The sequence below is a fragment of the Lissotriton helveticus genome, chromosome 11 (assembly GCF_964261635.1).
Source record: "Lissotriton helveticus chromosome 11, aLisHel1.1, whole genome shotgun sequence".
NCBI lineage: Eukaryota > Metazoa > Chordata > Amphibia > Caudata > Salamandridae > Lissotriton > Lissotriton helveticus.
The window spans coordinates 353928695-354000783 of NC_136072.1; positions in this window are offsets into that span (position 1 = coordinate 353928695).

Here is a 72089-nt window from a genome sequence, read left to right on the forward strand (position 1 = left end):
TCTTTACCTTTGAGGGAACTCCCCAGGCCGCAAAGACTTGGTCCAGTACCTTGAGAGTACTCGCGGCATTTGTAGACGGTACAAAGTATGCAATGGGATATCGAGAATGCTCATCAATGATGGCCAGCACATATTTGCCCGATGCTAGGGGTCCATAGAAATCAATAGCAATTTCTTGCCACACCCCAGGTGGTAGAGGGGTCATGTGCAGTGGTGCTGGAGGGTCACTTTTGCTTGTGAGCTGACAGAGGTTGCAGTCCTTCAAGGTGGCTTCTACCATTTGGTCGAGATATGGAAACCACACTCGCTCTCTTAATGCACGTTTGGTTGACACAATACCCCGATGTCCTTCATGGGCAAGGGCAACCACTCCTTGTCTCAGTTGAGTGGGAATCACGATTCGATGGTCTCGCAGCAGTATGCCATCAGTGGGGGCTGACAGCTCACTGCACACGTGCCGGAAAGCCTGCATTTCTTGTTTAATGATAGGATCAGTCTCTTCATCCTGAGAATCATGCCTCCACCTATTGTGTGGAATCCTGCGCTTGACCTTCTGCAGGATGACATCTTGTGCTGTGCTCTCTCCGATGGTGTCCATTGGGATAGCGGGAGGAAGAGCTTGGTCAGTCACAAAATGTATGTACTCTTCCGCAATGGACGATTTAGAGACTGACGATGTAGCTGGGTGTCTGGACATATAGTCAGCCGGGTTTTCTGACTTCCCCGGCTTGTGGATGATGGTGAACGTGTACTCCTGTAGCCTTAGGCCCCACCTTTCAATCCTTGGGGGCATCTTGGATCGTGGGTTTCCGTAAATGGTGACGAGAGCTTGGTGATCTGTGATTAAAGTAAAGTGTTTACCATATATGAAAACATGAAAATGTTCACATGCCCACACTACGGCAAGACTTTCTTTCTCGGGCTGCGAGTATGCCCGCTCCGGGTGAGTCAAGCTACGACTCGCATATGCAATGATTCGACGTGGATCTGAGTCATTGTCATATTGTGCCAAGATGGCACCAAGCCCGACAGGGCTGGCATCCACAGTTATTTCAGTCTTTCTTTGTGGGTTAAAATATGACAGGTGATCCGCAGATGCCACCGCCTTCTTGATCTCCTTGAATGATTTCTCGCATTGGGGAGTCCACTCAAACGGCTGGCCTTGTTTGGTCAATAGACGGAGGGGATGGCTGATTGTTGCGTAGTCCCTGATATAGCGAGCACAATAACTGGCCATTCCAAGAAATGACCTGAGCTCACTGACGTCCTGGGGACTCTTGGTGTTGTTCAGAGTCCCAATCTTGTCGGGATCAGGTTTCATGCCAGCGCCTGAGAAGATATGACCAAAGAATTTCAGTGTGTCCTGGTGGAATTCGCACTTCTCTCTGTTTAGAGTCAGGTTTGCTTCCAGTAGTGCGTGGCAGACACGATTGAGTGCGATATCATGCTCTCGTAGATCAGAACCATAGACAAGGATGTCATCACTATAGTTGAATGTGTTGGGAATGTTCTGAATGACCTGCCGAATGGCTTCTTGGAATATTTCGGCTGCTGAGGAAACTCCAAAACTGAGTCTCTTATATCTGAACAACCCCAGATGGGTTGCGAACGTGGTGATGTATCTTGACTTTGCCTCTAATTCTACCTGGTGGTACCCCTTATTTAAGTCCAACTTGGAAAATACCTTTGCCCCGTTTAGAGCCGAGATCATATCGCTCAAATGTGGTCCCGGATGTCGTTCTCTTTCGATTGCAGTGTTGGGCAGGCGCATGTCCACACAGAGTCTGACTTTGTTGGCCGTGCCCTTTTTGGGAACGATAACTACTGGGGACACCCACGGTGTTGGACCCTCGGTGCGCTCGATGATATCAGCGGCTAGCAAATCCTGGAGTTCTTCCTCCACAGCGGTTTGGAGATGGAACGGTACCCGTCGAGGGTGTTGAGCGACGGGTCTGACTTGTTCATTAATATGCAATCGCACTTGGCAGTCTTTTAATTTGCCTAGTCCTTGAAATAGTCTGGGAAACTGACGGGTCTCATCTTGGTTTCCGCTGACCTTGAAAAGGATTTCCACTAGCTGAAGGCGTTCAGCTGTCGGGAGGCTCAGCAGACAGTCCGCTTCTGGGCCTTTAATAACATGGATGACCGCTGGGATAGTTGTGTCCTCATGTTTAAGGGTCGTCGAGAACTTCCCGAGGCAGGGAAGTGGCTTCTTAGCCATCCATGTGAAGACTCTGACTGGTGCAAAGGTCAGAGGAGGACGCAGACTCATTCTTTCATATTCGGTGACTGGAATGTAGTTCAGGGATGCACCTGAGTCTAATACAAACTTTGTATCATGATTGCCAACTTTGATGTCCAGCCGGGGATATGTCTTAAGCTGATCTGGATCTGCGGCTAAGTTCAGATATTCAATGGTATATGTTGAGTCTCTGGATGACGGCCTAGATTCCTTGGATGGTGACCTCCGTTGCCACCTGGACTGACGTGACTCTCGGCTGGAGTGTGACGACCCAGAAGACTGCTCAGTTTGTTCTTGGACAGCTCGTGCATGGTGTCTTCGGGTGCCGGATCGGGACATTCTCGGGGTACCTCTTCGTGAGTCAGGTTGAGCTGTCTTTGTGGCACCACTTCGTCTCTCCTTATTGTATTCCCCACACATCACTTCAAAATGATTCGTTCGACCGCACTTCCGACATCTTTGACCCATGGCAGGGCAGCTGTCTACATGGGGGTAATCATACCCACAACGGTAACATTTCCTCACGTTCTCTGATCTCCTTTCCTTCTTCCACGGCTCTCGCCGCTGATGTCTTGACTGCTCTTGACGGGATGACGGGCGTGACCTCCAGTGTCTGTCTCTCGAACTCCTTCGATCCTCACTCTTGGCGTGCACACGTCGCACTTGTTCGCGACTTCCTTTGTGCCCCGTTTCGATGTCGGCTGCATACTCTTCCGCTTGATCAAAGATTCGTGTCATCACCTCTATATCGTCGAGGCTATGTTCTTTTCTCAGTAATCGTCTCCTTAATTGGTCGGAGTGGCATCCATCAATTATTTGTGACTTCATTGCAGCATCTGTTGAGAAGTTATCAAATGCACAATGCTTGGCTAGTCTCCTCAGGCGCATCATGAAGGCGCTCATTGGTTCCTCCTTGCCTTGACGAGCCGAGTGGAATGTATGGCGTTCATAGTCGACGTTCTTTTTGTGAAGAAATCTTTTGTTTAATGTGTCACGCACTTTGTCATAGGTGTCCGCTTCCGTGGCAGGAAGGTCTTTGATTATTTTGACTATCTCCCGCCCCGCCAAGTTGCGCAGGGCAATCAACTTCTTTTTGTCCACGATCACTTCTGACCCTTCGATGTAATCTTCAAATTCTTCTAACCATTCTTGCCATTTGGGACCCATGGTTCCCCCGGTGGTCACTTTGAGAGGTTCGGGTGCTCGCAGGTGCGACCCACCTGGAGCCTTAGGCTTAACATCGGCCAGTGGCTGCGGATTGCCATCATCATCGGACATCTTTGCAGTGCTTGTTTGTGTCTTTGTCACACTCACTTGTTCTCACCAATGTTTGATTATTCTCTGGTGCCAGTGCTTGTCTCTTTGCCAATGCTTGTTTCTTTTCTGTTGCCAATGCTTGTTTCTTTGCCAATGCTTGTTTATTTTCTGTCGCCAATGCTTGTTTCTTTGCCAATGCTTGTTTATTTCTGTTGCCAATGCTTGTTTCTTTGTACAGTGCCTGACTTCAAAATGGCCACCGGTAGTTTGCACAGGGAAAGTGTCCCGAAAGTTGCCTGACTCAAAGATGGCCGCCGTGGTTATCTGCAGGCACTATTTTCTCTCTCTTCATTCGACCCTTTTCTTCACCCAGGACTCACCGGCAGTCGTTTCCAGGAGCAGCACCCTTCAGATTCAGCTCCCTCCGGTCACCGCTACAGTCAGGTGAGGTTGGGGTGGGCTCCCGCCTTACTTTGCAGGGTCTTTGACGGTGACGTGCCAAGTCTCACGCATCCGGCGTGAGATTCTCCGACGTCGGAGCTCGCTCAGGCTCCAATTATTTCGCGATCAGCAGCGCTCGGCAGCAGGCCTTCGTGGGGCAGTCCACCCCCGAATTCACTCTTCTCTGGCCACTGCAGTCGTCAGGCTGGGTTGGGGTAGGCTCCCAACTCACTTTCGGAGTTCCCGCTCTCCGGTGCCGATAGCGTGCCAAAGCTCACGCATCAGGCGGGGCTCGCGCTTTCGGCACGAAAACTTCTTCTTTTCTCGAGCGTTTCAGTGCTCATGGTAGAGGCTCCCTCTGGGCTCCCACAGTCACAGGAGGGGCAGGGTCACCTACTGTTGGTATCTGCTTTGTCTGGCAGCATCACAGAGCAGCGGACTTTCTTTTCGACGCTGCAGGGGGACAGGGTGCTCATACACGATTCTGTGGGCTGCAGTCTTGCTCATCCCACCCTCGTCGCCAGTTGTAGCATCGTGCTACAAAGATCCACAGACACAGGTTCTTATATTTCAGGAGCTTTATTATCTGCAACCTGTCTCAACCCTGTTCCTACTCTAACTGCCTCTCCCTCGTCGGTCTCCTCCTCTTCCTGTCCACCCCCTGAGCTCCACCCACAACCACTAGCCTGCTAACTTCACAACAGGCATCTTCGAGGTCAGATAAATACAGATTGAAAAGGGTGGGGGCTAGCACGCACCCCTGTTTCAAACTGTTGTGAGTGTCTATTTTCTTTGTTATCCTCTAGCCGTCCCCTATTTTTACCCAAGTCCTGGTGCCTGTGTTTCATTCTCTGATGGCATTTAATACCTTTGTTGGGATACTCCAGCTGTCCAATGTTTCCCATAGTCGTTTCCGGGGTACACTGTCAAAAGCGGACTTAAGGTCCACAAAGCAGCAGTTATAATTTGTTTGCTATATACCTCCTGGATATTAGAAATACGTCTTATGAGATGATAATTAGAGGTTATGCTTCTAGATCCCTACTTAAATACCGGTATGATGTCTGCTACCTTCCATGAAATAGGAATCGGGGCTCCTTCAGCTATAGCGTTTGACAGCTTGGGAGAGCGGAACAAATCTTCAGGGACTTTATCTAAGCCGGTGCTTTTCTGGGTTTCTGAGCAGTTATTACATTAAAACTGTCTTCCATCGTAAATTCAACCTTCTCTGTGTCACTCGCCACTCTTGCGCTAAGAATTGTTGGCAATATATATATATTTTTATATTTGCAAAGTTTTATATATAGCTCTGGCTAGACCCGGAGGTATCAGAGCGCTTTACATGAGGATCAGCAAGTTACAGAATACATAGTTATATCAGTTGAATCAGCGAGTTACAGGTTACATAGTTACAACCGTTTGAATCAAAGAATCACAGAGGGAGGGGGAGTGAAGGAGACACGAACGGGGAGAAGAGGAAAACAATATCAGATGACCGGCTGGGTAGGTGACGGCCAAGGGGCCAGACTCCTCTATAGCTGCATATGACAGCTCCACCGGGCATCGGCCAAGAGTGAACAGCTCTCAGGTTTCCCAGGTCCCTGAGGGAGAAGCATATGCAGTACATTGCATTTCGGATATCATATTGGGATAACCACCAGTATGAGAATCCATTGAAAATACCTGGGCTACATAAACTACTCATGCATAACCCTGGAAGACTGGAGAGGTCTGCTTAACTAAAGCTTGTGTAATCTGAATGCAGCCAAAAGAAGAGGCTTGTCATGTTTGTTCCTGACAGGTTCAACAACAAATAACTCACTGTCCTACTAACAAACTAGACAAAAGTTAACTAGAAGTGGTAATACATGCTTATGCCTGAAAAATCAGATAGGCGCAACCATTAAGGTTTTCGCAGATATTTAACCAATATCTTCAGGCTTCACTTCATTTATACATTCAGAGTAAATGGATGAAAAATATTCTACCCAATACCCAGGCTGCATATGGATTTCATGTCTAGCATGATCCCTGCATCCGCCATGTGTAACTAGGAGTCAAAATCCCCTGCTGGCTTTCTTTTTGGCCAATGTAAAAACTCTTCGCATATTTTATTTTCCCATTTAAGCTTAGAGTTTTTAATCATTAGTTTATATGTGCGCCTGCATTCAGCTATGCCACTCCTTCCTCCCCCTTTTACTGATGACATCAATGCTGTTTTGCCTCCCTACAGTCCTGATTAAACAGTTTGTGTTTTGACTATAGGTGTATTTGTATTCATTCTTTCTGAAAGAGTTGTCTTAGCTTAAAGAAATATTTTTTCGTCTGCATTTACTGCCTGGAAGATTGCACAAGTGTGGTCCTCTAGCAGGATAATAGTTGTAGCCAGGGTGTTATAAATGGCTTCCATATGATTCACAGATTTAGCTTTATCTGCTCATTATACATATCTTCTATTATTAGACAGAACAGGTGTTTCCAGAGAAAGGGCATCAGGGTTTGTCAGGTCTCTAATCAGAGACACATTAAGTTCTAATGAGAGGGGGTCGTTGTCGCTCGCTACCCTTTTAATGACCTTCATATCAGCATTTTCATGTCAAATTCTAAGATCTATTAAAATATAATCTATATTGCCTGTATAGTTCCCTCTTGTGAAGGTTGGCTTGGCAAATGGATCAGAGTGAGAGCAGCCGTACAGCTCTTAGGCCATAAGTCATCGCCAGCTCAACCTTTTGGAGGGCGACTACACTCATCGTCTTTCTCATAGGTTTAGACAGGGAAAGTATTCCCCAGGCCTCATTCTCTTCTATTGTCAAATGTGTCATGAAGACATAGGGCTCAAAGCAGGTGTTAAAACATCCGCCATCAGAATAACATGATAACTTTCACAATAAACTTTAGAAATATTAACCAAAGATTTTAATGTCAAGGCACAATAAACTTTAGAAATATTATCCAAAGATTTTAATGTCAAGGATTCTTTGTTACATGGGGAATTTCAATTGTGGATATTCACTAGGAGATAGTGATACCCCTGGCTTGGTGACAATCTTAAAACATGTAAGTCTTGGCAGATTGTATCAATTACTTCACAGAGCAATCTAGAGATGTCTTTACCCAAATAATTAGCCCCCTGATGACTTACCCGCCTCAGGTATTTGGGCCTCAATACTACATGTGATAAAGCCCAACCTATGTATTTGGTTGGCCACTCAGCTTTCTTAAGGAAAATATACATATTAAAGTCATCAATAAATTGTCCCCAATCATTATCAACTACCTTTGATTTGTTACCTGCAATATTCCAGTTCAATAGTCTAATATGATCCCTGGTTTCTGAGTTGTAGGCGCCTCGTTTGCCTTAATCATTATATTCTCTGTAATTTGATTAGTTAAGGCAAGCTCTCTTTCTGTAAATTGTGTGGTGGATATAACACCCCCTTGGTTGATGTGGGTGACGACCTGATCAGGCCTTATAGGATCTCTTTTCTCCCTACTTATACAAAGGGCAGGAAAAAGTCAGTCTATGGCAAAAATATTCCTTCCTGCCTGCGTTTCTAGGGCGTTAGTAAGCCTACTTTTCTGCATTATCGTCTCTTGTGGAGCACTGGGTAATGCAAGCTTGAATTTAATCTTCGACCCCTTGGGAAGTACACTGGTCTAGTTTAATTAGGCCCCAGCTAAACTATTGCCGGTAAAATGGATTTCTTTGCAATCCCATTTTTCTTCATCAGCTACATTACGTTTTACAAAGACAATGTCTGAAATAACTATTGAATAACAATGGCTTACATTACGTATACAATGAGCTATTTTATTTTTTAAAGAAATTCTGCTCTCAGTAGTACCCCTGAATAACTTGGAGACTTTAGTCATGCACACCGACTTCCCGTGTTGGACAAATGGGGCACACGAGTGTCATTGCTGGTGGCTTAAAATACTATTAAATGTAAGCCACTGATTATAAGAAGAAGCTTTGGAACTCAGGCCTGGACCCTCAGGGTTGCTGGATAACCAAGATGACTTTCTTGCATGTGGATTATAATTGATATCTCCAATGTGACCATGATTAGGATTTCTAGAAAATTCCAGAGCTCCTTTTCCATGCTTAGATGGGCATTGCGTTTATGGGTGCAAGAGTTGGTCAACGTACTGCTTCTATAATCGTTGAAAGCCATGAATCGAGATACCTTGCAGATTACTATTTGGTTCCCTATATGCCTTAGTTGATAAATTAGTTAATTTGGGACTTGCAATCCTTAAATCACTAATCTCCCTTTTAATGTTAGTATAAAGTCAACTGCCTCAGATCATTGCATCAGAGCATGCAGAATTCACTTTAAAATTGGTTTCTACACATGAGTACTCAGAGGTTGATTAGGAGGGAATACTTTCACTGTAAAACATCATACTGATTTTAACACACAATAGCTAAAATTCTCATTATCCCCGCATCATTAGGTGATATACAATCTGGTTTAATTGGAAGAGCAGTTCTCTTTTAGGATGGCGATTTACGGAAGAGACTACTTGACTAGATGACTTAGGGCCTGATTTTGATCCTGGTGGACTGGTTACTCTGTCACAATGGTGACTGATATCTCGTCCACCGAAATATAAATCTCATTATATCCTATAGAATTTACATTTTGACGGACGGGATATTCATCACTGTTGTGACGGAGTAACCCGTCCGCCAATATCTAAATCAGGCCCCAAGTCTTTTCAGTGAAAATTTCAGCCATCTTTTTCACTCAGTTGGCGGCCTCTTTATACGGTGTATTTGTTTTTAATATACATTTCTCTTAATCTATTAAATCCTCTATATGCTTAGCCATACACTTCTCTGCTGCATGCTTGTGTTGTTTCTGCTGGAAGGAAACACCCCTGGGGTTAGTTGCTGCTTCTCTTTTCCCATTTTAAAGAAACCAACATTTTGAAGTAGACGAATAAGCATACAGTCACAGTACCTTAAAAAAGAAGCAGCAGATGCCTTTGATCTCTAAAAACCAGGTCCACGAGGGGTGGCCCTGTCCTGCCTTTGATGGGCCCTCCGTTGGCCCGGGCGTGTTGTAAGAATGATGAAGGTGCTTTATAGCAATATGCTGGGTGGGACCTCCTCCTCCTTGGCCCATCCTCACTTGCAGGCAAGGTCTCCATGGACTCTGGATCTTGAAGTTAGGCATCCTGAACAGCAGGATGATGATAGTGCTTCAAGTGCTATGGAGCATGGCCCCTCCTCACTTGCAGGCAAGGTCTCCATGGACTCTGGATCTTGAAGTTAGGCATCCTGAACAGCAGGAATGATGATAGTGCTTTAAGTGCCATGGAGCATGGCCCCTCCTCACTTGCAGGCAAGGTCTCCATGGACTCTGGATCTTGAAGTTAGGCATCCTGAACAGCAGGAATGATAGTGCTTTAAGTGCCATGGAGCATGGCCCTTCCTCACTTGCAGGCAAGATCTCCATGGACTCTGGATCTTGAAGTTAGGCATCCTGAACAGCAGGATGATGATAGTGCTTCAAGTGCTATGGAGCATGGCCCCTCCTCACTTGCAGGCAAGGTCTCCATGGACTCTGGATCTTGAAGTTAGGCATCCTGAACAGCAGGAATGATGATAGTGCTTTAAGTGCCATGGAGCATGGCCCCTCCTCACTTGCAGGCAAGGTCTCCATGGACTCTGGATCTTGAAGTTAGGCATCCTGAACAGCAGGATGATGATAGTGCTTCAAGTGCTATGGAGCATGGCCCCTCCTCACTTGCAGGCAAGGTCTCCATGGACTCTGGATCTTGAAGTTAGGCATCCTGAATGGCAGGAATGATGATAGTGCTTCAAGTGCTATGGAGCATGGCCCCTCCTCACTTGCAGGCAAGGTTTCCATGGACAAAGTCAGGCAACCTGTGCAGCGGGAATCATGGTGCTCTATGCCCCATGCGGCGTCGGCCCTCCTCCGTGGCGCCTCCTAACTTGAAGGCATGGTCTCCTGAATCTCTGGGTCTCGAGTCAGGTGTCCCTCACTGCAGAAATGATAACATCGCTTCCTAGCGCTATGCAGCGTGGGCCCTCCTCCTCCTTTGCCCCTGCTCACTTATAGGCAAGGTCTCCTGGGACTCTGGGTTCCGAAGTCAGGCATCATCTGAACACCTTTATGACCCACTGGTAGCCATTGTGAGAAACTCATATTGCCTTAAGAATGAGGGCTCTCAATCGTACCCTGTCATAAACACCCACCCACAATCTCAATTTACGAAGACACCTAGTCACCTCAGTTCACAATATGCACTAAACAGGAGTAAATGTTGTATGAGAATAAAAACACAGAAACTTAATATCTGGAAAAAGCAAATATTCTTTGGCAATTAGGGGGGTAGTAAAATATGCAAATCAAGAGACTTCTTTTCTGACAGCATGGATTACGTATGTTTTTTTTACAGCCATTGTTGAGAAATCAAGCAGTGCTTTTGGCTTTAAGCTTAGGGACATAAATATATGGCCCAATAGAGATTATTTCAAAGCAGGTTTTAGGACCTGTCTCACTTAAAGTTTGGGGTGAGTGGTAGGTTTAAAGGAGCTGCAGGCCTTACGTGATTGCACAGGTCAGCGGGGTTATGAGAGAGGACAGAGCTAAAGATGAAGGGGAAGAGAGTGTGCCTGGAAAATAGGAATGATGACATTGTCTGCAGAGTTGAGGGAGCGTTGATGCTGAAGTGATGTAGAGGATATTGCTGAAAGTTTTTATGCTCCAATATTCTTGCATTCGTTTGACCCAAACAAATTCATCTGCTTCTTGCCAAGAATGGGAGTTTTAGCCTAGACTTTGCTGCAGAATGAAGGCGGAGACATAGGTCCTGTATAACGTTTAGTGCCAGAGTAATCGGTCATGGTGAAGGATTAAAGTGAAGTACTGAGGATTGCTCAGAGTGAGTGCCTGACCTTTTTAGTACATTTTAACTGAAGGGGTGTGGTTCACTCGTCATACTGTGACGACCCTCACAGCTGTCAGGCAGGAAGATTCTCTATCTTCCAGGCTTTTCATTTTTTACCATGTCGCATCACAACTAAACATACTTCTTTTGCAAGAAAACTGCCTTCAAACTGTCTGCCCAATGTTTATTTTTACTGCTGTTCAATGCTGTCATGCATGGCTTGTAAAAGAGGGGACATAGATAAAATACAAACCTTGCCAAACAAGTAGTGCCGGAATTACATGAACATATAAAGAACCCGCCCTTGTTTTAATCAGAGTGTAAAAGGGGTTCTACCTTGTTATAAACCCCAATGTAGGCCTAAGTAGTTGCACAACCTTTTACCTACATTTGTCCTATCATTATTCAACATAATGGGTTTGGTGCTGACCTTTTACCTAGGTAGGCGCTGCATAAATGTTGTGTGGTTCTCTCCGAAAACTAGCCCAGTTTATTATGCATTAGTATTCTCAGTATCACAGCAGGATTACCATCTTCTGCATAATAACTCTGTGTAAGGGTCACCACTATCGTCATCCTTGGACGACATGCCCACACTACCATGACACATCTAGGTAGAACCCGAGGGTACCTTTTGTGTATATATAAGCACATCATCTTCACTGGGCAAACCAGAGGAAAAAGACTTCCATGCTGACGCAGGACTCTGAGGTCCCTGCATGCAGACACTCCAGCACGTAGTGGGCTGAAATCCCTCACGGGGTATCCATCTAGAGAGCAAGGTGGGATCATTCGTTCTCCCACATCAGGTAATGGGGTTGGTTCTATCTTACGGGGATTCTTGTCTGTACACCTACATACATGCTAGGTACACTAAGGTACATCTAGCTAGGCTGTGTATCTTAGGAGTACTCATAATTGCTGCCATGTATCTATATGCCTGCATATTCTCACCTTTTTAGCACCATGATAGAATTCTACCTTTCATATACTCAGTTGGTGGTTGTTATTGTATATATCTGTTTCTGCCTAATGGTTGTTGCAGACCACGTATTTCATACTATAATGACGCTGGTTCAATAGATACTTCCTGAAAATGTCCCCACCTTTTATTCTGTGTATATCTCTGAGACAAAGTGAGCATGAGTGACTGAGTGAAAAGTACTGTACTGTTTCCATGATCCCTGAGGGGTCAGGGTTGTCATGTTCGATAGTTGGCAGAAACTATTTGCTCTTTGGTAAGAGTGGTTCATTGTGGCACTGTGAGCTAGCTGCTTTAAAGACCAACATATCCTCTGGGAGTGTCTGGACACCAATCCCTTAGTGTATGTGGTCTAAAATGCGCAAATCCTATACAGATTAGTAGGAGCTACACGACAACCTTTTTTAAATTTTTTTAATTTATTGACAGCAAAGAAACATAACAATGATACATCACAGTGACCTTTTGTGTTTTTTCAAATCAGAATCTTCCACTACAACACCCACCTCCGTCCACCTGAGCCCTACTTCTGCAGTCAATAACATACATTATCATCCACATTACTGCCATGTTTGCTAGCGCTGATGTCTGCACCGGTAATATACTTTACGAAATGAGTTCAAGGGTGACTACCATCAAATAAGTGCTGAACAAAGGCCCATTAGCGAACTCAAGTGTCTGTATAGTCCCCATGCTGTTTGCTGCGGGTCAATAGGTATTCCCTCAGTGGGGCACATATGTCCTTTGGTCTGGAGCTCTTCGGGAGTTCCTCAGAGTAAAGGTGCAATTGCTTTTGACAATACACCATGTCCGTAAGCCACTTAGCAGACTTTGGACACCGCTTCCCATCTCATGTGAACAGCGCTCGCCTCTTAGCCAGCAACAGAGCCACTCTCACAAAGCGCCCTAGCACACCCTTTAAAGCAGGTACGTATCCCAGTAGACCTACCAGTGGGGCACACTCGATCGTTTGTCCAGTCATGGTATATAACATCTCGAACACCTCTGTTCAATACGTATGTACCCTCTGGAATCGCCACGCCAGGTGCACAAAGTCAGCACCATCCTGCCCACATCTCCGGCAGCAGTCTGTGTCTCTAAGGCCCATTCTATGAAGTTTTGTGGGGGTGTGATAAGCCTGGTGTACATATTATAGGTGTATAATGCGCAGGTTACTATTGGGAGATAACCTCCCCATCATTGAGCAGATCTGCTCCCACATGATCTACGAGATATGCGATCCCAGACACGCATTCCAGCGCTCAAGGCTCTTGTCTGCCTGAAGCACAGACTCTTCCTGTACCGACCTATAAAGCCTAGTGAGTAAGTGTTTCTTGGTGGCCACTGTTATCACCAGTTGCAGTGGCTTTGAGACTGCTGGTTCCTCTGGAAAGCTGGGGTAGTGGTCCCTCATTGCTCTGCGCAGCCTATAACATGTATAATGGAAGAGTGGTGTGGTGTTAGAGATATATCTTAGATCCTCTCCAGAAATGTATGTCCCCTCCCTGTATAGGTCCCCCAGCACAGAAATGCCCGCCTCTTTGAGTGCACGTATCGAGCCCCGCTCATGTGCTACCGAGATAGCACTGTGTCCTTCTATAGCAAGGTTTGGAGCATACAAGGGGAGTCTGTCTGTCCGCCTACCAATCTCTTGCCATGCCGATATTGTGGCATTGATGGTGTTGATCTCAGACTTAGGTGTCAGTCTACGACCATGTGTAATGATGCCCCGTAGTGGAACATCTCGCGCGTCCCCCTCTTCGACCGCCACATGAGGAATAAAGCCATGCGGACGGAACCAGAAAAATGCATATTGGGCCATCGCACATAAATAGTACACAAAAAAATCTGGAGCGCAGAAGCCACCTTTCTCGAACGATAGAGTACGATAGAGTAAGTGTAGCCCAGCGAATTCTCGGAGGTTTCCCACCCCATACCAGGCGGAGTAATTGTGTTTGCACGGTCGCAAAAAATTGTTTGTTCAGTCCAATGGGGATGTTGCAAAATAAATATAAAAACGTAGGAAGCACCGCCATTTTTATCACTGCGATACGATCCGCCAGTGATAGAGGAAGTCCCGCCCACCGATCAACCTGTCGTACGAGTTCGGTATAGGCCCGCCCGTAATTCTCTCGTATCACCTCTGCGGGATCGCGATGGATCAATACGCCCAGATACTTTACTGAATCCTCCGTCCACAGTAGGGGGTACTCCAACTGCGGCTCTTTGGTGATCAGTGTGAGGGGAACTATGACCGATTTCTCCCAGTTGATGGTCAGGCCGGAGAAGAGACCAAACCGGATGTATTCGCGGATGGCCTGTGACAGATAGAGTTGCGGCTCACGTACATATAGAACCATGTCATCTGCGTAAGCAGATATACCCACTGGTCTATTATTAAAATTCAAAGCAGCAGCTCTGTGCGCCTGTCATATCCTGCACGCTAGTGGCTCCAGTACAATAGCAAATAGGGAAGGGGATAGGGGACATCCCTGCCTAGTGCCTCATTGAATAGTCAGCAGTTCCGAGGTGTGGCCACCTACCCTCACCCTCGCTGAAGCATCAGTGTAGAAGATCTGTATCCAGCGGACAAAAACAGGGGGGAAGCCCATCCTGTATAGAATAGCTATCATGTATTTCCATTCGATCGAATCGAACGCCTTGGCCGCGTCAAGTAGTACCGCCACAGCAGGCAGGTCTGGGTTGAGAACATGGAACATGGCAAATATTGTTCGGAGGTTCCAGGACGTGGAACGATCTGGGATAAAGCCAGATTGGTCTGGTAACACCAGCATGGGCATTAGGGGATGTAGTTTAGTGGCTAGTATCTGAGCCAGTATCTTGGCGTCGATATTAATCAAGGATAGCGGGCGATAGGATTCGCACCTAGTGGGGGTCTTGTCTTTCTTCAGCAAGGTGATGATAAGTGCCTGTCTGAGAGACGGAGGAAGATAAACAACCTCATGTGCCTCCGCATACATAGCTAGTATGTGGGGCGTAAGCAGGTCCACATAGCGCTTGTAAAATTCCGCCGATAACTCGTCAGGCCCCGGAGCTTTTTTATTCGGCAATGAAAGGATGGCCTCTTTGACATCAGCCTCGTCAATGGGGAGGCTAAGAAATTTTCTATGGATGTCGGATAGCCAGGCACATGCCGTGTCAGCCAAGTAGTCGTTCAGGGCGGTTTCAGACAACGTGCCCCCGGGAAGCATAATGCTGTTCATAGAACGTGTGGAATTGACCGAGGATGTCTTCCGGGGTGAAGTGGCCCCCTTTCGTGTCATCTACTATGTGCTCTATCACAGGTATATCTGCGCGTTTCCGAAGTCTGTTGGCCAGAACTCTGCTGGGCCTACCACCCTCACCGTAGGCCCTTGCCACATATCTCTTAGATATGTATTTCATCTCTGATTCCGCTAGAGATTGGTGTTCCTCAATGTATTCCCTAATGTGTGCCAGCGTGTCGGGTGTGGGCAGCTTGTCGTAGGAAGCCTCTAAGTCCCGAAACTTATCCTCAATGCGGCGCAGCTGTTCCCTCAGGTCACGTAAGATGCCCGCTGATGTGCCTATACAAACCCCCCTTATGGTGACTTTGAATGCTTCTCATAAGGTAGCCGCACTGTCCACCGTACCCGCATTCAACTCGAAATATTGGACTATGGCTTTCTGAATAGTGTCCTCGTAAATGGGGTCCAGAAGGGACCCTGCTCGGAAACGCCAGGTGAAGGGGCGACGTGTATTTTGTGGCACCATGATCTGTAACATGACCGGGTTGTGATCCGATAGAGCCCTGGGAAGTGTGTGGACCTCTGTAGCCCAACCATTAGCCACCCCATCTAACAACCAATAGTCCAGCCGGGACCACGTGTTATAAGCCGGAGTTATATGTGTGCCCTCCATGACCCCCGCATGTCTTAGGCGCCAAGCGTCAGTCAAGCCCATAAATTCCAGGACATGTAGTGCAGTTTTTACCATACGGCTGCCAGCTAGGGCGGACTTATCCAGCTGCGGATCTAGATGTGTGTTCAGGTCCCCCCCTAGCAATAGTGCAGATTCTGGCCAAGTTCGGAGCAAATGAAACAGAGACAGTTACGGCACTGGCTCATCAACCACCGGACCGTATACATTAGCAATTGTCCCCATCACCATGCCCAGTTTGCCTCTCACAGCTACCCATAGACCCCCTCCGTCTACAGAAGAGTCGATTGGTTGAAATGGCGTCCCCTTTTTAATGAGGATCAAAACCCCCCAGGCGTAATTAGAGTAAGATGAGGCTAGACGATAGGAAGCCCAGTGCTTCGCTATAGGTCCCTCAGTGCGTTTCGTTAGGTGGGTCTCTTGCAGTAGCGCAATATGCACCCCGTGTCTATCCAGTTGTGCAATCACCTGTCTGGTCTTTTTAGGTGTATTCAAGCCCCTCACATTCCAGGTGACACATTTGTATTTATCACTCACCATCATTCAATACCCCTGTTAGTCTCGAGCCAGCGCCGTTCCACATCAGCATGTGCAATAGTTCCCTCGCACCACATTCCCAAAAAATTAGCAGAATTCCAAATTTGGTATGTCAAGCAGTAAATAGGCTCAGGCCCCCACCCCCTCCCACTTTGGCAACCCCAACCCGCCAAAGACACAAATCACCCGCCCCCCCATCCATAACAACAACAGAGACAACCAGTGTGATTTTTGGGTCATACCCAGTGGGGCTGTGGCGGCAACTAGCACTCCCGGCACTAGGCAGGAGTGGGCCACCGCATCAGATATGGCATACCCTCCCCCTAAGCCAACCCATGAGGACCAACATAGCTATCAGTCAGTGAACAGCCAACGCAAATATAACTCAGTCTGGGGCGAGCATTAATAAGGCCCTCCCTATCTTCTACAAGAGTGCAGATCTAGCAACATGGGCAGGGGATCTCGGGCGTGGTATCTATCTTCTAGGCACTCACCCAGGTGTCCCACCAAGCTCTTCCCCTCCCCCAGAGCCCACATCAATGAACAATACGGTGTACTATGCATTCGACAGCCCCTTGTATACATGTACCATACACAGTTTTAATACTCAGTCTTCGACATCAGAGGTGGTACCAGGAGATCTACGCCTTTTCTGCAGAGTCTTAGCATATGCCAACGCCTGTTTCGGTGTCGCGAAGATTTTACCTCCCTCATACTCTCCGATGCGCAGTCTCGCTGGATACAGCATTGTATATGGGATCTCCTCCTGCTGAAGCAGCTGCTTCACATTCTGAAATTCCTTCCGCGCCGCCTGAACTTGCGCGGTAACGTCTGGGTAAAAGGAGAGCGGGTTGTTTTGATATGTGAGTTTCCCCTTTTTCCTGGTGATGCGTAGCACAGTATCTCTATCTCTATAGTTCAACAGGCGCACAATTATAGGTCGTGGCGGCGTGCCAGGGGGCGGCCGAGTCACCAGTGAGCGATGGGCCCTTTCGACTGCGAACATAGGCCACAGTTCATCTACTACACATATCTCGCGCAGCATGGTCTCAACATAGTCCTCCAGACGCCCCACGTCTGTCGACTTTGGCAGACCTAGTACGCGAATATTATTTCGCCTTGACCGCGCTTCGATATCCTCATTCTTTGCTTGAATGACCGCCAAGAGTTTAGTGATGTCTGACGTCTTTTCCGCCACCTGCTGCAGTCCGTCTTCAGCGTCAGAAATCCTCTGCTCCGCCTCACCTATCCACGCAGCCTGTTTGTCAAGCTTGGCGGAAAACTGGTCCATGCGACCGTTGAGAGCCTCAATCTTTCCGTCTATCGCCTGAAGACTAGAGTGTACGCAGCAAGCGCTTTTTCCAGGGAGGAGGAACCCTGCGATGCATTGTCCTGTTCTGTATCTGATGCCTCAGTTTGCGCCGGCTTCCCACCCTTACGAAGCTCAAATGTCAATTTAGGCTGCAACTTATCCGGTTTACCCATGCTGCAGGCGTAAAATGACAAGTTGGACGAACAACCAGACAAGTCACACTACCTGCGTTCCTCGTGGGGTACGCTGTCGCCCCCTTGATATTCCGGTGAAGCTCAGCAGTTAGGGCAGTTTATCTCCAGCTGTGCGCCCTGTATCACTCTCCATCCCCTGGCTCTCCCACCAGGCAGCAAGGACCTAAGTCAGTGGTGCACCAGTCACCTCCTGTCGAGTGCGCGGGTGACGCAAGATGTGTGCCCACGTGGCGCGTCAAATCCAGCCTCTGTACACAGACATGCGTCCGCCAGTGGTCGCCAACGTCGACAGTGCACCACAGCGCCTCACAATATGGGAGCAGAATGGCACAACCCACCAATGGCTCCACAGCAATGTACCTTCCTCGCAGCATGCACCAACAGGTCGTGTCCCCCAGCTCCCTCGTAGGGGTGCGCAATGCTAACGCACAGTCAGCTCCAAGGTCAAGGGTATGCCAGTCTCAAAGAAAGGGCGCAGTGCCAGGCACCTGCAGTCAGTCTGTGTCAGGGCTCCCTGTACCAGCCTCCGACTTCCCAGGGTCTCAGGGGAGGGGGTGCTTCATGTGCCTATACAGTGCGTGCCGCCTCAACCTGCCCTGCAGCACCACTGATCAGTTGACGATGTTCGCAGCCTTTTCACGGCCTATCGCAGTCCCAGAATCCAGGCACTAGCGTGATCTGAGCGCCCAGGCCTTGCCGCCTCCTCCCCGCGCTGCGAAAATCGAGAGCCGCCTTCAGCCTCGCGCCGCCGGATATTCCAAATGCGGGTCCACTCACCCGTGTTCGTTAGGGCAGCTACCAGCAGCGTTAAACGCGGGTGCGATGGGGTCCGCACTAGCTTCTCGTTAAGGTAATCAAAGCTGCAGCGTCCGACCCAACCGCCAGGCAGAATCGGACGGCTCCGCTTTTCAGAGCGTGTTCCCTGTATTTTGCACCTCGACCTCACAAATGCGGGAGAAAGGTGTCAGCGGCGTGTTCCGACCTAGGTATCGGACATCTGGCTCGGGTTAGGCAGGATATCTGAAGGATTAGTCGCGGTGGCCGGCAGAGCAGCTCTACAGCGCTGCCATCTTGCCGCGCGCCAAGCCACGCCCCACACGACAACCTTACCCTCCCATGGCCAGGCTCAGGCGCCGAGGTCTCCTTTTGCGCATCTTTGCCAGTTCCGGGCTCAGTCGCGCCCTCTCTAGTTCGTCAGCTCTACTCTGCGCCCAGTTACTTCTATGCTACTCAGATGCAGCATTGTACTCCAGGAGTCATCTTGCTTCGTTCGCATTTCCTGATGCTGTTGGGCCTGCACAAAGCAGTAGGGGCAACTTTCGTCTTGAATGCTTGCACCCCAGTGCGCTGCATTCGGGAAGAATTAGCCTGATATACTATTTTATCTACACATTATGTTTCACATAACCCTTCTTCCTAAAGAATTACACTAATTCAATGTCATAATTTATGTTGAAAATTGAATATCTCAATGATTTCCCAATCCAAGATGGCCAAACCTTTTCTGCATTACCTCGCTTCCTTATTGACATTATAAAAGGGATGTCCATTTTGAGTCCAATTACATCACAATTAAGGCCTTAACCGCGGCCGCAATTTCGCCGCGGTGCGGGCATTCAAAAGTGTTGGCGGGGCTGCGTTGGCCAATGGTCATTCGCAGCACGAGGGAGTGCTCGGGAGCACGGAACAGGTTAAGACTCCCAGTTTCTATTTTCTTTTTTTTATTAGCATTTCGTAAAGATATACAATGTCCAACATTTATAAACTTGCAGACCGTCGTACAACAACATCCTTCATCCAGTAGTTGCAACAGTACATTATTTTCAACTAAGATAGAGTTACATTACAGCTATACATCTCATGTTCAGTTAACTTGGTGTTGTCTCAAATATTCAACCAAATATTTCCAATAGTCTCTGGGTTTCGACCCCGTGGGCAGTTCTTCTTTATAAGTTTGTAAGGTTTCTTTACAATAAATGTGATCAGTAATCCATTATTTAATTTTTGGCCTCTGTTTATTCCCCCAGCATAAAGATACTCTCCGCTTTGCCAACAGCAATGCAACCACACAAAATGTACGCTTAGTGGCTCTCAGCTCGGGTACTAATCCCAATAGGCATGTACGTATCGAGCATGATAGATCTACATCCAACATTCCACCCACCAACTGCGCAACCTCTTCCCAATATTGCGCCACTTCCGCACATGACCATGCAAGGTGCATGAAATCTGCTACTTCTGCGCCACATCTTTGACATCAATTCGCAATCCATATCAGCATAACCGCTCCGGTGTGTAATAGGTCTGGTGTATGTATTTATAGTGCAACATACGCAGGTTGCCGTTTGGTGTTAACAATTCAGTCAGTGAGCAGGTTGTAGACCATTCCTTTTCCGTTAGTGGTACATCTAGGCTGGTATTCCATTTCCCCCATGCTACGTGTGCTGTATCTCCTTCCTGAAATTGTACATAAAGCCTAGACACTATGTGCTGCGCTGTAGGAGCTGTGAGTAAAAGTTGTAATGTGGCCTGTTGCAGTGGTTCCGCCGGATATGTCGCGTATAATTTCCTTATTGCCCACTGCAATCTGTGATACGTGAATTGGAACAGCAATGTCTGGTTACTAATGAACGAGAGCTCAGCAAGCGGTCTAAAGACACCATTATTATACAAATCTCCCATAGTATCCATTCCTACTTGGCGTAGGAGACCGATCCCCACCTCCTCCTGCGTGACTGATAGTTCAGGATGATAATGGATTGGTGATGCAGGCGCATACGATGGCAGTTTGTTAGCTTTGCGACCCATTTCATGCCAGGCTTTGTTCGTCGTGTCTATTGTGTTTATGTCACGGTTATGTAACGGTGGTCGTCTGTGTGTTATAATAGCATATAATGGAGTGGGCAGCACGTCTCCTTCAATTGCTACATGGGTCAGAAATTGAATTTTGTGATACCAATAATGTGCGTATTGTGCTTGCGTACATAGATAGTATAGTAAAAAATCCGGAACCTTAAATCCTCCCTTTGAGTAAGGCAAAGTAAGAACTCGCAATTGTATACAGGCCTGTTTACCTGCCCATATCAGGCAAAGCACCATGGCGGAGATCCTGCGAAATACCTCTGCTGGAGGTGGAATGGGTACATTATTGAATAAATACAGCAATTTTGGCAGTATGACCATCTTCACTATGGCTAACCTGTATGCCAATGACAATGGTAGCTGTATCCATCGTTCTATTTTTTTCTTCCAGCACCCCAATCACCCTACCATAGTTGCGAATAACCACTTCCGGGTCTCGGTGAAACCATACACCCAAATATCTTACAGGCTCCGTTTGCCATTCTAGTGGGTACTCTGTTGGGAATTGGCATGTAGTGTCTGTTAACTATACAACCACTGACATAGACCAGTTTATCACTAGTCCAGACTGCTGCCCAAATTGAATATATTCTCTTAATAGTGGGTTCAGATATTGTTCAGGCGCTCTTAAATATAACGGTAATTGCAAACACAACAGTGATGGACAGAATGTGGATCAATGTCACATTTGCATATAGCCAGTGTCTAACCCAGGGTGGTGTGGAGTGAAAAAACGATGGATTTAGGCCCAGATCCTTGTACTGGGGTGAATGTATGACATTGTTCTACATTCTGTCCATCAACTGTGTTTTTTGTAATTTTCACCCCGAGTGGGCTGGGTATGCTCAGACGTGAGTCCCAGGCTCTCCACACCACTGGAGTCAAGCTATCCAGGCTGAATGAAGGCTGATAGCCAGAAACCGGTCCTTGGATGCTTGATTCCGGTCTGGGAAAGACAGGGCTTGGCAGTTCGGACTGGACTTTTCCCATGAGGCAAAGGGTCAGAGCTGATTTGCATATAGCCAGTGTCTAACCCAGGGTGGTGTGGAGTGAAAAAAAACGATGGATTTAGGCCCAGATCCTTGTACTGGGGTGAATGTATGACATTGTTCTACATTCTGTCCATCAACTGTGTTTTTTGTAATTTTCACCCCGAGTGGGCTGGGTATGCTCAGACGTGAGTCCCAGGCTCTCCACACCACTGGAGTCAAGCTATCCAGGCTGAATGAAGGCTGATAGCCAGAAACCGGTCCTTGGATGCTTGATTCCGGTCTGGGAAAGACAGGGCTTGGCAGTTCGGACTGGACTTTTCCCATGAGGCAAAGGGTCAGAGCTGATTTGCATATAGCCAGTGTCTAACCCAGGGTGGTGTGGAGTGGGAAAAAAAACTATGGATTTAGGCTCAGATCCTTGTACTGGGATGAATGTATGACATTGTTCTACATTCGGTCCATCAACTGTGTTTTTTGTAATTTTCACCCCGAGTGGGCTGGGTATGCTCAGACGTGAGTCCCAGGCTCTCCACACCACTGGAGTCAAGCTATCCAGGCTGAATGAAGGCTGATAGCCAGAAACCGGTCCTTGGATGCTTGATTCCGGTCTGGGAAAGACAGGGCTTGGCAGTTCGGACTGGACTTTTCCCATGAGGCAAAGGGTCAGAGCTGATTTGCATATAGCCAGTGTCTAACCCAGGGTGGTGTGGAGTGGGAAAAAAAACGATGGATTTAGGTCCAGATCCTTGTACTGGGGTGAATGTATGACATTGTTCTACATTCTGTCCATCAACTGTGTTTTTTGTAATTTTCACCCCGAGTGGGCTGGGTATGCTCAGACGTGAGTCCCAGGCTCTCCACACCACTGGAGTCAAGCTATCCAGGCTGAATGAAGGCTGATAGCCAGAAACCGGTCCTTGGATGCTTGATTCCGGTCTGGGAAAGACAGGGCTTGGCAGTTCGGACTGGACTTTTCCCATGAGGCAAAGGGTCAGAGCTGATTTGCATATAGCCAGTGTCTAACCCAGGGTGGTGTGGAGTGAAAAAAAACGATGGATTTAGGCCCAGATCCTTGTACTGGGGTGAATGTATGACATTGTTCTACATTCTGTCCATCAACTGTGTTTTTTGTAATTTTCACCCCGAGTGGGCTGGGTATGCTCAGACGTGAGTCCCAGGCTCTCCACACCACTGGAGTCAAGCTATCCAGGCTGAATGAAGGCTGATAGCCAGAAACCGGTCCTTGGATGCTTGATTCCGGTCTGGGAAAGACAGGGCTTGGCAGTTCGGACTGGACTTTTCCCATGAGGCAAAGGGTCAGAGCTGATTTGCATATAGCCAGTGTCTAACCCAGGGTGGTGTGGAGTGAAAAAAAACGATGGATTTAGGCCCAGATCCTTGTACTGGGGTGAATGTATGACATTGTTCTACATTCTGTCCATCAACTGTGTTTTTTGTAATTTTCACCCCGAGTGGGCTGGGTATGCTCAGACGTGAGTCCCAGGCTCTCCACACCACTGGAGTCAAGCTATCCAGGCTGAATGAAGGCTGATAGCCAGAAACCGGTCCTTGGATGCTTGATTCCGGTCTGGGAAAGACAGGGCTTGGCAGTTCGGACTGGACTTTTCATGAGGCAAAGGGTCAGAGCTGATTTGCATATAGCCAGTGTCTAACCCAGGGTGGTGTGGAGTGAAAAAAAACGATGGATTTAGGCCCAGATCCTTGTACTGGGGTGAATGTATGACATTGTTCTACATTCTGTCCATCAACTGTGTTTTTTGTAATTTTCACCCCGAGTGGGCTGGGTATGCTCAGACGTGAGTCCCAGGCTCTCCACACCACTGGAGTCAAGCTATCCAGGCTGAATGAAGGCTGATAGCCAGAAACCGGTCCTTGGATGCTTGATTCCGGTCTGGGAAAGACAGGGCTTGGCAGTTCGGACTGGACTTTTCCCATGAGGCAAAGGGTCAGAGCTGATTTGCATATAGCCAGTGTCTAACCCAGGGTGGTGTGGAGTGAAAAAAAACGATGGATTTAGGCCCAGATCCTTGTACTGGGGTGAATGTATGACAGTGTTCTACATTCTGTCCATCAACTGTGTTTTTTGTAATTTTCACCCCGAGTGGGCTGGGTATGCTCAGACGTGAGTCCCAGGCTCTCCACACCACTGGAGTCAAGCTATCCAGGCTGAATGAAGGCTGATAGCCAGAAACCGGTCCTTGGATGCTTGATTCCGGTCTGGGAAAGACAGGGCTTGGCAGTTCGGACTGGACTTTTCCCATGAGGCAAAGGGTCAGAGCTGATTTGCATATAGCCAGTGTCTAACCCAGGGTGGTGTGGAGTGAAAAAAAACGATGGATTTAGGCCCAGATCCTTGTACTGGGGTGAATGTATGACATTGTTCTACATTCTGTCCATCAACTGTGTTTTTTGTAATTTTCACCCCGAGTGGGCTGGGTATGCTCAGACGTGAGTCCCAGGCTCTCCACACCACTGGAGTCAAGCTATCCAGGCTGAATGAAGGCTGATAGCCAGAAACCGGTCCTTGGATGCTTGATTCCGGTCTGGGAAAGACAGGGCTTGGCAGTTCGGACTGGACTTTTCCCATGAGGCAAAGGGTCAGAGCTGATTTGCATATAGCCAGTGTCTAACCCAGGGTGGTGTGGAGTGGGAAAAAAAACGATGGATTTAGGCCCAGATCCTTGTACTGGGGTGAATGTATGACATTGTTCTACATTCTGTCCATCAACTGTGTTTTTTGTAATTTTCACCCCGAGTGGGCTGGGTATGCTCAGACGTGAGTCCCAGGCTCTCCACACCACTGGAGTCAAGCTATCCAGGCTGAATGAAGGCTGATAGCCAGAAACCGGTCCTTGGATGCTTGATTCCGGTCTGGGAAAGACAGGGCTTGGCAGTTCGGACTGGACTTTTCCCATGAGGCAAAGGGTCAGAGCTGATTTGCATATAGCCAGTGTCTAACCCAGGGTGGTGTGGAGTGAAAAAAAACGATGGATTTAGGCCCAGATCCTTGTACTGGGGTGAATGTATGACATTGTTCTACATTCTGTCCATCAACTGTGTTTTTTGTAATTTTCACCCCGAGTGGGCTGGGTATGCTCAGACGTGAGTCCCAGGCTCTCCACACCACTGGAGTCAAGCTATCCAGGCTGAATGAAGGCTGATAGCCAGAAACCGGTCCTTGGATGCTTGATTCCGGTCTGGGAAAGACAGGGCTTGGCAGTTCGGACTGGACTTTTCCCATGAGGCAAAGGGTCAGAGCTGATTTGCATATAGCCAGTGTCTAACCCAGGGTGGTGTGGAGTGAAAAAAAACGATGGATTTAGGCCCAGATCCTTGTACTGGGGTGAATGTATGACATTGTTCTACATTCTGTCCATCAACTGTGTTTTTTGTAATTTTCACCCCGAGTGGGCTGGGTATGCTCAGACGTGAGTCCCAGGCTCTCCACACCACTGGAGTCAAGCTATCCAGGCTGAATGAAGGCTGATAGCAAGAAACCGGTCCTTGGATGCTTGATTCCGGTCTGGGAAAGACAGGGCTTGGCAGTTCGGACTGGACTTTTCCCATGAGGCAAAGGGTCAGAGCTGATTTGCATATAGCCAGTGTCTAACCCAGGGTGGTGTGGAGTGAAAAAAAACGATGGATTTAGGCCCAGATCCTTGTACTGGGGTGAATGTATGACATTGTTCTACATTCTGTCCATCAACTGTGTTTTTTGTAATTTTCACCCCGAGTGGGCTGGGTATGCTCAGACGTGAGTCCCAGGCTCTCCACACCACTGGAGTCAAGCTATCCAGGCTGAATGAAGGCTGATAGCCAGAAACCGGTCCTTGGATGCTTGATTCCGGTCTGGGAAAGACAGGGCTTGGCAGTTCGGACTGGACTTTTCCCATGAGGCAAAGGGTCAGAGCTGATTTGCATATAGCCAGTGTCTAACCCAGGGTGGTGTGGAGTGAAAAAAAACGATGGATTTAGGCCCAGATCCTTGTACTGGGGTGAATGTATGACAGTGTTCTACATTCTGTCCATCAACTGTGTTTTTTGTAATTTTCACCCCGAGTGGGCTGGGTATGCTCAGACGTGAGTCCCAGGCTCTCCACACCACTGGAGTCAAGCTATCCAGGCTGAATGAAGGCTGATAGCCAGAAACCGGTCCTTGGATGCTTGATTCCGGTCTGGGAAAGACAGGGCTTGGCAGTTCGGACTGGACTTTTCCCATGAGGCAAAGGGTCAGAGCTGATTTGCATATAGCCAGTGTCTAACCCAGGGTGGTGTGGAGTGAAAAAAAACGATGGATTTAGGCCCAGATCCTTGTACTGGGGTGAATGTATGACATTGTTCTACATTCTGTCCATCAACTGTGTTTTTTGTAAGTCTCTTAAATATAACAGCATATCATCTGCATATAATGAGATATGCAGCGGCCGTTGGGGAAATTGAAGCGCTGAGGAGTGATGTTTTTGTCTGATTTTGCAGGCTAATGGCTCCAGCGCTAGCGCAAATAATAATGGGTAAAGTGGGCATCCTTGTCTCGTCCCTCTAGCAATAGGGATTGCCTCTGATATGTAGTTGTTAATTTTTATGCGTGCTGTTGGGGCTGTATATAGCAATCGGTTCCAGTGTGAAAACATAGGTGGGAATCCCATCCTCTGCAGCACAGTATGCAAATACTGCCATTCGAGGGAATCAAATGCATTAGCAGCATCTAAGAGGATCGCTGCAGCTTTCGTGCTAGGGATTAGGTAGTGCGATAGCGCAAATAATGTCCCAGTGTTGTGTGCTGGGGACCTGGAAGGAATAAAACCTGATTGATCTGACCTGATCAGATTTATCATCAGTGGTTTGAGCCTAACAGCAAGAAGTTTGGCTAGTATTTTCATATCCACATTAATCAAAGATAGCGGTCTATATGAGTCACAATATTCGGGGTCTTTATTAGGTTTTAGGAGCGCGATGAGCATTGCCTCTCTCATCGTCGGTGATTATGTATTCTTATCATATGCGTCACCATATACCTCCACCAACCGGGGCGCCAGCAGATCTACATAGGCCTTATAAAATTCTCCTGTGAACCCATCAGGGCCCGGCGCTTTGCCGTTAGGCAAAGATTTAATTACTTCTGTGACCTCTTCCACTGTGATCAGTAGAGATAAGTACTGACGCTGCGCGTCCGATAGCCAGGCTATTTCTATGTCCTCCAAATATTTCATTATTGTTTCCGCAGATGTTTTGCATTTGGAGGCATACAGGTTGCAATATGTAGCCATGAATTCCTTTAATATTCCCTGTGTGTCTTGATGTAATGTCCCAGTATTATCTTTTACTGCTCTTACCACCTGTGGCGCGTGCCCTGAGCAAATTTTACAAGCTAGTGCCCTCCCCGACCTACCCGCCTCACCATAGGATCTCGCTGTCTGTCTCTTAGCGACTTATCTGAGTTCATCCTCTGCATAGTTCTGGTTTTCTGACATTACAGTTCTGATTTCACCCAGTATCTGTGCGCTCTGTGTACGCTCATAGTCCTGCTCCAGAGTCCGTAGCTTATTTTCCCGCACAGTGATTTGGTGTCGAATGTCCTTAAGAATACCTCCCGTGGTACTTATACAGATTCCTCGAATAGTAGCCTTAAAGGCTTCCCATAGGAGGCTCGTATAGTCAGTAGATGGTTGGCTCAATGTAAAGTAGTCCGTGATACCATGATGGATAGCATCAGTATACGTCGTATCCAATAATGCTTTTGCATTAAACCTCAAGGTGTAGGGTGGCGGTATATAGTTAGGGATAAACAAAGAGACTAGCACGGGGTTATGTTCAGACAGTGTTCTAGGTAAATGCGTCCCTGATTTCGTCCAAAGCAATATGTCATCCGATCCTAGCCAATAGTCAATACGCGACCAGCTATTATGTGCTGCTGATACATGCGTTGCTTCTAATTGGACAGGGTGTTGTGATCTCCATGTGTGAGTCAGTTTCATGTCTACCATGATATCTCGTAATTTACCCCTCGCCTTTTTATGTGGTTCCGTGGTACCACCAGATCTATCTACGTTATCATGAATTGCAACATTAAAATCTCCTCCCCATATCAAGGGAATGTCTGGTAGGTCATATAGTTTGCGCCATATTTTATGATAGAAATCAGGATCGTCTATATTCGGTCCGTATGTACTGAGTATAGCCAGTATTTGTCCCCTTAGTGTGCCTGTCAGTATAACATAGCGTCCTAGGTCATCAGTGATAGTTTTGTCTATACTAAAATTTAGCCCTTTCCTTATAAATATAGCAACACCTCTAGAATATGAGGAGTAAGACGCCATATACATAGATTCCGCCCATCTCCGTCCAATATGTGCATTAGTATGTGGAGCAATATGCGTCTCTTGGAGGACAGCTATGTCAACCCGCTGCCTGTCTAAATAAGCATAAATCTGCCTGATTTTTTTCGGGTTGTTCAGTCCCCTTACATTCCAAGTTAACAAGTTCATTTAGTTTGCAGCTTCTCATTAGACATTTCCTACATCCCATAGCCAAATTAGCATCATGTATATCTCTCGATATTTAGCAATATTATTTCGCAAAATGGTATTCAACATGCAACATGGTACAACCTTTTCCTGGATCTCAGCGATGTCTCTCATATACTTTGGTCTGAGTAACTGTGTAGAACATCCCTCTCTCCACCCCCCTCCCACTTCAGCATCCCAATCATGCCCAAGCCAATCCCCTATTACAACAAACACCATATCCCAACTTTTATTTTGGGGTACACCCGCTTAGGGGGTCCACCGAACGCACACAACTCCATCCAATTTAATGGATGTGGTCGGGTGTGTTTTAGTAATGCAGACACAATACCGTCTGTTACGCTTAGAGTTTGTAATAAACATTGTGTGTGTGAATCTTTCGTGCATGAATAGTTCGTGGTTTTGATAGGTAGCCTACCTAGACATCGTATACAATATTTAAGGCCCAAGGTGATATATTTGGAAGCACGATAGGACTGCAATGTACTTGGCTCCTATGTGCCCATACTTACAGTATTCTATTACAGAGTCGTCTAGTCTAGGTACATATCTTCGATTCAGTTCTACTGCATGGCTCTGTTCGCCACCACAGTACCCGTAATATATCATATGTACAGCTAGCACACAGATTAAGCACCCTACTATAGGGGGAAACCAGCACATTGTTGACAGACACACACTTCACCAATCAAGTGCCTGTCCCCTCCATGCATCCAAAACCTGGCTGTTTAGCACCAGACACTTAGCCCTCGATCAGGTACTTTCAGTTAGTAAGTGGGCCTTATATAGCTCCAGTTCTTGCCGCCTTTCAGTGACAATAGTGTGTGGTCGGGCACAGTGACCATGTTGCCCGTTCCCCTTTGTGTCAATATTTTTTGTCATGAGTGTGCTATTTTATACTATACCCATTAGCACCATTGAGTGTCCATCATAGTTGCTTTCTTCTCTTACAGCTATTCTGAGTCTCGGTTTCGCTCTTGTCTTTGCTGTTATTTTCGTCGTCGGTTTAATTTTTTCAGAAACTGTTGTACTGCCTCTGGATTTTGGAGTATAGTAGCCCTGCCCTCATGTGTAACCCTTAGTCGGGCAGGGTACAGCATGGCGTATTCTATCCCCAGCTCCAGTAATTTCTTCTTCGCCGGGTTGAACTCCTTGCGTGCAATTTGAACTGACATAGTGAAGTCTGGGTAAAATTCCAACGTGTTACCCTGATAGATCTGCTTACGTTCTCGAGCTAATCGCAAAATCCCATCACGATCTCTATAATTTAGCACTCGGGTGATTATGATACGGGGAGTGGTGCCCGGTTTTGGTCGTGGAGCTAGAGACCGATGCACCCTCTCCACCAGGAAAGCCGCTGAAAGGTGTTCCACGCCGAAGATACCTCGAATTATTTCCTCCACATATGTTTCCATCTTTCCGGTATTCATGGATTCCGGTACTCCCGCGATCCTAATATTGTTGCGGCGGAATCTCGCTTCCAAATCCTCTGCCTTGTTTTTGATAGTGTCAAGCAGTTTCTCCATCGCCGTGTATTTTTTCATTGTGTCTTGTGTTACATCCTCCACCGCCGATAGTCTTGTTTCCGCTTCCACCAGCCTCTCCCCGTGCTTGTCTAGCTTGGCCACCATGTTGTCCACTCGTAATGTTATGGTGTATAATTTGCCATTTATAACCTGCAGACTCTGCTGGATTGCCTGCAGCACCCCTTCCATACTTGCACTAGGAGCCTGGTCATTTTCTGGTTCAACATCGGATTGCTCCGTTGCACCCTTGTTGTTCTTTTAGGCTTCGAATTGCAATTTGGTTTGCTGCTTATCGGGTTTTCCCATGTTTGCTTTGGTCACACCTCTTATAGTGGTGCAACAGTCACCGCCGGTGCACTCGATGTTCACTTGATCCGCCTCTCCAATTGCACCGCCACCTCCAGCCAGTTATCTTTCCGTTAATCAATCAGCCTTCTCCCATCCTTGTTATCTCTGGCTGACACAGCGCTCCATTGGAGTGCCAGATAGTAACGTTAGAGACACTTTTGCCTCATAAAGTCATGACGCACCTTTCTACGCATTCATCGCTGGAGGCTACACCAATATCCCGGCAATAGCGTTATTTATTTCCGTTGTGTTTAGATTTTTGTGCAACTGAAAGTTCGCCAAGTAGTCACGTTACATATCACCATATCTATGTGCCACAGTCACTGTTCTGTGCTCTCTCAGGGTTCAGAAGCGACCTCGTCCACGCCATATGCTCATTTCCAATTTGGTGCGCCAATTACTACAACATCAGACATCACCCATACGCCATTGTTTGGCTTCACCGTCGTCGCTATATCCCCTGATCCGCTGAGCATGCCGTTCCCAAAGCCAGTTACTTAGGTACTCCGGCACACCGTGAGATTATGCCTTTGCCCGCACCGCCATACCTCCGCAGCGGCTGATTTCACCAGAGCTGCCCGCCATTTTGTTCAGGTCCGGAGTGCGTTGTTTATCACACACGCCTTCTCCCCGGTGTACCGTCTGCGTCAGCGTGTTAATATGTGTTACCTTTTTGGGCTTTGATGTGCACCAGGCGTAGAATAGCTTCGCTGTGATGCGCTTATTCTCCTCGCTTGCCTCACCGTTCCCAGATCGAACAGGTGTCTCCACTGGGCGCCACCATCTTAGTCAGCTCGGTGGTTTAGATCCGTTCCGTTAATTGCTTGGGCTTTTTGTTTTTCTCCCCCCTCCTTTTGCGTGGTGTTCCGCTCCCTTCCCACTTCAGTGACCTATGCACTCCGGCGTGCTATGGAATAATGTCTTTGCACACATTGCCTTACTTGCATTCACCTGCATCGGCTGCTTTCTCCAGAGCTGCCCGCCATTTTTGTTTTAGTTCGATGCGCAGTGTCCTTAACACACGTCTCCTCTCTGGTGTATTGTATACGTCACCGCATCAAAATATGTTAACTATTAGTGAGTTTATGTGAACCAGGCGCCGAGTGGCTTCGCTGTGTTTCGCTTATTTTCCTCGCTTGCCTCACCACTCACACACCGATCTGGACACTCCGCTGGGCGCCGCCATCTTAGACCGCTCGGTGGTTTGTTCAATGTCAGCTTAATTTTTTAATTTCGGAGCCGTTCCATTAGTTGTTCCATCTATTTCTGCTCCTTTCCCACTCCAGCCACTTTCCGACACACATCATTTGTATTTGTGGCTAGGTATTCGCCTGATCACTGGAAACCATCATAACTTGTCCCCAACCGGCGGAGCTGTCTCACAAGGCAGCCATTCCGCTGTGCACCCTCTAGCACCCCCCCCCCCCCCAGTTTCTATTTTTACAGATAAATACAGACAGAAAACAATGCGTTTCCTGTCTGTATTTATTACTAAAAGTGGAAAATAGTGTTTCTTGTGGGTGACTCTCCATGCTGTCTTTCGTGATTTCCAGGACAACATCTGAGCAGATAGACAGCAACAAGGGAAGTTAAATAACCCCATTGAGATTTCCCTAAATACCTGCATATGTTAACATCAATTTGTATTATAATGGTGATATTTACCAGTGGGTATAAAAACCCAAAATAAATATGGCTAAATACCAATAAGATGGCGAAAAAATAAACAGATAAATACAGACGTAAATGTTATCAAATTAAATACTATAAAACTGGGAACTCAAGTCACAATTGTTCTGATTTGATTGCTTGCTCACTGGATTCGTGGAATCCCCACCTTATCCAGTTCCTACTTGTTTTCTCCTTGGTATGGACAATTGGAAGGTTTTTCTGGTCTCCGGTTTTTTCATTCCTGCTGGAAGTTATTTTCTGGAGCATTTCTAATCTCCCAGTTTTATTATAGCATCTGGATTATTTTCCAGAGCTAATCAGCCATTCCTACACACTAAGCATACATTACATTCAGCAGCGAAAAGACCTGCTCTTGAAAGGTTGCATCGCCAACTGATTCTTCAGGAATTGTTAACAATGTAAATAACCTGAGTCTACAAGTCCAAACACAAACCAGAGACTGTACCCTTCAGAAGCAGGATGAGGCCTTGTTAGTGATGAGCATGGTGTTGGATAAACGTCCAAGACCCCATCAGGTGCCTACTGAGTTTTTACTCTCTCTCTGGCACGCGTTTGTTTGAAAAACAACTTTTTTGCTTTCAAAGCTGATTTATTGCAAGTTAAAGGGGTAGGGATGGGTTGCTGTTTCGCCCCCAAGATAGTGAATTTGGTCATGGACATTTTGAGATGAGGCACATATTCAATGAAGTGACCCCATTCAAAGAACATATTCTTGAGTGGGTTCGCTACATCGATGATGTGTTCATGATATGGAAGGGAACACAGGAAGAATTGGAACTTTTCCATGCATGGTTTGAATACACTGACAGCAGACCTTAAATTTACTAATAATATATCATGTGTCACCATGAGATCATGGCGACATCCCTGAATGTAGGGCACTCCTTCAGGTTCTCAACAAATGAGATTCCAAATGTTCGAAAAAGAATTTTAATCATTCATTGTTCGATTTCCTACAAAGTTCATCAATTAGATATTTCACAGTGAATTTGTCCAAAGAAACTTATTTCCATGCTCCAATGCATTTCGGGCTATGGCAAGCCCTTCATCGGGGAGCCTCTGCAATCAAATCAGACATAGCAATCGGTATCATGTACTAAAAAACCATTAAAACAATAGTCTACCCGTTTAAATGAAAGTGAAAAAAATGAAAGTGAAAATTTTTTTACTAAAGCAGCCAGTAATACACGGATTAATTTCCTCGATGCATGGATTATTGATAAGGAAGGAAAGTTGGAGGTTGATCTGTACACTAAGTCTACCGACCGCAATACCCTCCTATACATCTGGGCACCCGCATAACTTCAGGGACAACTTGCCCTAAGGGCAGTTCTTGAGGGTACGCCGCAATTGTACTGATAAATTTGACTATTTTAGAAATGCTAAGATCCTACAAGGGAAACTGATTGCAAGAGGGTACCCTAGAAAATTGATTAGAGGAGCGCTTAAAAGAGCGTGGTATACCCCTCTGGAAAATCTACTCACCCCTAAAAATAAACCAGAATCTGTACAATTTGTATGTGTGGTTACCTTTAATCCTAAGGTGAATAAGGTGAAACAGATTATTCTAAGGAATTTGAGGCTTATAGAACATCTTAATATTCCCAAACCTTTGTTCGCTTTCGAAGAGGGAGAAATTTAAGAAATCATCTGGTTAAAGTGATCATCAGAAGCCTACCCCAACAGATGTGAGAGGTCTTTTGGGGTTACCTACAATAATAGGGCATCACAGATGCAATAGTTGTGCGGCATGCCCACAGACTCACGAGTCCAAATTTGTAGTGATACACAAAAAACAGCACAAACAATTGTGTTTTTTCGAATTGCAACAAGAACATTTTTATTTATTGTGTGACCTGCCTGTGTGTACAAAGCAAATTGAACCATTTGGAAGCTCGCCTAATAGAAAGATATCACAAATCGAACATAGGACTGAATGATCGGGATGAAATTTGGGCTCTCATTTAATCTTTTAAGATCATAGGTCTCCCATACATAGAACATAGGTATCCTTGTTCTGATACAGGATGGTAGGGTATCTGGAGTAGCGAGGGTATACATATTCTCTCTTTTGTATATATTTAAAATTGTATGTTTAGGTGTAGCCACCATATAAAGTACAATGTTGTCATGTGTATGTATATAGATATATGTATGTTATGATTATTGTATGTATTAATGAAATTAGATTGTTTCCGCTTGTTGAGTGTGGAGGAAGCCGGCATGTAGTGGTGACACTGTCCAGTGGTTTGAGGTATGATTTGTTTGCTTTTATAAGCCATTTGGTGCACATACGGTGAGGCTTATATTTTTCAGGATTATATGAGGTTTGCTCCATACATGGAAGTGTTTCTTTTCCACTGACTGTGGTTATATATTGTGCCACATTTTCTGCGGGAGGTCCCGATTTAGCACACGTCCTTTTATTTTTGCAGTTGGCGGTATAGTTCCTATGGGGGGCATGGAGTGTAGTGACGCTCTAGTGTTGCACGTCACGTCGCTGACGTGACGTGCCGGCGGCCAGGATTGGCTGCGCGCGCACAGCGCTCGGCAGTGGCGCGAGAGCCGGAATGAAGGGCAGAGGCTCGGCGCTCTTTAGGGACATTAACTAAATAAATACAGTTAAAAGTTCCCTGGCTCCAGCGTCTTTATTGGTGACAAACCAGCACTACTGTCGTGTATTTCTATAGGTTCTGAATCAGTCCCCCTATTCCTGACCCTATTCTGGTTAAACTAACTATCAAGTTAACTAACAGTCAGCCCATGAGGCATGAAAACCCCCATGATGCAGATACCGTTATCTGACGCAGTCACACTACGGCACAGGAACGTGTTATCTGATTAGGTCATAACGCTTGAGATCTAATTAGACAAGCGACATTCCTCCAGCCCCTGATAAGGCATACGACGTTCTCATAACAAATCAAACCTATGACAACCTGGACAATCCGTGCGGCCATTGTTTTGATTTCACAGAGAACTTTAGTAAAGAATGTGCTAACGAGCAAGTCGTATGACATCTTTATTGACGTACCTATGTCCATCCTTACGTCAATCTCGGCACCTTTAAGGTATAAATATTGCCGACCTTGCCCTATGCAAACACACGCGTGGTGACAAGACGGAGCAGCCATACTTGCCGAAGCCGAGAGCAGAAGCAGACCCCGCTGGCAGCAGCCCCGCCTTCCTGACGCGCTGAGAGACGCGCTGCTATCTCAAGCCGAGAGACCCAGCACCGGCGCTTTCGGGCAGCCCTCGCAGGCAGCCTGGAATATCGAGAGCAGAGAAAGAGATACCATTCCTCATTCATCCTAAATTCCAGGTACAGAACTGAATAACCCCTCACAGAGAATTCTTTAGTTATTCACTTGGCAAAAACAAACTTAACTTAAACTGTAACTTTCTATTCCCGCCCACGCATTAGACTTAGGTCAGGTACACGGGGTAGGCGTATTTAGAAACACCAGTTGAGTACGTTTAGTCAAATGTATATGTGTATGTAAATATATTTTAATCATTTTAAACATCATATGGCTCAGAAACCATATCAATGTTTTTACAGTATTATTTTATACTATTGCTTTTAATGTATGCACTTTACTTAACTATAAGTATTGCAATAATATCGATCCATTTCTCATGTATGAGAAAAGAGACTGATCAATAAATAACACCTTCTTATTGAACACGCCCGTCTCTTCCTTTTCTCTACATTCTGATGAGACTAAGAATGCACGTACTGACTGAGTAAAATAATTGCCTTGTGCTCACACGACTCTCGAGATTGACTCTTGATTAGGGGAGAGCAAAGTTGTCATGTTATATGGTTGTCAGAAACTAAATCCCTTCTTGTCTAATCAGGGAAGTTAATCCTTCCTTGAACATTCGAGAAAGTTTCTAGCGAACTCTGAGCTTAGCTGGCAAACCCAAAAATTAAGTCTAGTATCGACAGTAGTAGACCTAGTTAACGTCTGGCCTAGGCCTTTACTGCTGTAGGTACTATTCCAATGCGCAGAGCCTATTGGGAAGATAGGAACTACACTACATGGCGCCCAACGTGTTTGGAAAGGGCGATAAAACTAACGTAAGACATTTAGAGTAACTCAGTCGTGCTTTCTCACTCAGACCCCTTTTCCCAAATACTCCAAATACGTCTGGAGTGGGTGAAAGGTTATATCCTCCAAAACCTCGCAGGAGGGAACTCCTATGTATGGTTCTTGGTATAGTCAACGTTGAAGGATAAACAGTTCCAAAATATTGTACATCTAATCTTTGTTCCATAAGAAACCTGATCTGCAAACAAACATAATACCATCCTGTCTGTAAAATGGCAGAGAGTGATGAAGAAAGAGAGGCAGTTAGATTAGCAACTGAACTCGCAGATGCTGATGCTACCATGCAAGCAGCAGACGCGGATATAATACTCATTCCGGTCATTAAAAGGAGATCTATAACCTTAAAACTTATAGAAAATGGACTGACACCTAGAGGTGGCACAGTCATATTCGTAATCGAGGCACACGAATATCGGCAGACAGAGGTATACTATTCATGGATACATTTTCCAGCAGCAAATGCTGTAACAAAGTACTTCCACTATTACAAAGTAGAGGAACCTCCTGAAACGTACACTCCTTTCGAGGAGGTGGAAGTACCACTCAAATTCCAAGAGCATTTGCTCTTATTTGATGGCGCCCTAAAACATAACAATCACATTACAAGGCTCGGTCCTTTAGGAAGACCAGGAGCAACGTGGCCGGTCTTAGCCGGATACACACCACATCCAGACATCGAAAGAATGCCTGCAGCAGAGCTAGTAATACAGCTAAAACAACTACTAAAAATTCATAGACAATTAGTTCAGTATGTAATGCGGACTTCAACAATTCAGCCAGCGATTAAACTTCCACAGCTGACCCCTCACCAGGGGAACACAAATAAAATCACACCACAGAACATCCAATCCTGCCTAGGTAAAGTTCCAGCTAAACGGGAACAAATACCATTCTGGTTGGCACAGAAAATCACCCAAATAGAGGCGGTGTTCCCTGACACCACCCCGCTGGAAAAACACAGGATTCTGACTATATGTCTCCCAATGGGAATCGCACCACACATTGAGGACTGTGACACTTGGGGTACAGTCTTTGCTTCCATCTATACAAAAACGCACGGTGTCCCATCCATTTCGGTGATACCAGATGTGCTAAAACAAATTCAAGATGAATACGGTCCAGAACCTGCTTTAACTCTTGGTATGAAATTACTGAAAGACTTCAAGCAGGTCTCGGCTATATTACTAGCCAACATAAAAGGTGAAGCAGCAAACGTGGCGATCCGCCAGAGGTTAAAAGAGACAGATATAGCAGACCAACCAGCTGAAATTGCCAGAATCATAGAAAAATCCTATGAAGAACTAGGCAGAGATAGTCTAGGTGGAATACCAGTAAAACCGCAACTGACTACAAGTCCAGAAAAAATATTTTTTAATAATAATAATTCACCGAAAAAGAACTGGGATGGAAACAAACAATCCAATCCTAAAGAAAAGAAATTCCAGTCCCGAGGAAGGTCTCCGAGGCGAAGAGAGAAATCTCCAAACCAAAGACAGAGGTCACCACAGAGTGACCCCTCTGGGAATAGATATAACCTTAGAAATAGGGATAATATTAAAAAACCTGATAGATATCAAGACATTGATACACGTCCCTCTCAATCTTTTCAGAATTCCTCGCAGAAATCGGAAAGAAGAGGACGATCAGAAGAGCACGCCAAGTCCAAAGACAAGGAACCTGCTCAACTAAAAAAGAAATTACAATTTCCAAAAAAGAAGGTAGCCAGTATCAAGGTAGTTAACAATGCCGAGAATACTGAGGACACAACTGAAAAACGGAGAGTGGGCTCAGACAATGCTAGACAGCGCAGCAGAGGTGAGCATAGCTCGCAAAGTCCTTATGAATCATCTGGAGACAGTGGACACGAATGAATACCTTCAAGTGGAAACTGCAGACACCAGAGTTAGCAAGCCCCACAAGATATACGAGATAACATTACGTATAGAGGGAGATAAGACTAGGAAAATAAGGGGACTATTTTGGGATAACCTCTCCAAGGGTTATGACATCCTTCTAGCTGAAAAAGACTGGCCACCAGAGTTTGTCAGGGAGTGCCCTCATGGCGAAGAAGTAATTATGCCTGCCTTCTCGAATCAAATACCGATTCATAAAAAATACACACTTGCTAGAAAGTGGGCAGTGGCCTTAGCACCTGCTTTATATAAAAATCATGTAGGATGGGATGAGGATTCTCCTCCTCACAAAATCCAGTTAAAATCACAACCAACTGCACAAAGGCAGTACCCAATTAAGCAAGAAGCTAAAAAACAAGTAAATGAAATACTAGATCAGCTAGAATACCAGGGGGTGATTGAAACTTGCACCTCACAAATGAACAATCCTTTGTTTCCGGTCTCCAAACCAGACAATTCGTACCGTCTAGTTTTGGATTACCGACACCTTAACACATGTTGCAAAACCTTTGCAGTGCAAAACTCACACAGTGCTGCACTAATGAATAACATAGTGCGCAAAAAATACAAAACAACCTTGGACATCTCCAATGGATTCTTTTGTCAAAACATAGCACCAGAGAGCAGATATTTAACTGCATTCTCAGTAAATGGCACTCAAAAACAATTCTGTCGGTTAGCCCAGGGGTACAAGAACAGCCCGGGGGTATTCTCAGCGAGAGTAACAGAATTACTACAACTATATGATGATGAAGCATTATCTTATGTCGATGACATTTACTTAACAGATGATGACTTGGAGACTCACTTGAAAAGGGTGAACACCATAATACTTGGGTTCGCTGCAGAGGGTTACAAATTCAACTTTAAAAAATCCAGAATTGCCCATCTGACGGTCCTATTCTTAGGATATGAGTTATCAAGTGAAGGCAAAAGCCTGGCAGACAATTTCCTAGAGAAATGTGCCGTAATCCAAGCTCCTAAAACACTAAAAAACCTACAGTCAATTCTAGGCTTCCTAAATTTCGGAAGAACATACATTGCAAATTACGCAGAAAGGGTCAAACCCCTTTATGATCTAATTAAACCAGACTTTAAAAGATCCAGTTGGACTCAAACACACACAGAAATTTTGAGATCCTTACAAACAGACATGCTAATTAAAACAAAATTAGAAACACGTGATAACACACGCAATCTTGTGATTCGAGTCATCCCAGGGAGATGCGGATTCACATACCTGACTTCTAATGAAGGAGAAAAGGTACCAATTGCATTCAAATCACACTTGTACACAGAAGCTGAACAGAAATTCAGTAATACAGAAAAAATCATTCGTGCAGTTCAAACCGCAATAGCTAGAGAAAAAGACATAGCTGACGGTAGACATATCACAGTCAGAACAGCAGAATCAGCCTTTGAGGCACTAACAGCACCGTGTAATTTACCAACAACAACATTGAATCCGGAATGGATACAATGGGTGAATTCAATCACAATGGACAAAGTATACTACTTCTTTGATCCAGAACTAGAAGAATTAAAAAATCTAAAATATGAAAAGACGTATCCTCTGCCAATCGACATTCTGCCTCTACGACATTACGCCTGTGTAATCTATACAGACGGACATGCTCAACCCTCCGTTTGGGGAGAACAAGCATACAACCCCACATGTGAGATTACAAAAGAAGTGTGGCGCGGAGGTAAACTAAGACCTCTATTAACAAAATCACACTCAGTAGAAACTAATTCAGAAAAACAAACTGAAATAATAGCTTTGAAAATGGCGCTAGATAATGCGGATCGCGAATTCCCGACACTTATAGTGTCAGATTCATATTACTGCGTCAAATCATACAACAAGGATTTGCAGACATGGATTCAAAACGGTTACAAAGATGACACAGATGCACCAATAAAGCAGAAACTGATCTGGGAACAAGTAGCTCTTTTGAAAAAAGAACTACCAAAGACTCACGTGACACACTCACTGAGTCATCAGCGTGATGGCGTTCACGTTGTAGGGAATTCATTGGCTGAAGCAGCCGCAGCGGCAGCCACTAAACCGGCTCCCGTAGATCGAAAAAAGCGTACATTAAAATACATTGACGGTGAAACAATGCTGGCGGTGAAAACGTCATCAAGAGGCGACTGCTCAGCGTTACCGATCAACTATCCACTCAATTATACATACATAATCGATGCAAACTCCGTCCCTTTTGCTCGAATCCCTGGAGTGGGGGATAGAGTGATTCCAAACATGGACAGGAGAAACTTGTTAATCGCAGACGCACACATGGGCGAGGGTCTCAGACACCTTAAATTAAAAGATTCTCTGGAAGAATTACAATCACGGTACTGGTGGCCAGGCATGAGCCTGCACTACACCATGTTTGTAAAAAACTGCCCAAACTGCAACAGAGATCGCAGTGGGGAGAGAAGCAGTTTAATACCTCGTCGTATCAAGGCAGATAATATTACCAGCAAAAAGAATGGCTTGCGATTAACATATACAGGCTAGTTTCCACTTATAATGTAGATCACCAGCACTCGGCTGACGTCCGGACTATTATACAAGATTTGCGAGTCTAAATGGCATATACGCTAAGAGCATGCTACGTTCGACCATTGTTTTCACTCAGGCAATCCAGCCTGGGGGGGAAACATGGCCAAATGAGCACAGCCCAGCGGGAATCTTCTCACTTCCTTCCTGAGGGTACGGGATGGTGTAAAGAAAAAACCAAGGCAGAAAGCAATCTATAATGGAAAGGATATTAGGTTCGGGAGCTGGGTGGGTCAAACATCTAATAAGTGTCCAACGTAGTCTAAATAACTTGCCAAGAAATTCTCTGAAGGGATTCAGTCCGTACGAATTATTATTCGGAACTAGGATGTTGATCTCTGACCTTGATAGTCAGACTTCAGTGGTAATAGAAAAAACCTTTGATGTCAAAGACCGTTTGGCTATTTTGCAGGACTTAAACAAAACAAGAAAAGACCTGAGCAACATACAGTTGAAACAACAGCCAACGACCACTGAAGAATCACCACCTGTCCCAGCAAGACCTGTCTGGATTCCAAAAGTCGGGGATCTAGTCAGGGAGAAGATCGCGGTAAAGAAGGAATTTGGGCCTTCTTACAGAAAAGCAGTTCCTGTCTTGTCTGTCAACGGGACAAGATCAGTTGTACTACCGCCACTTGCTGGAAAAAAGGAGAACCGAGTTGTATCCATCGACCTGGTAAAACCACAACATGTGGCCGATAACAAACAGTAGGCCAAGTGGACTCCCAATAAGTAGCAGAACACCAAGGTTTGCTACCAGTACAGAGGTCCTAACAAAAAGGCTCATCACATTCGAAACGCCTGCAGAAGAACAAGAAGGACTATGCAACAATGCAATAGAACTAAGACCTCTGAAAACCCAAATAAAAACATTTAGCAGAGACACACCGATCTATACTGAAGTACCAAGTGAAAATGCAAAAAACAAAAATCTTGAACCAATTGGAACAATTGACAGAACTGCATCTGGTTACTTCATCAACTTCGATGATTCCTCTGACGGCTTCAGTGAATCAAAGACACAGCCATCATCAAAATCCTTTAAAGACAAAGCTAAGGAACTTTTGAAACATCTGAAAGAAACATATCTGATTTCTCCTTGGATTGAATTTTGGGTGGGTTTTGGCGCATTTATCCTCATACTTTGGCTCATCATGGTATTTACTTTGGGACGCTTCATTGAGGGAAAATATGCTAAAATGGACACAGCAAGTCAGAACATCAACTTGGTCCTCAAACCACACACATCTTCACACGTCGAGAAAAGAGAACTTTCTCCAGAACTTTCTTCAGCCAACTTCACAGCCAATCCGATACCTGGTGGGGTAGCCTGGGACAACACTGACTATGAAATTTATGGTCCGGTCGAGATCCTGAAATATCCACACCAAATCAAGATCTCTTTGAGTGACTTTGCAAAACCAAACTCATTTGCTGATGATTGGGACTTCGAGAGTATTAACAACATGATGTCTGACTTAGTAATGTCTGCTAAATTTACAAAACATGATTATTTGCAAGGTTCTACAAATTATGATAGTATGTATTGCTATAACCATTATGGTAACCATTTTTTGCATAAATCTGCACAACCTAGAAATGTTTTAAATTATAATCAATGGGAACATTGTGCTACACCTCCAAAAGGGAGCTCTAGAACTGTTTATGACAAATATTCATATTTTTCAGGTTTTAACACAAGTAATGCTGAAACATTTTATTTTAAATTGTCAAACAAGACAGGGATGAAAACCATGATAACCAACACAAAATTGATATATTCAGATTCATTCTTTGAAAAAATGAATACATTTGGATTTGATTATTGGGACAAAAATGTTGATTTGAAAAGTGTTTGGGGTACAAAAGAATGGCAAGTACAGGGTTTAGAAGCTTTGTTTAGAGCCTGCATGATCCCAGAACAAATGATATTTTTAAATGACACTGTTCAACAAACCACCTGTCTTGGCTTAGCCAAAATCAAAGATTTAATTAAACCGTCTATTCCAAAGCCAACAATGTTTAGCAATAGCTCTGATACAGATGAAGAGATAGACGTAAACCATATACTAAACCAAAACAGAACACATCCTGATTGGAAACAATGGTTGATCTGGCCCACAGATACAAATAACTGTCAAGATAGATTCCTGAATAAAACACAGGGTTTCAAAATGACCAGGCCAGACCCTAGATATCCCCAAAGACATCACCCAGGGATAATAACAACCTACAGTGTGGGCAAATTATGCCTTCAATGGCTACAAACTTCCACACTGCCTGAAATTAAGCAACACCTAACTTTACTTACTGATGGTGCTGACTTGCGTGATTTCATAATGGGACCACGCAAACAGCGTCAAAAGCGTTTCATAGCAGCCTCTGTATATGCAGCATACAATGAGGCCTGGAAGGTTACTCAAATTGAGACAGCAGAAAGAATACGGGAAATTGACCGTATCAATTTGGAAAAATCACTATCTGTAGTGGACAATGGGTTAATGACTCTGTCCTCCAGAATTTTTTCATTGGACAGCATTGTGTCTTCAGCAATCGATATATTATCGCAAGACTTACTGTTATTACAACATGGACAGTCACAATTGCGTTCTATAGTACAGCTTGGCTGGACGTTACAAAATCTGCGTTCAGGCTATGTGCCTTGGCGTTTAATCAACACAACGTCACTATTCCAAATCTTTAACCTTACTGATAGACAAATCGGTATGGCGCAAAAGGGTGCTGATTATACAATCTTGAGCATTGAAAAACTAGAAAGATTACCAATGACAATGTCAGAACGACCTGTCAGTGAATGGATAATCCACGGAATCATAAATATTCCAATCTCAACCTTCAGGTTTCAATACTGCCAAAAATATATACAGGCTGGCATGTACGAGAAATTAGGAAAAGGGTACCTTAAAACAACTTGGAACCTGCCCTATTCACATGCATGTGTCAGTAATAAAGGACAGAAAGTGTTTCTTAGTGGCAACAATTGTGCTATGTCACTAAGCGGCACGCTTCTGTGTAACGGAATTAGTTTGCATGGAGCCTGTGAAGGGAATTCATACAACCTTTCATGTCACCAGCAAGGCGCACCTGCAACTGAAATAGAACCATTCTTTCAAAGACTCTATAATGGGAGTTACATTCTTATTGTAGACCGCAGATGTTGCAGTCTTATGCCCGGGACTCCTTATCTAGTAACTACAACGGCGAAGGTCAAGTGCTGTGGACGTTCTTTATTCCCCAGCTCCTTTCCAGACAGGGAGGCAAGGGCATGGCCCAGTTTGAAAATTACTTCTATTCGAATAGATACTTTAAGCAGAATGAAAACAGTGCTTCTTCAGACGCCTACAAGGCTCACGTCATCAAAAGAAACGTATGATCTACAAGTCGCAAGGACGACTGCAGAGATACATACATTATTATCAACTAATTCCCCCGTACATTTCGCGGAAATCCTGAGCGAAATCTTAAATATTTCTGATACCAATGGGATCTCAGGGGTATTTAAGAAAGTATTTTCGATGGCATTAACACCATTCAAAGCCATACTGGGTATTTTTCCAGATTTCGTCCATTCGATTTTTGGCGGACTTCCCCTGATCCTGGGACTAATTGCAGGAATCCTATTCCTAGTCCTTATTTTTCGTTATGGCAACCCATGTCACAGATCAAACTCTCGCGACAATGGAAGATACGATGCTAGCCATTGGATACCGGGACCGGATATCAAAAATCCTGGGACTCTCCCGGCTTAGAGACCTGAACATGACTTGGTTTCTATCATTTCGACCAATGTGGCAAAGGTGTGTTTTACCTGTACTAAGGTGTCTGCTATGCGGAGAAGAATGCGTGTTAGACACCTGTCTGACGCTACAATCGGATGCGCCAGTGGATGCAGATACACTGTTGGTTCCTACCAAGGTTCACGCTTTGTGCTGCCCTCAAAGGCTGCCAATCCTGATGACGGCATTCCTGGAATCTTCACCACTACGATTTAAGAGTAGTGAAGTTCAAGATGAAAGCAGCATCGAACAGGTACGACCTTCTGTCAGCAATGCGAATCAGAATGTCAATGGAGACAATCATGCGCACGAATGCATGGTTACCCCTATTTCCGACTTAGTGGAACTTTCCCATGAAGCTGTTGACAGTTTTTTCGAAAGCCTGAATGATATGATGTTCTCTCCAGAACAGAAATAGAGACTTTTGAGTAAACTCGCACACGGCGTTCCCTGAATTCGGCCTTCAACTTTAAAAATAAAGTCACATGAACAATTACAATCCAGTTCACGGACAGCAATTTTTTCAGCATGCCCCCTAAAATATTTTTCTACATATTTTTTCCCGGGACGCTGATCTTCTGCTTAAAGTAAGAAACTATTCCTAGAGAACTAAGATTTCTATTTTTAGATACTTTATAGACTTTAGCTGCCCGCTGGTATGTTCACAAATATATTTTATTATGTGATGAAATGGTCTCGAACTTCCTTTCTGTATAGCCATATTAAGAGCCATTTCATGTGTATTTCTCATATACCAATAAGCAATAATGCATAAAAATGCGTGTTTACTTTTGCATTTAATTCATAGCTTAAGTGCATACAATATATATGACTGCAATTTTTCAGTATATTTGAAAATTTCAAAATGCATTTATGTATTTTGGGGTGGTAAGGTATACACTATACTCTATAGTATGTTGTACTATGTTATACTATGCATAGATTAGTAGATATGACCATAGTTAGCGTGGAGTGGGTGTCGTGTATTTCTATAGGTTCTGAATCAGTCCCCCTATTCCTGACCCTATTCTGGTTAAACTAACTATCAAGTTAACTAACAGTCAGCCCATGAGGCATGAAAACCCCCATGATGCAGATACCGTTATCTGACGCAGTCACACTACGGCACAGGAACGTGTTATCTGATTAGGTCATAACGCTTGAGATCTAATTAGACAAGCGACATTCCTCCAGCCCCTGATAAGGCATACGACGTTCTCATAACAAATCAAACCTATGACAACCTGGACAATCCGTGCGGCCATTGTTTTGATTTCACAGAGAACTTTAGTAAAGAATGTGCTAACGAGCAAGTCGTATGACATCTTTATTGACGTACCTATGTCCATCCTTACGTCAATCTCGGCACCTTTAAGGTATAAATATTGCCGACCTTGCCCTATGCAAACACACGCGTGGTGACAAGACGGAGCAGCCATACTTGCCGAAGCCGAGAGCAGAAGCAGACCCCGCTGGCAGCAGCCCCGCCTTCCTGACGCGCTGAGAGACGCGCTGCTATCTCAAGCCGAGAGACCCAGCACCAGCGCTTTCGGGCAGCCCTCGCAGGCAGCCTGGAATATCGAGAGCAGAGAAAGAGATACCATTCCTCATTCATCCTAAATTCCAGGTACAGAACTGAATAACCCCTCACAGAGAATTCTTTAGTTATTCACTTGGCAAAAACAAACTTAACTTAAACTGTAACTTTCTATTCCCGCCCACGCATTAGACTTAGGTCAGGTACACGGGGTAGGCGTATTTAGAAACACCAGTTGAGTACGTTTAGTCAAATGTATATGTGTATGTAGATATATTTTAATCATTTTAAACATCATATGGCTCAGAAACCATATCAATGTTTTTACAGTATTATTTTATACTATTGCTTTTAATGTATGCACTTTACTTAACTATAAGTATTGCAATAATATCGATCCATTTCTCATGTATGAGAAAAGAGACTGATCAATAAATAACACCTTCTTATTGAACACGCCCGTCTCTTCCTTTTCTCTACATTCTGATGAGACTAAGAATGCACGTACTGACTGAGTAAAATAATTGCCTTGTGCTCACACGACTCTCGAGATTGACTCTTGATTAGGGGAGAGCAAAGTTGTCATGTTCTATGGTTGTCAGAAACTAAATCCCTTCTTGTCTAATCAGGGAAGTTAATCCTTCCTTGAACATTCGAGAAAGTTTCTAGCGAACTCTGAGCTTAGCTGGCAAACCCAAAAATTAAGTCTAGTATCGACAGTAGTAGACCTAGTTAACGTCTGGCCTAGGCCTTTACTGCTGTAGGTACTATTCCAATGCGCAGAGCCTATTGGGAAGATAGGAACTACACTACACTACAATGGCGACGAGGATGGGATAACAGGCCCCCAGCAAGGAAGAAACACCAGAGCGACAACAGTCACACAGAGAGCACCAGTGGCAAGCAGGACCACCAAACAAGGTGCCCAGAGGAACAGAGAGCCAGCAGAATCATCAATCACCTCACAGGTACCCTAGAGAGCGTGGCAGAGCCCAATAACACCCGGGGGGTGGCACAGAGAAACAACAGAGGGAAGATAGACCCCAGGGACAAGCAGCACAGCGCGCCAATCACGCCGAGCACACAAAAAGCAGGGGAACCCGCGCTGGATATCCCACCGAAGAGCGAGGGGGCTGACGCAGGTAGTCCCCGAGCCCAAACAAGCGAGGAAGAGCAGGACAATACACCGGGAAGCCCCAGAAGCCAAGGGAGTGCACAACCCACGGTCAAGAGAGAGAAAATGAGCGCGCAAACTGGGTACGCAACGGCGCCGGTGCAGTTTTTGCCCCGTCCTGGAGAACCACTCATGAAGTGGGAGGACTGGAGAGAATACATTCATTATTTCATAGAAGTCCTGGAAGATGAGAATGAAGAGGTGTTTAAACCCGCGAGAAAAAAATGCATCTTGTTGCTGAACCTGGGGCCGGAAGGTCTAAGAATTTACAAGAGCCTAGTACCGAAACAGAGAACGTCCACAGACGATGATGTATATGCCCATGCACTCGACGATCTCAATGAACACTTCAGGCCGGCAGTGTGTGTATCTGTGGACAGGTTCAATTTCCAACAGAGGAAGCAACGCCAGGGTGAAACGGTGGAGGAATACGTGGCGGCACTGAAGCGGTTAGCATCCACGTGCAAGTATGACAACTGGGAAGAGGAGTTCATCAAAGATCAAGTGGTGATGCACACCACGTGCACGGCAGTACAGGACAAACTGTGGGCCAGCGGAGACACCACACTGAAAGAAGTAATGGTCATCGTCAAAAGGGCCGAGTTAGTACGACGGTGTGCAGAAGCAACGAGGAAAGAAACAGCGCCCAGCACCATGGTGAACAAGGTGGACGACGAAACACCCCGCAGAGATTATCAGAACAAGAGATCAATGGAGAAGGGACCCAACAAATGGCAGAGCAACGCAAGTCCCTCGGGGAAACAGGCAGGAAGCAACAAGAAGCCATGCTATAGGTGCGGGAGCTGGTCGCACGAAGTGCATGACAGGAAGTGCCCAGCGTTTCGCGCCAAATGCCTGTATTGCGGAATAATCGGTCACTACGAAAAAGTATGTCGGAAGAAGGCCTCCAAGGGCACGGTCAGATATGTCGGCCAAGGCAGCGACCATCAAGACGATGGCGCTGAGGAGGATGTCGTCACTGTAATCTACATCGATGATGAGGTGCTGAGCGTGGACGGCCAAGTCCTGAGAATAGACGGGAAAAGGACAATGAAACCGGTCCTGGAAATGGCGATAGGAGGTATCATGATCAGCGTGGTGGCAGACACAGGTTCGCCCTACACCATTGTCCAGAGAGCGGTGTGGGAGGAGAAATTCGCACCACATCTAGGCCCGGAACTAGAGAAACTAGACATCCGCCCCGTCACGTACAACGGAGACCGCATACCAATGGCAGGGTTCAGGCCATTGAACTTCGAATTCAGAGGGCGGTCTGCACACTGCAAGCTCTATGTGTCCGAGAAGGGCCCCTCGGTCCTAGGATGGCTAGATCAAGGCGACCTGGGTATAAAGCTGGATCCGGGAGGCAAAGAACAGATATTACTAACGGAACAGGAGGCATCGCCGGATTTCGACAGATGGAAGAGTGAATACCCCAAAGTGTTCGGGGGCACGGTGGGAAGGCTGGAGAAGTTCGCACACAAAATCGTCCTAAAGGAAGACGCCGTGCCGGTAGCCCACAAGGCTAGAAATGTCCCGTTGGCAGTGAGGGAAGCAGTACGGGAGGAGCTTCAAGACTTGGAAAGGAAGGGGATCATCGAGCCCATCACATGTGCGGAATGGCTGGCGCCCTTGGTGGTAGTTAAGAAACCCAGTGGGAAGGTCCGGCTGTGTGTCGACCTGCGTGAACTGAACAAGAATATCGTGGTGGAGAGGTTCCCCTTACCCAGAATAGAGGAGATGCTGGCTAGCACAAGGGGAATTAAGTGGTACTCCACTATCGACTTGACCTCAGCGTACCACCAAATAGCTCTACACCCGGAGAGCCGCAAACTCACATCATTCATCACCCCGTTTGGGTGCTATCAGTTCCGCCGAATGCCATTTGGACTGGCCTCGGCGGCAGCGGTATTCCAGAAACTAATGCACCTATTGTTCAAGGATATCGCCGGCGTCCAATACTTTCAGGACGATATCCTGGTGATGGGGAGAGACAGACCTGACCATGATGTGAAACTGGGGAATGTTCTGAGTATCCTTGAAAGAAAGGGACTAACAGCGGAGTGGTCCAAGTGCCGGATAGGGATGAACTCGGTGACCTACCTAGGGCATGAGATAGGAGTGCAAGGAGTGACTCCAAAGGCAGAAAATGTAAGAGCGATCTGTGAAGCACCCCCACCCACCAACAAGGAAGAGGTCAGATCATTCCTTGGAATGGCAGAGTATTACGGCAAATTTGTGCAGCACTTTGCCTCCAAAACCCACCACATGAGGCAGCTGACGAAAGAGAACACGGAATTCTGCTGGTCAGAAGAAGCACAAGGGGAATTTGAAATCATCAAGAAGGAAGTAGCAGGAGCAATACCGCTCCAAGGGTACGACCCTCAAGGAAAGACGGTACTAACCACAGACGCCAGTGATAAAGGACTGGGTGCAGTCCTCATGCAAGACCGAGGAGATGGGAGACTGGAGACACTGAGCTTCGCATCACGCACACTGAGCGAAATGGAAAAAAAGTACAGCGTGATAGAGAAAGAGATGCTGGCAGTGGTGTGGGCTACCACGAGATTCAGACAATTCCTGTGGGGCACACGGTTCCAATTGCGGACGGATCACAAACCATTACTGAAAGTGCTAACGTCGAGTGGGCATGCGGATGCCACGCCCAGAATATCCAAAATGACACTGAAACTACTCGAATTCAGGTATGACGTGGAGCATATCCCTGGCAGCAAGAACAGAGTGGCAGACTATCTGAGCAGAGCGGCGGCCATGGAACCGAGTGAGGAAGACAAGGTGGGAACAGAAGAGTGGGTAGCACTCACGGAGGACCACGAGAAGGTCATCAGTCTTCAAGAATGAAAACAGGCATATGCGGAGGATCAGACCCTGGAGGAAGTGAAGATGCACATCACCCAAGGATGGCCTGACAAGAGACACACCCGGGGGGAACTCAACCCCTATTTCGAAGTTAGGGAAGAACTGTCCATGGACGACCAAGGAATATTTATGTATAGAGGAGAAAAGGTCATTCCCCCGACAAGTATCATCCCCAGACTACTGGACATGCTACACGAGGGTCACCTCGGAATCGGAAAACTGAAACTGAGGTCTAAACAAAATTACTGGTGGCCAGGAATGGATGTGAGAACAGAACGACACGTAAGAGATTGCTCACGGTGCCAAGGGGCAGACAAGACACTCAAATCAAATCAAATAAATTCTTTATTTAGATATAGAACATATATCTTTAAAAGAAGATAACAATGAACACATTGAGTATCAACTGTTAAAAGCGAAGCAAAAAAAAAAAAAAAAAAAAAAAGACAACCAAAGCAACAGTCAATTAACCATCAAGTAGGGGTTGTCTAGAAACCTCCTTGTTCCGTAGTATTTAAAAAAAAAAATTAGGAATACAAGATGGTAATCATAAAAACAGGAGAGGATTATAAAACGTATTACACATTCGAACTCTTCTCTTCCACATTGTTATGTTGCCCTTGTTGTCAATAAAATATACATACAAAAAAGACAACCAACATTCCTGGGCCTACTAATCTTAACATTTCATCCTCCCTTATCTAGGAATTTGATAAGAGGGCGCGTTTAACCAAGCCTCTTAAAGTTACGGTATACGTGCTGGATAAAATTGGTGAATTTTATATTTAAGGCAGTATTTTCGGGATTCAGGGCTGCCATGATGGCTTGCGTACAAGACCTGACACCAAGCCTATTCCATTTGGCTTTAAGTTTACACCTACGCTCAGAATTAAAGGCTGGGCAAAGGCAGACCACATGCAATAGGGTTTCGACTGTATTGCCGCACCCTCTGCAGGTTAAGTCATCCCCCATGCGTCGCCAGGCAGGTAAGTCTTGCAGAAATCGCCAGTCACCCAGTCTAATAGCGATAAGGCTACGTTTTAAGTGCAATGAGTATGTACAGGCCAGATAGGAGGCGGGGGCTAGCCGTCTGTATGAGTTTACAAGAGCCCAAGCGTGTCTGCGTTTCGAGAAGTGGGCTTTATCCATTATAAGTGAACTCATTCTTACGCATTTTTTAATCCCGTTTTTGAATGCTATCCGGCTGGGATTAAGGGCCCATAACTCGCCCGCTGACATTTGCTGGATTGCATCATTAAGAAGGCGACCAAACGTTCCTCCTGGATTTTTCTGGGTGATTTCATACCAGACTAAAGATTCTAATGTGCCTGGTTCCGCCTGCCTTAGTTTATGACAGAGGTTCAGATATGCCCCAATGTTGGAGGCATCATAATTTAATAACCCCAACTCCAGTCTTATCTGTGCAGCAGATGCGGACTTTGGCAGCTGGAGAACCTTTTTGTAAATTTTTGTTGTATGCTGATTCAGAACGGGGTTCATTTTTCCCCTGAATATCTCTATGCCGTATGATAGTGTAGGGCCAATTTTTGCCCTCATTACTTCTAGGAGGGGCGATAGCGTAGGGCCTGAAAGTTTTTTTGAAAGTTTACCTAGAGACACCGCAAGGGTCATAGCTTTAACTGCAATCTCATTACGCTGTTTTATAAGATTGTACTTTGAATCCAAGTGGACACCTAGGTACTTATACGACTGACCCGTGACGAGGCTTATCTTGTTAAATGACCACCTGCCCCCAACGTGTCGTTTTTTACCAAAGGGGACCACTTGCGTTTTCTTCAAGTTGACCTCTAGTTGGTTTGTAGTTGTGTAACTATGCAGTTTGTCTAGGAGCCTTTGTAGCCCAACCCTTGTGAGGCTAAGGAGAACCAGGTCGTCGGCATACAAAAGATTACTTAGCGGCAAGCCTCCCACCTTTGGAGGATGGCTGTTCGTGTCGTCCAAAGTCGACGACAGGTCTGCTACAAACAGGTTAAAGAGAAGAGGGGCCAGCACACATCCCTGCTTGACACCTCTAGTTGTCATAATTTTTTGCGAGAGATGTGTGCCAGACCCCAACTTCACCCGAAACCAGGTACGGGAGTGTAGTTGGATGATTGCCTCTAGTAATTTCTCTGGGATCCCCCACTTCGTTAGTTTTACCCATAATGCCGCCCTGGGGACACTGTCGAAAGCTGCTTTGAAGTCGACAAAGCAGCAGAACACAGACCTTGAAGTTAAGAGTGCTTTATCGACAATAGTTGATACTACTAGCAAATTTGTCCTGGTCCCTGAGTTGGCAACAAACCCTGTTTGATTCATCGGCATCAGACTGTGATCCTTTACCCAGAGCCGTAGGTCCTCCAAAAGGAGGCCTGCGTAATGCTTGGCCTCAATATCCAAAAGAGCAATCAGTCTGTAGTTGTTCGGCGAGGCACGTGATCCTGATTTATAAATCGGGTGAATTATGGCGCCCCGCCATGAATCGGGGATTATTGCAGTTCTCAACGCATAATTGAAGAGGTTTGCCAATGATCCTGCCCAAAAATCAGTGTCTGATGCAAACAGGCTCTGTGGCAATCCATTGGGGCCCGGCGCACCGTCGGCTCTTGCTTTTTTCATTACTACGGCCACCCTTTCTTGTGTCACTTCGTGATCCATGTAAACCATGGGAGAGCCCTCCGTGGGTGTGCTACAGCTGTTACCGGAACCAAAATCAGTCTCATTTGGGGTACCGCTTCCTGTTTGAGTTAGGAGTTCCGGGGACTTGAAGTGGTCCGATAGGAACGTTGCCCAGTCAGATTCTTGAATGTTTGCTGATCCATGATTCGATACACTTGAGTTTGTGTGATTAATTAATGCCCAAAATTTTCTGGAATTTATGCTCTTGCTCTCCCACACTAATTTGCACCAGAATTGGTTTTCATGAATCCGTTTATCTTTGGTAATTGCCAGCTTAAGAGATTTTTGAGCGGTTTGGTAAAGCATTAAGCATTCACTGTTCCCCGGGGATTTAGCCAGGGCCCGCAGGGCCTTATTTCTGGCTTTCTTCAGTAGCTTGGTCTTAAGTGAGATTGTAAACTCTCGAGCCTGGGTTGCCCTTTGGACGTGTTGTTTTGCTGGAAAAAGATTGGTTAGGTGGGAACTGAGCGTCGTCCATGTTACAACCGGAGTAGCATCTTGCTCAGTCCCAACTCTTAAGATGTCTTTGCTTATCTGTAAAATAGCCGGGCTGATGTCTTCACTCCACCTGAGGCGCTTTAAATTTTCCGTATAGATTCCCCGGCTGGCTAGAGGCGCAGGATCGTAGTGTGCTGGATTTGTGTTAAAAGATATGACCTGGGGCCTATGGTCACTTTCAGTTCGCGGATAAATTTCGAAATTTATTAGACGGTGAAGCAAGGCAGCGTTACAGATGGTGTAGTCCAGATAGGATTGCTTACTACCATTTGTCCAGGACCAGTTTGGGGGCGTATCGCCCACCGACCTACCATTAATAACCAAATGTCCTGCGCTATAAAGTCTCATTACGCAGAGTTCGCCCAATCCGCTTCGGGCTTGATTGGGCGGTTTGGTTTGTGTCAGGGCTTCAATAATCGGGAATAGAAAAGGGCCATCAGGGTCTGTTAGTTTCCCTTTAAATAGATTGATATTGAAGTCCCCCGTAATGATACGGTCTGAATTAGGATGCTCAGCTGCTAAGTCATTCGTGATTTCCGTTAGGCGTGCCAGGTGATCTTTTTTTGTGCGTGTACTGGGGTTGATGTATACGTTAAGAAGAAAAAGTGACTGATGTTTCCTCCATGAATTAATTTTTACCCCAAGTACCCAGTCTTTAACGAGTGGTAATTGTGAGATTGGACCCTTTAGGGAGCTTGATATGTAGATCGACAGCCCGCCTTTTGGATGACCAAAGCGGCTCTCCCTAAGTGCTGGTTTCCGTAACTCAATGAATCCAGTAATTGGACATCCTTCTGTGGCCCAAGTTTCCTGCAGAGCTATTACTGCGTGCTCACACAGAAAGGAAGAAATGTTGGGGTTCGTAATTTTTTGATGAATGCCGCTTATATTCCAGGAACACATTAAGAAGGGGGAGTCCACTTGTGGAGTGGTTATAAGTGCAGCTAGTGATTGGTTTGGCTTTGCCGTGTGTTTGTGGGAGTAGCCCGCTGGCTCTGATTCTAGCGGTCATTCTGGGCTTTTGTTTGATAGGATAGCTGGCAGCCATCCCCATCCCAGGCTTATGTCAGCATTGGGGACCGCTATTGGCGGGGTTTTGTAATCTTCTTCCGGTCCTGACGCATTTTTTAAGATCGAGTATGGTTTCGGGTAGTCTTCCCGTCTAATGGTTCCCGCTTTTTGAGGTGCTGATGGCTGGCTTAGTAGGGCAGTAGGGTAGCCTGGCGGGGTGTATGAGTACACTTGGATGCCCCATTCCCTCAGTGTGGCCTTATGTTCCAGAAAAACGCCAGCCCATCTGGCCGACTTGAGGGTCACCAGAGTTGCCTCCGACGGTTGGGTACCCCTTGGCGGGAGGAATTCAATAGATTCTATGTCGTCCGATACCAGGCCTGCAAACCCCGAGATGCCATCTACTAATTTTATGATGTTCGATCTATTGAGGATGTCGTGGCGGCCCTTCGATGTATATTCTGGTGCCAATATAATATGGAAGTATGACGATTCATTTTTTGCCTCGATGGATTTTGTGTTTGAAGCCGTCTTGTTTGGTTTGTTAGGTACCGGAACTTTAGCCGGTTCCTGCTCAAGTTGCGTAGGGCCTTGATCTGCCTTCCCCGAAGCCTGACGGTTTGAGGAGAGGGTTGTTTTTTGATTAAGGATAGTTTTTGTTAAGGTCATTCCTCTTATGGAAGTGCCCACCCGAGATGATAAGAGGGCTCGCCCTGATTTTGATTTCACTTGGGTCTCTGTGGGCCCCAATGCACTTGGTTCCTCAGTTTCCGTAGTTAGCTTTACCGTGACAGTGCTTGGCATGTCTGTTGGTGTTCTCACTGCTGACTCGCTTGCCTCTTGCGAACTCCCCGCAATGAGTTGAGTGTCGTTTGCTGTTGACTCCCCTTTTGATTTGTTCACACTGGGGTTTGCTAGTGGTGGGGATGCATTTGTCTCCCCTAGAGCCCGTTTATTGGCTACCGTTGCGAAGAGGGGGTAGTATTCCGACGGGGGTACTGGTATTTTTGCCCTTGCTTTATTTCTGTTTGCGCTGTCGTTTCCGCTCTCTCTTACTGAGATGGGGTTCAAAGGCCGGCAACATTTCTGAATCTGGAAGGTCCGGGATCGCTGAACTGGACGCTGACCCTGTCGCAGTGTGATCCGTACTGGTGAGACATGCGTTTAGGGTCCCGGCATTTTCTATTACTGCCTGGGCCGGATCAGAGTGTTGTTGGTGGCCGGGTTTTTGCTGCTCGCTCTGTTGGTTTGGGCAGAGGACTATTCCCCCGCTTGACTTGCTGCCATTATTTGTAAAGGACCCCGGTTTGGCTGGATCGTGGGACATGTCTGACGGCTTTTGCCGTGGCAGGCAGGGAGGTATGTGTGCGCTACCTCCTTTCAGCATCTTGACCTCATTTAAGACACTTGTTAAGAAGTCTGGAAGCGAAGAGAGAGAGTCAATAATTGGGGAACAACAGCAAACCGACTGTATGAGCTTTGCCGAAGCTTGCGCTCCCAGTATTAACTTGTTCAGCTGGTCGAGTTTGTTGTCTATCCCTGCCGTGAAGAGCGCTAGGGTGTTAAGGAGATCAACCTGCACATCCAGTTTGTCCGAGTGATAGTTTAGTGCGTTGACTGTTTGTTGGAATGTTTGGAGGAGCTGGGGCCAGACACTATTTGATACGGGCCCTTCTTGGGTGGGCTTGGTGTTTAGTGAGTCATTGACGGGGTTCTGAGTGTTTTTAAGGAAAAATGACAGATCCTCCAACAGCTGGTCGTTTGAGTCGACTTTTTTGGGCGACTTATAGAGTGGTGTCATAGTTGTTGCTGGTGGTGGAAATGCAGTGTCCTTAGGACTTGATGCTGACAATGACTCCTTATGTGAGCTCGCTGTTAGGGATGGGTCGGACATTTCCAAAGAGTTATTGCAAAGATTTGAGCTTTGCACATGTATTTGGGCAAGAGTTGACTGACCGTGCGCGGCCATTGTGGTTTCCTTTTCCACGCCGGAATCTTGTCGGAAAGGTATTATTAATATGTCCGATTTTTGATTTTGAGCTGTGGATGCGTTCGGAGTGACCCGTGAGCTCACTGGAAGAATTTGCGGCAGGAGTACTCCTTGCTTGTTTGTTGCGATAGGGGAGAGTCGCAGTTCAAGTTGCGGGTCCAAATCACACTCGAGTTGGCGATTCGAGGGGTGTAGTTTGAAACTTGCATCCCCCTTCCGCGCTGGCGTGGCGTCATCGGCTACTGATCCAAAGATGTATACTCCAGCTGATTGGACCATCTTTTTGGGTCCGGTTGGCCACTGTTGTGGGGATATTGGTTGAGGCAGGAGCCTAGTTGTACCAGGCCGCTGGGCTTCGGCTCCGCACTTGATTACTTCCAGGGGTTGGAACTGGGGATGGAACTGCGGGAAAACATCATTCATTGCTGGGATTTTTTTGAAGTAGTCCAACAAATTTGATGGTTTGGAGGCGGTTGGCATACCCGTGCCCGTTCTCTTGCCCTTTGAGGTAGAGTGGCCGAGGCCGTTTGATGAAGGGTTGCCCAAAGTCAGTATTCCCTGGCTAGCCCGGGTAGGGTTCTGGTCATCCGGGTGGGGCTCCTCATCTAGAGCCTCTTCTGGAGCCTCTTCAGGAGCCAGATTTTTTCGTTTCCTCCGTTTTAATGCCACTGCTGACTTCCTGACTTTCCCAGATCTCATTTCGTCGGCTGGTCAACTGGTTGGCTGGTGGGCTGTGCCGGTGCTGCTGGGCTGGCTGGGATGACTGGAGTAACTCTATCAGAGGCCCGGAGTGAATTACGATGTCTTGTAAGGGCTAGAGACTCTGAGAGGTCTGATGGGTTGGGTAGTACTGGATATTCTACCAATCCGAGCCACCGCTGGATGTCCAACTGATCAGTGTGCTGCCAATTTATGTTCTGCGATCGGCGGCTTTAATTTGCCATGTCTTCAGCAGGCCCCCGAACAATTAATGGCTGACTGAGGTGGAATTGTTACGCAGCTGCGACGTACGCCCTTGATTACTAAGCCCGTGGTATCTTGGCTCTTCGTGCCTGGGTGGTGGCACCCCCCCCGCTCTTTTACTTACCCCACCCCGGCCTGCACAGCTGCCTGCACCACGCACCCCTCGAGCCCAGACTGTGCGTGAATGCCACCTCTATATTGACCCTCCGCCTGCCTGCCTGGGCTACGCTGGGGAGGGGAAGAGGTAAGGCTACTCAGCCAGTCGGGAGGTGAGCCAGTAACGAGGCCGGCTATGGCTGAACAGACTCGGGGCCGGGGAGCGGAGGGAGCAGCCCCAAAGCTGGAAAGAGCTGCTGTGTCACCCACACGGGTACAGACTAGGACGCAGGTGAGCAGCGCGGGGGAATAACGTCGGCCAGCGCAGGGGGTGCTTCCTACGGGACCATCAAGAGCATGCACTGGGGGTTGCCAGAAATACACCGGGGGGGTGGGGGGGCGCTGTTTGCCTACCGGTCGGTGCAGTCAATGCAGTAACGTGCGGTTCAGAGGGGAGGGAGGAGGGCTACAGGGCATCAGGGAGACACAGTCAGCTAGGTGTGTTACCACCGGCCTGCAGAGTGCACTACCCACTGCCACTACCACTCCACTACCACAACCGCTGCCCTGGCGGACAGATGGCGGGCAGACGGCAGGGAGACGGCCACACGCCTCCCCGAGCCTCTCCAAGCCCTCGCCTCACTCGCCGACTCACCGGTATGCCACAGAATCCTGGTCCTGGCCCCCAAAGCAAGTACCGACAGTACCGGCAGTGCTCTTCGTCCCGGTCTCCTAGAGCAGCGGCTTCGCGGCCCGCAGCTCAAGCAACCCTGCGCAGCCTCCGTCGACTCCACCCACTCACTGCGCCACACGACGCCCTGCCTGACGACACGTCCGGGGAAGCAGCTGCGATTCCGTTAGCGGGACGCGGCACACCTTCCCCAGGCTAATTCGCGTTGGGATGGCTCCTTTTCATGACAAGACACTCAAGCCACTACGCCCAGCACTGGGCACGTTCGAACCTCCGAAGAAACCGTGGGAGGAGCTGTCAGTGCACATCCTAGGCCCGATCCTAGACACACAAGGAGTCCAAAAGTACGTTTGTGTCCTAGTAGACAAGTACTCGAAGTGGCCAGAACTGAAGATAGAGGAGACCATGGACACAGAGACCATAGTAAAGTTCCTGGCGGACACCTTTGTAAGGGAAGGCATCCCAAAGTCCATCCTCAGTGACAATGGCCCCCAGTTCAGATCGGAAAAATGGAACAATTTCATGCAAAGAAACGGCATCCTGGCAAAGCACACATCCTTATACCACCCGGCTGGGAATGGTCAAGTGGAGCGCTTCAACAGAGTGGTGATGGGGTCCATTCAAGCAGCCATCTCGGACAACAAAGATTGGGAGAAGGACATATGGCACATGCTGTGGGCGTACAGGATCACTCCCACAGGGACCGGTTATAGCCCCTTCCAGATATTGCGAGGCCGTGAACCATTCACCCAAGACAATCGGGTGTGGAAAGAGAAAACAATTGTGAGCGAATGGTCCCCCGCAGTGGTGCGTGCCAACATAGAGAAAGCACAAGCTGTCTTCACAAAACACTACAATGTTCGGAGGAATGTGAGAGACGCGGGACTAGAAAAAGGGGAATGGGTGAGAGTAAAGTTGCCCACGATACAAAGGAAAGGAGAGAGCAAATACAGCAAGCCTATGCAGGTGAAGGAAGTAATGGGCAGAGCGGCACGGCTGAGTGATGGAAACGTATGGTCACAGGACCGCATGGCAAGATGCAACAAAATCCTAACTTGGGACTATGGTGGAGCAGATGCAGGAGATGGAGAGAGCGGGATTGACCAACAAGGACATCCTGAGGAGGAACATGAAATGAGAGGAGGAGAACAGCGACAAGTAAAAGAGAGAAGCATTGAGCAAGAGCAGAGGGTCGGAGAGGATCCTAGTGACGTAAATGGAAACAGGGAGGTACAAGGGAGCAGGAGAAGCAGCGAAGGAGTGAATCCCACCACCCCGGTAAGACTGACCCGGCGGGGCAGGGTGGTGATCAAACCTACAAGGTTCAGAGACTATGACCTGAGCGACGGACTGTAAGTTAAACTGTTTGTGTTGGAAAAAGGGGAGATATGTAGTGACGGTCTAGTGTTGCACGTCACTTCAGCGACGTGACGTGCCGACGGCCAGGACTGGCTGCGCGCGCACAGCGCTCGGCAGTGGCGCGAAAGCAGCGCGCGAGCCGGAATGAAGGGCAGAGGCTCGGCGCTCTTTAGGGACATTAACTAAATAAATACAGTTAAAAGTTCCCTGGCTCCAGCGTCTTTATTGGTGACAAACCAGCACTACATGGAGCTATGGTTTTTTGATTTTTGATTTGGATTATTAATATTTTTTAGGTTTTGCTCCGAGTCACTGGGCTTTTGTTTATGTTAATCATTCATTAGTTTGAGTATGGAGTGTTCAGTTCCCGCTTCATTATTACTATTTTTATTTATTATAATGTTGACATTTGTATTTCAGTCATGTTGTTAGTGTTGGCAGCCTACATTAGTTCTTGATCACGCCAGACTCGTGTTCTTTATACATTTAAGTGTTGAGCCATGCCTGTAGTGCTGGCACCCCGCTTTATCCCCCGTCATGTTCTTAGTGTTGGCAGCTTTTACGAGTTCTTGACAGCGCCAGACTCTTGTTCTTTATAGATTTATTTGCAGTTTGTTGTTGAGCCATGCCTGAAGTGCTGGCATCCCACTTTATCCCCCGTATAGCGCTAGACACGTTTTCGCGAACCGGACTTATTTGTGTAGTTCGGGTCGGGTCTGGCCGTGCAGAGATCTAGTCCTCTTTCAATGGCCATGCTTCTGATGGTCAAACGTCGGGACCGAACTTAGTGAGCATGTGGATAGCGGTCATCGCACTCTAACAGACGCCGAGAGGCCAGTGGTTCTAGGATTTGCCGGCTGATTTGGGCAGCTTCCATAGTAAGTGTGCATGGGTGTTGCGTTCATGACGCTGTGGTTGTTGGGGGAATTCTGTAGTTACGGTGGACTGTGTAATGTTGAAACCGCACGGTTGCGGTCTAATTGCCCAGCGCACGTAGGCGTGCGCATACGCGGTGGCGCACGGCGCCGCGTACGTTATATAAATAAAGTGAAGGCGTGTCCCCGGGTTAGTCGGGACCACGCATCAGACTGCAACGTGTGTCTGTGTGTATCCCTGCGCAGCGCGCTGTGCATGTGCGCGCTATCCAGGTTTCAGAACCTGACAATGGCGACGAGGATCCAGCGGACCCCACGCTGTGCATCTACTGACGCTCCGACCCAGCATTGTGGAGCGCTGAGACGGCTGAGCTCCAGCCCTCAATCCCAGTAAGCCCAGATGAGGCCCGGGCCACTACCCTGCAGATGTGGCTCGACGAAGCCACCAAGCGCTGCAACACAGGCGCTGTGAGGCCACCGCCCTGCCTTCTTCTGACCCCTACTGATCACAAGGGGGAATCTGCGGCGGCGTTGTGGGCAAGCACGTGGAGTCGCTAGGCCGCGAAACGTGCCCATTGGCGCCATAGCTGTGTGAGAAGCCCCGCCCAGCGCCGCAGTCGCTGCTGTCTCCTCAACGGACAATACGTTCCCCAGGACTCAAGTCAAGAGATCTTACCAGGCCCCAGCCATACTTCCTGGTCCCTCCTCTGGCTGGACTGGAAGTAGCTGCGCCAAGATGACGACCATCCCCCCAATTGAGCCATTCGTGGTGGACGGAGCGCCCGCGTCCCTGGCGCCGAGATGGAAAGACTGGACAGAGCGTCTACAGTTCTATTTCGAAGGTGCAGGAACGGCGAGGGAACGTTGCAGAGCACTCCTCCTTCACCTAGGAGGTAAGGACATTCACAGAATTTACAAGACACTGACGGAGGCCACGCCACACACGTACGTCACCCTTCTGAATGCGCTCAATGCGTACTTTGAGCCGATGGCCAGCAAGGACTACGAAAGGTTCATCTTCCGTCAGGCCCGGCAGGAGGCAGATGAATCCCTTGACGCCTTTCATGGGAGGTTGAGAGAACTCGCCAAAACATGTGGATTCAGGGATGAGCAAGAGGAAATACGCGGCCAAATCATCCAAAACTGCTATTCAGCCGACCTGCGTGTCAAAATACTACAGGAAGATGGGAAACCATTTGCCGATATCCTGAAACTAGGCCGATCCAAGGAGCTGTCACGAGCAAGAGCATCGCACATGGAGGCGGCCTTGCATAGGCCAGTGAAAGTCGAACAAGTCAATGTAGCCGAACAGGTGAATGTCGTCCGACCAAAACAACGGCCATTCGGAGGTAAAAAGCCACAAGAACGGCGAAAAGACTGTGGGTACTGCGGAGGCACACCACACCGTGCGAAAGAATTCCCAGCATATGGAAAGAAGTGCGGCGCATGTGGGCGAATAAATCACTTTGCCTCAGTGTGTAGATCTGCGAAACAGAAACCGGAAGCAGCACACGCCATTAGAGACAGCCCGGAGAGCGAGGACATGGACGATGACTCCCATGACTATCCCGTCCACTATGTCTTTGCCATCAACTATCCTGCCAAGAAGAAGAGACGACTCCCAAAGGGTCGAATAAGAGTAAACCAGCAAGAGGTGAGAGCCACCATAGACACGGGAGCATCAATAGAACTTATGGCGGCTGACGTGTACAATCAACTATGAGACAAGCCGACCTTGAAGATGGCGAAAATCCGAGTGTTTGCCTACGGACAGAAAACCCCGATACCACTCATCGGGTGCTTCCAGACCGAAATCTGTCACCAAGACAAGAAAATCCCCGCCACCATCTACGTGATGAAGGAAGGGAGTGGCATGCTACTCAGTGGACGGGCGGCCGAAGAACTCCAACTTATCTTCTATGCCATGGCAGTACTGGAGGACGAACTAGAAGCCATTCTCGAAGAATTCGATGACACATTCCGAGGCATCGGGTGCCTCAAGGGGAAAGAAGTGTCGTTGCACATTGACCCGTCCATTCAACCAGTAGCTCTTAGGCACCGGAGGATAGCTTTTCACCTCAGGAAAAAGGTAGAAGAAGAACTTGAAAGTCTAGAACGACAAGGCATAATTGAGAAAGTCGACGGGCCCACAAGCTGGGTATCACCGATTGTGGTAGCGAGAAAACCCAAACAGCCGGGGCAGGTCCGCATATGTGTAGACATGCGCCTACCCAATGCAGCAGTCAAGCGGGAACGCCACCTGACACCTACTGTCGACGACATTTTAGGTGAACTGAACGGTGCCAAGTGGTTCTCCAGGATGGATCTCCGCTCCGGCTATCACCAGCTACCCCTACACCCCGACTCCAGGTATATCACCACTTTCTCCACCCATGTGGGCCTACGGCGTTATCGCCGCCTCAACTTTGGCATATCCAGTGCTGCTGAAGTTTTCCAAAATACAATCCGAGAAGTACTCAGCGGACTTCCGGGTGTACTAAACGTCAGTGATGACCTGCTCATATATGCCCAGTCGGTGGAAGAGCACCACCAGAGGTTGAGAGGAGTACTGAAAAGAATTAAAGACTCTGGCCTCACCTTGCATCGTGAGAAGTGCCAATTCATCCAAAATATCATCAGTTTCTTCGGATACACATTCTCAGACAAAGGAATTGCACCTGACCCTGACAAGGTCAAGGATGTGCAGTCAGCTCCTGCTCCAACGAACATTTCCGAGGTACGGAGTTTTCTAGGAATGGTTAACTTCTGCGGTCGTTTCATTCCAGACCTCTCTAACATCACCCGACCTCTCCGGGAGCTCACGAAGTCCACCACACCCTGGCAATGGGGCGATGAGCAAAACGAAGCATTTCACAATACAAAGGCAGCCCTGTCGGCAGAGACAACACTCTCCTACTTTGACCCATCCAAGCAGACCAACATTGCTGTTGATGCCAGCCCTTTTGGTCTAGGTGCTGTCCTAACACAACGCCAGGGGGAAGACGACTGGGCACCGATCGCCTATGCAAGCAGGTCCTTGACCGAGACCGAACAAAGGTACTCCCAAATCGAGAGAGAAGCCATAGCGATCCACTGGGCGTGCAGACACTTCCATGTGTATGTATATGGTCACCCTTTCACAGTCTCAACGGACCACAAGCCCCTGATTCCTCTGTTCCGAGGAACGGTGTCCAAACCAACCCCCAGGATAGAAAAGTGGATATTACAATTACAAGAATACGACTATCAGTTAGAATTTAGACCGGGAGCCACCAACCCGGCAGACTACCTCTCCAGGCACCCACGAGCAGCCACCACCGGAGAAGAGGAAGATGCTGAGGACACCGAGGCCTATGTGAACGCCGCGGTAGAGAGATCAAGGCCTCTTCCCATGAGCCTGGACATGATCATTGAGGCCACGAAAAAGGATGAAGTCTCTCAACTTGTTTCGGACGCAATACGCACCAATGACTGGAAGACACTCCAAGCATCACTGAGCAAGAGAACGCCGCAGGAGAAAAAAGCTTTGGAGGCGATGCTGAGGGTCAAGGAAGAACTGTCAGTGGACAGTCAGGGATGCGTGTTAAGAGGACCCAGAATCGTGATGCCTTCAACCCTCACCCATCAAGCCATCACCCTCGCTCATCGAGGGCACCAGGGAGTGGTGAAAACGAAAAGCAGACTTCGGGCAAAGATCTGGTTTCCTGACATGGACTCCCAAGTGGAACGAGCCGTCAAAGAGTGCCAATGGTGCCAGGCAGCGGGACCCCCAGACAGCCCACCCCCAGTCATCACCGAGGACGCCCCGCGAAAGCCGTGGGAACACGTGAGTGCCGACTTTGGTCATCTACCAGACGGGAGACAAATGCTAGTCATCATGGATGATTACACAAAATACCCAGAAGTGGAAATCGTGGCGTCACTCACAGCCAGGGAAGTAATCGCCAAGTTTGAAAAGACCATCGCAACCCATGGCATCTTCGGGACAGTCAAGACCGACAATGGACCCCCATTTCAAGGCCAAGAATTTGCAGACTATCTCGCAGAATGGGGAATACATCACAGGAAGATAACACCCCGATGGCCGCAAGCTAACGGAGAGGTGGAAAGGTTTATGCGCACTTTAAATAAGACCATCCGAATTGTCCATGCTGAAGGAGCATCTCTGGAAAAGGGGATATACTCATTCCTCCGGGAGTACAGGCTCACACCACACCGCACCACAGAAGCAGCACCCGGCCCATCTACCATGGGACGCATAGTCCGTGACACACTCCCCAATCACCACACATGGAGCCCCAACAGAGCAGACTCGTGGAGGACTTTTTCCAACCGGAAGAGATCGAATGATTATACCAGCTTCCGGCGAAAGTCCAAAGAATCGTCCATTGCAGAAAACGACTGGGTTTATGTCCGTGACAGGTATCCCGGGAGCAAGTTCAGACTTCCGTATGAACCACGGCCGTGGACAGTAACGGGCCGCAACGGGACCATGATCACCGCCCAGCGAGGAGAAGAAACGGTCACCAGAAACGTCTCATTTTTGAAGAAAGCAGTCAGCCCAGGGAATGAACAGCCTGGCTCTGAAAGCAACGAGGAATCACCTAATCGATCCAAAGTCAACCAGAGCCCCCCTGAAAGTGCCGGCCAGGAATGGAACAACAGCCCAGCAGAAGAACAACGAGCCCCCGAAACACCTCAGGCAGCCACCCCCAGAGCTCCCAGAGGACCCCTGGCCATCGAGATCCGCAACAGCGAGCCACCCAAGAGAGTGCTATTCCGGGGTGAAGCAGCAGGCTACGGACTGAGAAGGAATCCAGCACCCTCCTCACAGATGGCGGACTATGCAGTGGGCTGAAGAGACTAGAGACTGGTAACAGGCCTGCCGGCCACGAACCTTTTGTTATTTTGGCAAACCCTCGCCATTAAGTGCCACGTTAATACTGTCAATGTTTTGTTTTCTACTAAAGGTGGTGGAATGCAATGTTGAAACCGCACGGTTGCGGTCTAGTTGCCCAGCGCACGTAGGCATGCGCATACGCGGTGGCGCACGGCGCCGCGTATGTTATATAAATAAAGTGAAGGCGTGTCCCCGGGTTAGTCGGGACCACGCATCAGACTGCAACGTGTGTCTGTGTGTATCCCTGCGCAGCGCGCTGTGCATGTGCGCGCTATCCAGGTTTCAGAACCTGACAGACTGGAGTCACGGGGTACTGTAGGAGAGGGGATTGGTTTTCTTTGAGAGAGGGGCGCATCGTAATGGATCTGTCTGTGTTTACAGGCTTTTTGATCCAGTGGATTCAATCTTGGGCATGATGCAAGTTTACAAGCGGGCGTAGCTACCGATTGAGAGGAGGTAAGTGCCCAGCTGGCCTAGGGGTACATATATAGGCAAGACTGTAGCGGAACAGAGACATTGTAACAAGATGATTGTTGATCTCTGCGTTATTATATTATTTTATTTCATTTAATTATATTTATTTTGGTTTGTTTTTTGCCATGTATCCTGTTTGCGGCAGATATTGAACCCGGGTCGCTGTGAGATTCTCCAGCACCAGAGAGATCATCTCTGTGTTATTTCGAGATGTAAGTGTCCTTGCAAGGCGGTGTATGCATTTGACCATTAATAAGCTCACATGGGGACTTGATTTGATTTAACTGCACCCAGGACGAGTAGTTTGACCCACCTCTCTTAATGATTCACTTTTTTAGATCTGTGGTGGTGGTGGCTATCAGGATCTTGTTGATCTTTTTTATCTCCAGCTTAGACTTTTCTGTTCTGTGAACTATGGAGGGACTGCTTGAAGTTGTGTTTCGAGTGAGTACTTGATTTACTAAATTAATTCTGTAGCTGTGAAGCCCTAGTGGCTTCAGCTAGCACTGGGCAGTCACTACCCACTGTCAACGTGCTCCACCCTTAACTCGTGGATATAAGTAATATGATGATATTGTTTTGTTTTTAGTATTGTATTTAACCCTGTCCTGAAGAGGCCAAAGAAGACCAGGCTGAAACGTGGTCGCGTCGACACTCCTTTGGAGGAATCTTGGAATAATAGTGATTTCTTTGAACTGTGTTGCGTCACACTAGAGTTAGGCTAACTGGGAGATTAGCCATTTAGTGTGGCACTTCGGAGATTTCCTCCTAGTGGTTCTCCTAGAAGTATAGGGAGACTCTTGTGTAAATAAAAATTTTTGTAGGGTTACTGTCTTTTGTTCCATTATTATGTCATGTTTTTTGAGTATTGTACTGTAATAACACATTGTGATTCATGTTAACTGTTTCGCCTTGAATAGGCGTCACTGTCCTATGTGTGCGATAGACTGATGTAGATATATTCGTTTTGATTAATGATCTTTATTGAGAGGTTAATTAAATGTACTCTTCTCAAAAAAAGCGTTGAGTATGGTTTTCTTTGATACCATTTTTGATTGTATAAAACTACGTCCCATACACCGGTATTAAAGGGTCATTTGGGTATACCCCTGTTGTTTATATATGGTACCCTTCAAAAGCAACACGTAGCTGGGGTAACCAGTGTAGCAACACCAAATAAGTGCCCTCTGAGTAATTATATGTAGGGGGATGGATATCTGACTACGGTTACCCCAGATTTTTTGCCTTGTGTTTAGCTGGTTTTCGACTTAGTTGGCCTGGGACCCTGCTAATCAGGGCCCCAGGCTATCTGCTCTCCATGTAAAATGAACTCCATGTACCCTAGTGTGATGTTACCCCACGGGTCGCGAGATCCCTACTCACCCCATCACGAATGTCACCCCTCCTCTGCTCTCCCTTCCAGGACACACAACCCAAAACAACCACAACAGCGTCCGTGACAACGGAACACCCGCCCCTCTCTCTGTTGCAGGACCCAATCAGAAGAGACGACAGACCGGAAGGACCTCCCCCTGACCCCGGAAGTCCCGCCTCCCTGTCGACGGCCGGACACAGAAAAGACGGAGGACGAGAGACAGAAGACGTCGGAGTATCGTGGCAGGAGATTTTGACTGGCGCTACGACGGAAGGAGAAGACGGGAGCGGAGAAACCGAGGAGTGGTCAGAAGACTGGTGGAGTCCCACGGAGGTGGCTGTAGAGCGGCCGTAACTCGGAGGAGAGTTATGGCGGAGCGCATGAGTACCAGCTTCCTTCTATAAGCACGCTAGGTGCTTAGTGTAAATAGTACGGCCCCCTCCCGTGTAATTACTCCCTCTATCTTAGACACGTCCATTATAGTAATTAGACACCTTGTATATAGTATACAGCACCTTGCACTGTAAAGACACCGTCCCCACACGAACCCTCTCGACCACCATTTCTGTACTCTACCTTTCTTTGTCCTTCCCACCCCTTACTCACGGTCCTTTCTATCTCCTCACCCCTGGTAACGGTTATGGTATCCGGCCTCTAGCCCCAGTAAGACTAACGTCTCCTTCACAACAGACAAAAGAAGACGGCACAGCCCTTGAGAAACCATATCTCTGTTCTCTCTCTTGTTATAAGACCTGCTCAGTGTACAATAAAAGAACACTATTGCCCACTATATCCGGCCTCCTCGCCTGCTTTTCCAGCCCGCCGACAGCCCACGATTACATCTGGTGTCAGAAGTGGGATTCCCTGGAGGCATGGAGGCCGTGATGAAGAGGATGGCCGAATCCCAGGAACAATTGGGAAAGCTCATGGAGCAGTTCCTGAAGACTGCTGAGGACGACCGAGGCCAGCTCCACGATGTACTGAAGGGACAGGGGGACACGCATGAGCAAGCCATGGGGAAATTGACCGACGTACTGGGACATCAGAGGCCCATGGCCTCCCTGCCTTCCGTGGTTCTCCAGAAGTATGTGCCGGGGGAGGACCCGGACTTCTTCTTTACCAATTTTGAACGGCTAGCACAGGCCGCCTCCTGGCCTGTCGACCGGTGGGGCCACAACCTGGGTCCCTTGTTGACCGGAGACCTGCAAGCCGCGTATCAACAGGCAAACATACAGGGCAACAATCCTTATGCAGATATCAAGAAGTGTATCCTTGAACGGCTGGGCATAGATGACGAAACGTACCGTGTAAAGCTACGCCAGGCCAAAGAAGGACCACAAGAACCCCCCAGAGCCCTTTCGTTTAGGATCAAAGACTTGACCAATCGCTGGCTGAGACCCGATGCCTCCACCAAGGAGGAGATCCTAAAGAAAATATACCTCGAACAGATTCTGATGTCTTTGCATCCAGCCACTCAAAGATGGGTGCGACAGCATGCCCGTCTTACACTATTTTTTATTTTATTTTATTTTATATTCTTATATAGCGCCTGATTCGACCCCCGAAGGGGTATCTCCGCGCTTTTGCCAGTGGAAGAATATAACTCGTGCTGATCCATGGTCAGAGGGATAGTTAGACTTTGATTATGTGGTTTAGGTGTTTATGAATAAATGAGTTTTGAGGGACTTTCGGAAGGTTAGGTGGTTAGTGATTTGTCTCAGTATATGAGGCAGTGAGTTCCAGAGGACAGGTCCAGTGTGGGCCAGGGCACGGCCTCCCTGCCTAGATTTTTTAATTCTGGGTACCTGTATTAACTGCAGATTGCTGGAACGCAAGGAGCGTCCAGGAACATAAGGTAAGAAAGCTTTTGTCAGATACTTGGGACCGGTACCTGACAGACATTTGTGAATAGTGCATAAGATTTTAAACTTAATGCGTTGCCGCACTGGGAGCCAGTGGAGTTTAGTCAGCAGAAGGAGGAAGGGAGTCCTAGGTGGAGCGTTAAGGACAAGCCTCGCTGCGGTATTTTGGACTATTTGCAATTTGTTGAGCTGTTCTTCATTAGCTGATAAGAGAAGACCATTGCAATAGTCCAATCTGCTGATGACTAACGCCTGGACCAGTGTCTTTCTATGACAGTCAGGTAAGTATGGAAAAACCCTTCTCAGCAGTCCAATGGCACGAAAACAGGTGCCAGCCACTTGGTTTACATGATCTTTCAATGTTAGTGCTTGATCTAATAGCACCCCCAAGTTTTTAACGGTCTGTTTAATACTGGGGACAGGTCCCAGTTCCAAGGGCCACCACTCAGGGGACCATAGTGTCGATGCCTCCCCGAACAACATTACTTCTGTTTTTCCTACATTACATTGTAGGCAGTTCTTAGCCATCCACTCTGACACTGCCCTCATTCCATCTGCAAACGATTTTTTTAATGCAGGCGTGAAGGTCTTAAAAGGGAACAGAAGTTGGGTATCGTCAGCATACGATACCGGGGTGAACCCAAAGGATCTCACTAAGTCAGCCAAGGGGGCCACGTACACATTGAATAATGTGGGGCTTAGGCATGAGCCCTGTGGAACTCCCTTGGTGAGCTCCCTAGAGATGGATTTGTGGGAGCCCAACCTGACTTCTTGAGAGCGGCCTGAAAGAAAACTCTCCATCCAGGACAGAGCCACACCCCCTAATCCCACATCCCTCAGACGACCGAGAAGCACCTCGTGTGACACCATATCGAAAGCAGCGGATAGATCCAACAGCACCAGAATCATGGACCCCCCTCCGTCCAGCGTCATCCTGATGTTATTGGTCACTGTTAGGAGGGCTGATTCGGTGCTGAACCCAGATTGGGAGTAGTCCAGGCCCTCCGTCGCTTCAATATGTTTGGATAAATGGGTGTTCACGTGCTTCTCGGTCATCTTACTGATGTACGGCAAGAGGGAGATGGGCCGGAGATTCGAAAGATCTGTCCATGGGGATGCCGCTTTTTTCCTTATTGGGTTCACCACCGCTTTCTTCCATTCCATTGGGACCTGTCCTTCTGTCAGTGAGATGTTCATCACAGACTGAATGGAAGGTCCTAAGAGGGTGATCAGAGGGGCGACCATTTTGGCAGGAAGGAAGTCATTGGGGGACCCAGATTTTATGTGGCTGATGAGAGGGGGAAGATCTATGTCGCAGATTGGCGGGAAGGATAATAATTGGTTTTTGTTTTGTTTGGATGAGTTATGTGGGAGAACATTCTTATTCCCAGGGCTACTAGAGGCCATTGTTTTATCATAAATGAGATTGATTTTATTTTCAAAGAACACCGAGATCTCATCACAGAGGGTCTGAGAGAATTCATCGGGGCTCTCACAGGCTGTTGGTTTCACAAAGCTCTGTAGTATTTTAAACAGCTCCCTTGGGCAGTTAACCGCCTCCGCGAGTTGTTGGGTGAGACTGTTTTTCCTGGCTTGTTTTATATTTTTATAGTAGGTTAACTGGGCCTCTTGATATATTTTCTTGTTCTCCTCAGTTCTCAGTTTCCTCCATACTTTTTCCGCTCGTCTGCATTTCTGCTTCTCTATTCTGAGTTCCTGTGTATACCAGGTTTCTTGCTTGGAGGAGGGATATTGCTTATTTAGCTTTAGTGGGGCCAGAGTGTCGATGGCTTGCTTAAGTGAATCATTGAATCTAGCTAGTGCAGTATCCACTGAATCCTCATCTGTGAAAGTTGGTTGTTTCCAGCTTTCCAGCAGCTTCTCCACCGATACTTTATGCCACTGTCGACGTCAAATTGGCCGCTTTGGAAATCGCAAGTGCCTACAGCCGTGCACAGGAGGTGCAGCGAGGCAGAGAGGAACACCCACATAAAGCACATCCCTCCACGGGCATCCGGCCTCATCGTCCGCCTCTACCGAGAAGACCGGAGCCGACCCCTCTGTATCCCACCCATTTGTTGCCGCGGCCTCCCAACCTAGGACCCCAATGTTACAGCTGTGGGGGTTTTGGTCACATCGCTCGAGTGTGCCCCCACAAAGAAGAGCCGATGGAGGTTGGCCTTGCCCGTAACTATGTATGCTTGATTCCTGGTGCTACACCACCCCCGTTTCATTGCCCGGTAAACATTGATGGACAAACCCTCATGGCTCTGGCGGACACTGGGTGTCGACAGAGCGTTCTCAGACCTCAGGACTTGAACCACCCTGTTAGCCCACCGTCTGGTATGGTCGCCATTCAATGCGTCCATGGCGATACGAAAAGATACCCAACCACCCAAGTGCATGTTCGACACCCTAAGGATCCAGGAACCACCCTCACCGTAGGTCTTGTACCAGCACTTCCGGAACAGGCCATATTGGGGAGTGGCTATTCCGGTCTACCGGGACTTCTACAGGACACAACCGATTCCCTGACCCGATGGTGGGAAGAAGCTCCTTTTCCTCAGGGACTCTCATCCCCTGCGAAGGAGCCCAAACCCCAGAAAACCAAAACACAAAAGAAGAAGGAAAAGAGAGAGCACGCCGGTGTCTTCCCCGTGATCCCGGACGACCACCCCTGGCAGACCGACAGGGAATTCAGGGCAGCACAGCAAGAAGATCCTGTCCTGCAGGAAGCGTGGGAAAGGGCGGTAGACAACGAGGATCCCCTAACCGTAGGTCCTTACTTCTTCAAGAAACATGGGTTGCTATACCGCAAGGGAGGGACCCAGCAAAAGCCCCAGCTTCTGATCCCTGGTCCCTTCCGAGATAAAGTCCTGTTCCTCGCCCACAGCCACCTCCTGGGGGGTCATTTTGGCGACGAAAAAAGCAGCCAAGCGATCCTAGACAAGTTTTACTGGCCCGGGGTATACCAACACATCAAGACATATTGCAGAGAGTGCCCCGTGTGCCAAAAACATAGCAGTTATCGACCCCCTAGGGTACCCCTACTGCCCCTTCCTGTTATCGATGTCCCGTTCAGCAGAGTAGGGATGGACATTATAGGGCTCCTGTTACCCTCTCGAAGCGGCTGTCGCTACGCCGTAGTCATCGTGGACTACGCCACACGCTTCCCTGAAGCCCTACCTCTGCGCCAACCCACTACCCAGAACATCGCCAAAGCCCTCATATCTGTGTTCTCTAGGGTGGGGTTTCCCTGGGAAATCCTGACCGATCAGGGCACTCCTTTTGTCTCAGCTCTGATGAGGCAGGTCTGCTCCCACCTAGGGATAAAACAGATCAGAACCTCGGCGTACCATCCGCAAACAGATGGGTCAGTAGAGAGATACAACGCCACGCTGAAACAGACACTAAAGAAACTGCTGGGATTAGAAGCAAAAAGGTGGGAGGATATGCTGCCCCTTGCATTGTTCGCTATTCGTTGTACTACACAGAGCAGCACCGGTTATTCGCCCTATGAATTGCTGTGTGGCCGACCCCCTCGAACCTTATTGGACAT